At 36.1% G+C, this 72,089-nt stretch overlaps 2 protein-coding genes across 2 annotated transcripts; one reads left to right on the top strand and one right to left on the bottom strand.

The window, feature by feature from the left end:
- Positions 1-39,924: 39,924 nt before the first annotated feature.
- LOC133694391 (uncharacterized) lies at positions 39,925-59,089 on the top strand. The gene is made up of 8 exons (XM_062115892.1): positions 39,925-40,139; positions 40,328-40,472; positions 55,029-55,048; positions 55,273-55,383; positions 56,425-56,560; positions 56,624-56,978; positions 57,066-57,991; positions 59,078-59,089. The coding sequence occupies exons 1-8, from the start codon at positions 39,925-39,927 to the stop codon at positions 59,087-59,089; spliced, it is 1,920 nt and encodes a 639-aa protein (XP_061971876.1).
- Positions 59,090-59,313: 224 nt separating this feature from the next.
- On the bottom strand, positions 59,314-63,814 carry LOC133694387 (uncharacterized; the record flags this gene model as incomplete). The annotated part of the gene is made up of 7 exons (XM_062115888.1): positions 63,709-63,814; positions 62,267-63,456; positions 61,568-61,834; positions 60,507-61,120; positions 60,248-60,374; positions 59,574-60,215; positions 59,314-59,442 (listed from the first exon to the last, which is right to left on the bottom strand). Coding segments are annotated over exons 1-7 (3,075 nt in total), but the record flags the coding sequence as incomplete, so codon positions are not given.
- Between the last annotated feature and the right edge of the window lie 8,275 nt (positions 63,815-72,089).

The following is a 72,089-nucleotide window of genomic DNA, read 5'->3' as shown; positions in this document are numbered from 1 at the left end:
TGAAGAAGCCATTATCCGAAGACAAAACTTCTGATAGACCGTAGGAGCTCCATATTCTTTTGGCAATAGAATTAACCACGGGATACGGTAATTTCTGCCCCACAAAATGACCATCTAGGGTGGATTTCCAAAATTCACAGCCATCTTCAAACACATCAAGAGGAGGAGCTACTGTCACACGACCATCAGTCATAGTAGGGGGAGCAAAGTGCAGATTACGGACTGAACTAACGCCAAGGGTCTTGCTACCCTCATTGTCATCAACACCAGAACCCTTCAAAGCATTTAAAAAATTCAATTTGGGTCTAGGTTTTAGTTGTTCTTGTTGATGAGACCCTACCTTCACCTCATCAACTTTAGAACCCAACACATGGTTCATTTCTGGAACAACATTAGAAGCTTGGGCAGTAGAGTGTTTCTCTATACTAGCATCAGAATCAGCTTGAAATTGAGAAATCCTCATCCCATGGCTATTCAACATATCTTGCAGTTCTAATCTTAATGTATGTCCAGACTTAACTTGATTATGTTGTTCAATGTGAGAGCTAACCATTGGAACATTTTCCACAGAAGAACATAGAGACATTATGGTAGCATACAAATATTAGAGAGAGCAAAATTCTAATAAGATAAACTGAGTCCAAGAAGCAACCTAAGCTCAGAAATAACAGAATTACGAGGCCAATATCTCCCAGCACACTGATTGTAACAAAAATCCGTTCGGTCAAGACGTAGAGTAGGTTCCGAAGAACAACATACTCAAATATGGTAACGATCCAACGGTGAACAAAGGAGATCAAGCTACGACAAACCACTCTGGAACTAGCAAGAAAATTGAAACTTTTCCAAAGAACTGTGATTTAATCTTCACATATGGCAAAGGCCTTCATGTCTATAACAGCCATAACAGAAATCATGAAGAAAATCCATGCAATATGCTGCAATTTCACCACTTCTCTATAGTTCCAGAACTGAAAATGCAGAATAGTAGAAATATTGCGAGATCAATATCTCTTACCTCGTTGATTGGATAACAAATCCGTTCGGTCAATGTTGAAAGAAGGTTGGAAGGAACAACATACTCAAAAATGAGAATAATCCAACGGTGGACGGAGTAGATGTAGCTCCGACAGCACCACTCTCTCTCTCTTTCTCTCTTTTCTCTCTCTCTCTCTCCTCTCTCTTTTGTTATTGTCTGTTACTACCTTCAGATTTGATTCTCCTATCTTATATGAGACTTCTAAAGGGCAACAAATCTGATCCTATTATATTTAGGATATTAAATTCCGATTTATTATTGTTATTATTATTTTCTTCTTAGTTTAGGGTTTATTTATATTATTTTGGTTTAATTGTAAGTGGGCATTATATAAGTCCATATAAGGGGTCCATTAGGGTTTATTTTAGTTTGGAGTCACTATAAATAAGGGCATAACCAGACATGTTAGGTTATGCAATTTTCAGATCATTAAACTTCTCTGCTGCACTTATTGTGAGTTGGTGGGATAATCTCCCTTCCTTGGTTCTCTAAAGAACTAAAAACGACTTATCGAAGAACAACTGTCTTCTTGGCCTCATCCTTATACTTCTTGTTCGCGAATCAATATTTGTTGCGTGGGGATCTCCGTTTCCAATAATGTTGGTGCCTAGGTACAAGTTATCTTTATGTGACACTCCTATCAAACTTGATTTACTTGGCTTTCCGGGAATTGGTGTCTTTGCATATGGGTTGCGTGACTATGTGATCACGAGTTTCGCATCAATTATCTAGTTATATCTGAAAATACAAAGGAAATTCATCAAAAAATAATTTTTATGGGAATTGTCTGTGGAAAATATCCCATCATTTGTTTCCTACAAATTTTATTTTTCTATCATTTATTTTAAAATAAATAATCAAGTAAAAAGGTATATTATTAATTAATTCATGATGGAAATTATTGTTGGAAATTATGAAAATTTTTCCTCATAAGGAGAAATAAAAAACTAAAAAAGTAATATAGTATGTTTTTAAAATATATTAAAAATCTTAACAAAACATTTTTTTTCTTTTTACAATCCAATTCTAATAAATAAATTGCGAAATAACATTAAAAAAATATTTTTCTAATATGATAAAACCTAAAATACACAATGTCGATTAAACAAAAAAAATCAAACAACACTCCTATATTGTTTGGGAGACCATTCTTGAAAACTGACAATACAAATATTGATTGTGGTAAAGATACTTTGTCTATGGAGGTAGAAGATGAAAAAATTGAATTTAATTTTCATGATGCAATGAACTATCCTTACACCAATGTTAATTCTATCACATGCTATGGCCAAGTTGATAAGTGTATGCAGCAAGTTTTTGTTTATAACTGTGAGAACGGATTAAGCGTGGCTTTGAGTTATAGCTATGATTTTACCGAGATGGAAGAGATGGAGAGGCATATATGTGTTTCCCAAAACTTGCACGAATCAGCATTGGCTTTACAAGCTTTGCAAATGGTCCCTCGTGATGTAAGAGTCTTTTACCCCATCACGGACAGTGAATGGGTGGCGCCTATCCATTTGGTGCCCAAAAAAAGTGGAATCACATTGGAAGAGATACAAAATGATGCTTATGAGAATGCAAGGATTTACAAAGAAAAAACTAAAAGTCTTCATGACCGAATGAGTACGAGAAAAGAGTTTCATGTTGGAGACAAAGTCCTTCTTTATCATTCGCGTTTGAAACTTTTTCCTAGAAAGTTGCACTCTCCTTGGATTGGGTCTTTTGTTGTTTCTAATGTTTTTCCATATGATGCAATTGAAATTGCAAGTTTAGAAACTAACAAAGTACTCAAGGTCAATGGGCATCGCTTGAAACCTTTCTAGGTTAGATGGCAGAAGTCACCGCTTTTGTGGAGTTAGTTGAACCAATCTATAAAGAATGAGCATGCAATATGTCGAGCCAATGACATTAATTAAAAGCACTTACTAGGAGGCAACCCAGCACAAAAAGAGAAAAAAAACAGATTTGCTTTCTTTTTCCCTTATCTTTTATTTTTTGCATTTTGCTTTATTTTTCATTCTTCTATATTCCTTTTCTTTTATTTCAACATTGAGGACAATTTTGTGTTTTAAGTGTGGGGGTATTGGGAGAATGTTGGTTTTTTTTATTTTGGTTTGCTTTGTTGTTAAAAAAAAAAACAAATTTCTATGTTTGATCTTTTGAACTCTTATTGGTTTATGAGAATATGAGTATTATATATGAGAATTAATTGAGGTAGATAGAGATATAAATTGAATGAACGAGTGTGCATGCAAGTTTTAAGGTTTAATTGGTTGAGAGATTGACTTTGAGAATATGCTATGTTAACTTTATAGTGTCATACCAATGCAAGTTTTTGAGCTTTCAACATTATATTATTTGATTGTGCATTCTTTCAATGATATGTATCTCTAGAACTTGCTTCATATCTTACTGAGATTATATTTGCATTACATATATACATGAAGATGATAAAGGCATTAGAAATTTTAACCATTGGAGCCAAAAAGCCAACCTAAAGCATATTATCTTTAGTGAGCCTCTTTTGAGCCTTGTTTATCTTTTCTCTGATTTATCCATGTATAAGCCTTAACTTTTTATATGTTTTCCTTTTCCCCTGGCCAAGGATTAGTAGAGCATATACTTGTGATATCTCATGGAATTATGATTGGAAATTATGTGAAAAGAAAGAAGAAGTGATGCTTGATGAAAAGATGGACAAAGTTGCCAAAGGTGAAAAAAAAAAAGAAAAAAGAAGTGTTCCTTTATGTTCTAAAGATTTTATGTTGAAAGAGCTTGAAATCAAAAGAAGTTATGCATTGGTGATTAAAGATGGCAAATTTATGTGCTTTGATGGAATATCTTATTTGAAATATCATTTTTCAGAATGCTTTACTTTTTATGGTTTAAACCTTTTCTTTTACTCTCTTTTACCTCACCTTAACCCTAGCTCCATTATAACTGGAAAATAAGATCTTTTGATTCATGCATTGCTTGTAATATGTTAGTAATGGAGATAAGATTGAAGAGTAAGCTTATGGTAGAACATATTTATTGATTGAATTTGAGAGATTTAAACACATAAGCCCCAAACACGTGAGTGTTGGAGTGTATATCAATGAGAGGACCTATCACTTTGGCATGACATAGCTTTCATTTAAATCCTGACGATTAATTGAGTTTTCAAGTTTGCATGTAAATAATTCATGAAAATTTATACTCTTTATCCTTCTTGATTGTATTCTTGTTTATAATGCATATATTCTTGGATATTGATGGGAGATTAGGAGATTATTCATAGTGATTTGATTTAATTTAATTTTAATTTGATTTTACCTATCCTTTCTCGAGGACGAGCAAGAGCTAAGTGTGGGGATGTTTGATGTAATCATATTATTCGATAGGTTCACACATATTTAACTAGTGTTTTGCCTATGTTTTATATATATAATGCCTCGATATTCTTTGTTTTATGTTTTGAAGGCACTTTTGGATGAAATATGCAAAAAGAAGTAAGTTAGAGGTAATTGGCAGATTTGACCTTTAATCGATGTTTTTGTGCAAAGCGTGAGCTCTAGAGGTTGAAATGAAGTGATTTCAGTGGCATTAAAAAGCTAACATCCATACCTTTCTGGACATCAAAGGCAAGAAAATAAAATAAGGAAGAGCATGGAAATCGCAGTCTTCAAAGTCAAATCTTGCAATCTACTAGTGTTGACCTTTGGCCATTCTGAATTGAATATCTTGAGATACATAAGTCCATTTTATACGAACTTATTTTTTTTAGATTTCTAATTCAAAGACCTATCAACGCACCAAATTTCAGCCAGAAACAATGTCATATGAGGGAGATATGATTTTTTCAATCATGACAACTGAATTCTGCCAGCAAATAGGTTTTGTGAAGAAACGAGTTCAAATTACATTCCGAAGCATCTAAAGCGACATCAAAGTTTTTATTTCAACAATTTAACTCCTCTAAGTCAAAGCTTGAAGATTTCATGCAAGGCTATTTCTCTTTTTTAGAAACATAGTTAGTGAAGTACTGTAAATTGTCTACTTAAGGGAGGACTATTTTATAAAATAGAGACTAGGGTTTCCTAGGATACAAAAAGAATGAGAGATGAGAAGGGAGGGTAGCCAGCCAAGAGAGAAAAACACCCCCGTTCTCTAAGAAACCTAAAATCATACATTCCTCGTTTTTTATTAGTTGTTCAACAAACATGCAAGGCTAAACTCTTTTTCTTGGTTGCAATGACACGAAGACCTTCGGATTTCATGAACTATAAGATTTATTTTATCTTTTCTTTTCAGTTTATATGATGAATATGTTTGTTCTCCTATGCTTATTTTTTCTATGATTGTTTATTTTAATTGCTAGAGTAGACTCTAAATTATTATTGGAGACAATCTATTGTTAAGTTTGATATCAAAACCGAAGTTGTGGTATATGAACTTGTGAAGCAATTGAGTTTAATAATTGCGACGGATTTACGTTATTAATCTTAAGGAAAACATTCAATCAAATCAAACATAGACTGCAGATAGTTATGCTTTCTTGATTAATCAACTTATCTAATTCTTATGGCTGCCATTGAATTAAATTACTAGTGCGGACACTGTGGCTATTAGATGGTTAGGGTTAGTTATACGACGGATCCGTTAACTAACCAATGTTACGAAGAGATAAATATTCAGAATCTAAATTGATGTTTCGTTTCCATGATCAGTTCTGATTTCTGTAGGTGGACGTTTGCTTGCGACCAAGGTTTGTTCTCTTGATAATTTTTTTATTTTATTTAATTTTGTTTGATAGTTTTCTATTTTGTTTTGCTTTAGCCTAGATAACGTCCAAAGCCCCTCCCCCCAAATTGCATATCATCTAGCATAAAAATCGTACCTGAACCTTCCTCATGGGATCAACCCCTTACTTGCTCTATACTATCTTATGTGTTGTATTTTAAGCTAGGGTAATTAATTTGTATGACGACAACATCACAACATTTATCGATTTAATCCACTAACTCCTATGGATTTATTTCCTTTACATTTTGAAGAAAGGGTAATTTTTTAGATGGTGAAAAGAAGGCAAAGATGGTGAGACAACCCTATGAGGGAGTTCGACTGTAAATGGAGAAAAAGAACAGACTATATGCTTCCAAAGCAAATAAGGGACGTAAATAGATTGTTTTCCAACCCGATGATTGGGTTTTGGTGCACATGTATAAGGAACGATTTCCCAACAATAGAAAATCAAAATTACAGCCTCGTGGTGATGGTCCATTTCAGGGCTTAGAGAGAATCAATGACAACGCATATAAAATTGATCTTTCAGGCGAGTATGGTGTTAGTGCTACCTTTAATGTTGCTAATCTTACGTTGTTTGACATAAGTTTTGATTTGAGATTGAATCCTTTTGAGAAGAGAGGGGATGATGTGGACCAACATAGAAACACCAGCAAGGACCCATTACATGTTCCAAATGATCCAATGACTCGATCCAAGACAATGGCATTGAAGAGGCATTGAATGCATTGGTTTTGAAGGTTTCGACCAAGTCAGAATTGAGCAGTCCATTGGAGTATGAAAGGAGACCCTAGTACATCTTATCCATGTGCAAGAGGGGCCCAATACAACCTTATTTGGGTCAAGAGGTGAGCACAACAAAGGAAACAAAAGAATCCTACTACAACTTGGAAACAACATGGGTGGCTACCTTTTCTTTTTGTTTATAGGATTAATGGGCTACATGGAAAGCTATAAACAAGCCTTGAATTAGTTCTGTAATATTTTATTTCCTTCTCTTCTTCTCATGGCAGAACATGGATTTAATATTAAGGGCTTTATTTTATTTTGTTAGCTACAGTTCTTGCATTCTTTAGTTCTTGAACAAACTAAATCTGACTTATCGAAGATTAACTAGCTTTGTGGCGTCACTCTACTCGTTGCAATTGTGTTGGTGCGTTACAGCAGGTTTCCATTGTGTCACTCCTATCAGATCTATTTTTGTTTTCCAGGATCAGATCTCAATCTTGATTGTGGGTTGCGTGACCACGTGATAACGAGGTTCGCATCAACGACATAAGCTAACATTAATCTCGTAAGCACATAATCAGTAGAATGGACAATAAAAAAATAATTGATCAAAATCTTCCACTCAAGTTCGAGAGCCAAGATATGGTGTTAACTTAAGAGCTACTATAAAAGGGGATGAGACATGAGGAAAATAGATCATACCAAATACGATGAGAGAATGGACAATCAAAAAATAAATGATCAAAATATTCCCTGACACCTGCATATAAAGGCATCGGATAACCTGAATAGCACCATAGGACCAAAGCTTATCATGAGTAGAGAGAGCTTCGCGAATAGCAATCCATAAAATAGAATAAAATCATGGTATAACATGTTTATGCCAAACAAGTTTCCACCACTCCTTTTTTTTTTTGGTAAGTTGACATATGTATAGAAAAGAAGGTACAAAAATTATAAGGGGCATACCCCAGATTTACGATGTAAACAAAAATCTTAAAAACAAAATTTGGCCATAAGAAGGCCACTAAACAAAAACCAAAATCCAACTAGACTAGCCAGAGACAACAATAAAACCAACCAAACATCAGTTTAAGATTTAATGTTATTCACCTTCCAAGTTCTTTGGATCCTAATGTTTTCATTAGTTGCTGGAACGTTTCTCATCAGATCGAGCTTGTTGCGAATGATCCATTCGATTTGCTCAAAGAACAAATTTGGATTTCTAGACATACCTGCAAAGATCCTTGCATTTCATTCTTGCCACACACAATACACCGTAGCTGCGAAACCCATTTTTTGAAAAAAAATTTAGAAAGTTTTACCATTTCAAGTGACAGTAACTCATCTAATCCATTCATCCCAGTTTTTCCTCATTCTAGGAATGTTGCATGTGTCACAAACATCCCACCATTCAAAATAAAAGCATTCAAAGAACAAGTGGTTGTGATCTTCATTGTTAAAGAGACAGAGTGAGCACAACTTGGGGCCATGGAGACCGAACCAATGTAGTTTATTCTAAGTTGTGAGCTTTTGTTAGACAGCCAGCCATAGAAGAAAAGAATGTCTCAGAATAGCATTCTTGAACTGTATAATATCATGCCAAGTAAATCAGGTTTGATAGGAGTGTGACAGAAAGATAACTTGTACCTAGGCACCAGCACTACTGGAAACGGAAAACTCCCACCTAATGAATATTGATTCGCGAACGAGAAGTATAAGGATGACGCCATGAAGCCAGTTGTTCAAAGGATAAGTTGTTTTTTAGTTCTTTAGAGAACCATGGAAGGGAGATTATCTCACCAACATACACACACACAAAGTGCGGCAAACAAGAAGTTTTATTAATCTGAATTGTCTAACTTGCATGTCTGGTTATGCCTTTATTTATACCAACTCTAGACTTAAATAAACCCTAATGGACCCCCCTTAGGTGGACTTGTATTAAGCCCACTTACAATTGACTCAAATAAGTAATAATAACCCACAGACTAAGAAGAAAATAATAAAAATAATAAAAATCTGAAAATTACCATCCTAAATATGCTATAATCAAATTTGTCACCATTAAGAAGTCTCAAATAGACTAGGAAATATGATCTGAAGGTAGAATTTATTCTGAAGTCTTCTTTCCTTTTTGTAGGTAGGATGAATAAGGAATTCTTGTAAGAAAAGGATTCTGAATCCTTGTCACACTTGGAAACTATGTTGTAGCCCATTAAAGATCTTTGTAGAATTAGTAGAGTTCCAAAATAAGCTGCCACATCCTTTTAAGAAAAGAATCCTAGCTAAATAGAAAGTCCACAAGTCAAAAGGAAGTAAATAACAAAATTCATACAGCCTCTGTTAACCCGTATTGCGATGCCTTTCCGAACTCCAATTGATCTGAAATTTTAACCCAAGGTAGGACAACATATCAGAAGACTCCACGTAAAATTTCAGCTCGATCCAACGGTCGGATTGAGAATTATGACTGTTGTCGCAAAACTGGATAGTTGCACTTTTTACGTCAAAATCCGAATTTGACCTTTCCTGGATCGTATCGTTTGGAATTGAAGTTCTACATCGGGAGGGGTGGTGTTTTGTTTACGTGGTCACGCAACCCACACGCAAAGACATCAATTCGTGTAAAGCCAAGTAAATCAGGTTTGATAGGAGAGTGACACAAAGATAACTTGTACCTAGGCACCAGCACTATTGGAAACGGAAAACTCCCACCCAACGAATATTGATTCACGAACGAGAAGTATAAGGATGACGCCACGAAGCCAGTTGTTCAAAGGATAAGTGGTTTTCAGTTCTTTAGAGAACCGAGGAAGGGAGATTATCCCACCAACACACAATAAGTGCAGCAGAGAAGTTTATTGATATGAAAATTATGTAACCTTACATGTTTGGTTATGTCTTTATTTATACTGATTCTAGACTTAAAAACCCCTAATGGACCCCCCTTAGGTGGACTTATATGAAGCCTACTTACAATTGACCCAAATAAGTAATAATAACCCAAAAACTAAGAAGAGAATAATAAAAATAATAAAAATCCGAAAATTATCATGTTAAATATGCTAGAATCAGATTTTTCACCCTTAAGAAGTCTTAAATAAACTAGGAAAAATATGATTTGGAAAATTTATATTGTTGCCCCCCTTGATGTCCTTAATTAGCTTGGATTTCCTTGTTTAACTTGGACAAATAAGAAATCAAATTTCCTCCTTTGTTGTTGATTTAATTACTTTCCTTCCTAAGTTAGGAAAAGCATTAAATAGTCCTCCCCTCTTTAGAAATAAGATAAAGCCAACTTCCTTATTTAATTAGAAGAATAAATTGCTGACTTTTTATCGTTGTAGCATGAGGAAAAATAACAAGCCTAACAAGGCTGGTATTGGGCGGACACATCAACCCCTTGTTCCACACGAATTGGGCTCTTCTTGGACCTGAACTAGATGAATTAAAGGTTGTCCTTCATGCTCCTTAAATGTCTCAAGCCCCTCTAGGTCCATTTTTCTCCATATGTTCTGAACAAGCTCATTCAATGCTTCTTTAAGCTTCTTTGCCCTTGCTCTTGTGATTGACCCAATTGGCACCTCCAATGGATCGTTGGCTTGATTACACTTGGTGTAGGGCTGATCCGTATTACTTTTTATATCCTAGGAAATCCTAGTCTCTATTTTCCAAAATAGTCCTAACTTAAATAGACAGTTTACATTTAAGTACTTCAATAACTATTTTCCTAAAAAAGAAGAAATAACCTTGCATGAAATCTTCAAGATTTGACTTAAAGGAGCTAATTTGCTGAAATGAAAACTTGGATGGTGGTATCGATGCTTTGGAACGCAATTTGGACTCGTTTCTTCACGAAACCTGTTTGCTGACAAAATTCAGTTGTCATGTTTGAAAACTCATATCTCCCTTATATGATATTGTATTTGGCTGAAATTTGGTACATTGATAGATATTTGAGTAAGGAATCCAAAACAATTGAGTTTGCATCAAATGGACTTCTGTAGGTCAAGATATTCAAGTCGGAATGACCGAAGGTCAAAACTAGCAGATTGCAAGATTTGACTTTGAAGGCTGCAATTTCCATGCTCTTCCGTATTTTATTTTCTTGCCTTAGATATCCAGAAAGGTATGGATGTTAGATTTTTAATGCAACTGGAATCACTTCATTTTGACCTCTAGAGCTCACGCTTTGCACAAAACATTGACTAAAGGTCAAATCTGTCAATTACCTCCAATTTACTCCTTTTTGCATCTTTCCTTCAAAAATGCCTTCAAAATATAAAACAAAGAATGTCAAGGCATTATATATATAAAACATAGGCAAAACACTAGTTAAATATGGGTGAAACTATCGAATAATATAGTTGCATCAAATACCCCCACACGTAGCTCTTTCTCGTCCTCGAGAAAGGATAGATAAAATCAAATTGAAAATAAATTAAATTAAATCACTATAACTAATCTCCTAATCCCCCATCAATATCCAAGAATATATGCTTGATAAACAAGAATACAATCAAGAAAGATAAAGAGTATAGATTTTCATGAATTCATTTACATGCAAACTTCAAAACTCAATTAATCATTGGGATTTAAATGAAATATACGTCATGCCAAAGTGATAGGTCCTCTCATTGATATACACTCTAACACTCAAGTGTTTAGGGCTTTTGTATTTAAATCTCTCAAATTCAATGAATGAATATGTTCTACCATAAGCTTGCTTTTCAATCTTATCTCCATTACTAAAATATTTCTAGCAATGCATGAATCAAAAGGTCTGATTTTCCAGTTGTAATGGGGCTAAAGTTAACGTGAGGTAAAAGAAAGTAAAAGGAAAGGTTCAAATTAAAGAAAGTAGAGCATTCTGAAAAATGACATTTTAAACAAGATTTTCCATCAAAGCACATAAATTTTCCATCTTTAAGCACCAATGCTTAACTTCTTTTGATTTCAAGCTCCATCAACATAGAATCTTAAGAGTACAAAGGGATACTTTTCTTTTCATTTCTTTTTCTTTTTCTTTTTCTTTTCTTTTCACCTTTGACAACTTTGCCCATCTTTTCATCAAGCATCATTTCTTCTTTCTTTTCATATAATTTTCAACTATAATTCCACGAGACGTCAGAAGTATAAGCTCTACTAATCCTTGGCCAAGGAAAAAGAGGAAAACATATAAAAAGTTAAGGCTTATACATGGATAAACAAGCTCAAAAGGGGATTACTAATGATAATATGTTTTAGGTTGACTTTTTGGCTCAAGTTGTTAAAATTCCTAATGTCTTTATCTTCTTCGTGTATACATGTAATGTAAATGTAATCTCAACAGGATATGAAGCGAGTTCTAGAGATACATATCATTGAAAGAATGCACAATAAAAGAATATAATGTTGAATGCTCAAAAGCTTCCATTGATATAACATTATAAATCTGGTGGGATGTTTGTGACAGATGCGACATTCCAAGAATGACAAAAGGCTGGGATGAATGGATTCGATGGGCCACTGTCTCTTGGCATGGCAAGAGTTTCGTCAATTTTTCTCGTAAACTGAGTTTTGCAGCTACAGTGTATCATGTATGGCAAGAACGGAATGCAAGGATCTTTGCTGGAATGTCTAGAACTTCGAATTTGGTCTTTAATCAAATCGAATGTATCATTCGTGATAAGCTTGATTTGATGAGGAATGTCGCACCAACAAATGAAAACAAAAGGATCCAACGAGCTTGGAGGGTGAATACCATAGATTCTTAATTTGTTAGTTAGCTGGTTGTATTGGTTTCCCTAACGAATCCAGTGAGGTTTCAGTGTTATGGTCGGTGGCTAGCTTGTAGCCATCTGTTGTTTTATGTTTCTGTTATCATTGTAAGTCTGGGGTATGCCCCTTATAATGTTTGTATCTTCTTCTTTTAATACATACGTCAACTTACCAAAAAAAAAAAGATATAACATTATAAAGTCAAATGGCATATTTTCAAAGTCAATCCCTAAACCAATTAAATGTTAAAACTTGCATGCACACTCATTTATTCGATTTATATCTTCATCTATCTTAATTAATTCTCATACATAATACTCATATTCTCATAAACCAATGGGAGTTCAAAATGATCAAACATAAATTTTTTTAAAAAAAATAACAAAGAAAATCAAAATTCTCTTGATACCCCCACACTTTAAACACAACATTGTCCTCAATGTTGAAATAAAAGAAAAGGAATATAAAAGAATGACAAAAGTAAAATAAAATACGAAAAATAAAAGATAAGGAAAAAAACAAATCTGATTTTTGTTTCTTTTGTGTTGGGTTGCCTTCTAGTACGCGCTTTTGTTTTATGTCATTGGCTCGACATGTGGCATGCTTATTCTTCAAAGATTGGTTTAGCTAACTCCACAGAAGCAGTGAGTTCTGGCGTCCAACCTTCATAGAAAGGTTTCAAGCGATGCCCATTGACCTTAAGCACTTTGTTTGTTTCTAAACTCGTAATTTCCACTGTACCATTAGGAAAAACATTAGAAACAACAAAAGGTCCGATCCAACGAGAGCGCAACTTTTCAGGAAAAAGTGTCAAACGCGAATGATAAAGGAGGACTTTGTCTCCAACATGAAACTCTTTTCTCGTAATCATTTAGTCATGAAGACTCTTAGTCTTTTCCTTGTAAATCCTTGCCTTCTCATATGCAAAAGGATAGGCGCCACCCATTTACTGTTTGTGATGGGGTAAATGACTCATGCATCATGGGGGACAGTTTGCAAAGCTTGGAAAGCCAATGATGATTCCCCATGTTTTGGGGAATACATATATGCCTCTCCATCTCTTCTATCTCGATAAAATCATAGTCATAACTCAAAGCCACATTTAATTCGTTCTCACAGTCATAATAAAAAATTTGCAGCACACATTTATCAACTTAGTCATAGCATGTGATAGAATAAATATTGTTGTAAGCATATTTCATTGCATCATGAAAATTAAATTCAATTTTTTCATCTGGTACCTCCATATACAAAGTATCCTTTCCACAATCAATCTTTGTATTGGCAATTTTTTTAAGATTGATCTCCCAAACAATATAGGAGTGTTGTTTGATGAATCATAAAAGTCACGTTTCATATCAAGAATATAAAAGTTGCATGGAATAACCAAACTATCAATCTTGACTAGGACACCAAGTGGATAAACAAAACTACGATCCCCAAGTTGTATTACAATACTAGTTTTTTTTTTGGTAAGTTGACGTATGTATTAAAAGAAGAAGATACAAACATTATAAGGGGCATACCCCAGATTTACAATGATAACAGAAACATAAAACAACAGATGGCTACAGGCTAGCCACCGACCATAAAACTGAAACTATTTGCCCCAATTGAAGCTATTTGCCCCATTTGCTTCTCCAAGTTGTGAATACTTGACCTTGTTTCCTGTTGAAAAGAAATAACATTTTGTTGCAAAGTGACAGTGTTAAAAGCCAAAGTTTTCATTATCTCATGAAGATCATCACTGGATGACGACCTCATAACATTAGAGTTTGTGAATGAAGAGGGCTGCCTCACTTGATAATTCTGTTGGGGCTAAAATCCATGGGAATAGAACTATTGGCCTTGATTGCCTTGTTGAGGCAGGTTCCCATAATGTAAGTTGGGATGATCTCTCTATCAGGGATTGTACGTGTGGGAAAAGGGATCATACTTACGCTGACGTTGTCTATTGAATGCTCTATCAAACGCATTAGCTTGTTCAATGTAATCTTCTTGCATTGTTGGGCACATATCTGAAGCATGTCCTTGTAAAGAGCATATGCTACAACCTTTCAGCTGCTGTACATTTTCACAAGCCAAAGAACGCACAAGAGAAGTAAGATCATTAACTTTATTCTTAAGGTTAGAAATACTCAAGAAAACTCAAAAGAAACCAACTACATTAGAGATAAAAAAAACAATGCAAATTATCCGAATATCCTACGCTAGAAAACTAAAACTGCCTAAAACCCCTAGAAAATAGCGGAATTTGGCTAGTAGCCAAAGGCAACTAGTCCCGTTCAAAACGTCGTTTCCCTTCAGGAAACAAAAGGCCGATACATAATTCCATCAAAAAATCTGTTATGAACAGTACTGGTGCTATAAATGAACAGTATTACAAGAAGTAAAAATTCTATTTCTTTTTTTTTTAGAAAAATAAATAACAATCACAGCAAATAAAAACACAAGAATCAACTAAAATTACTTCCCCGACAACGGCACTAAAATTTGCTGCAATGTCATGGTTGTACAAATTAATTACCCTAGCTTAAAACACAACATACAAGATAGTATACAACAAGCAAGGGGTCGATCCCACAAGGAAGGTTCAAGTCAGATTTTTATGCTAGATGATATGCAATTTGATGGGGGGTTTGGACGTTATCTAAGCTAAAGCAAAAGAAAATAGAAAACTATCAAGCAAAATTAAATTAAATTACAAAATTATTAAGAGTACAAACCTACGAAAATCAGAACTGATCATGAAAACAAAACATCAATTTATATTCTGGATAGAGAGAGCTTCACAAATAGCAATCCATAAAATAAAAGAAAATCGTGGGATAGCATGTTTATGCCGAACAAGTTTCCACCACTCCTTTTTTTTTTGTAAGTTGACATATGTATATAAGAAAAGAAGGTACAAAGATTATAAGGGGCGTACCCCAGATTTAGGATGTAAACAAAAATCTTAAAAACAAAATTTAACCACAAGAAGGCCACCAAACAAAAAACCAAAATCCAGCTAGACTAGCTAGAAACAACAGTAAAACCAACCAAATATCAGTTTAAGATTCTATGTTATTCATCTTCCAAGCTCTTTGGATCCTAATGTTTTCATCAGTTGCTGGAACGTTTCTCATCAGATCGAGCTTGTCGTGAATGATCCCTTTGGTTTGATCAAAGATCAAATTCGAATTTCTAGACATACATGCTGATACGATCCGGGCAAGGAAAAAATAATTTGATTCGGATTCTAACATAAAATGCTTAATTGTCTAGTTTTACGGCAACAATCATAATTCCCAACAAATAAAACCGAGGCCACCTCTACTATATAAAAGATCATCAAATCATTAGTAAAAGCATAAATGAGTAATTTCCTCCCCCTCACAACACCAATCAAACCTGAAATCATTATGTCTAGCCATCTGGCCCATCAAACCCAATAGCACTTTCATAGCAAGAACGAACAAGTAGTTGAGACAAAGAAACTATGAAGAAGCCAACAAAGAAACCAATAAAGGTCACCCTATCTTAACCCTCCAGAACAAACAAAGAAACCATGAAGTTCTACATTGATAGAGACCAAAAATCTAATAGTTGAGACACATTCAACAATCCAATTAACCATACGAGAAGAAAGCCAATACCCCAAAGAATAGCCAATAAGAAATCTCATCTCATTGAATCATAAGCTTTCATCAGATCCACCTTTAAAGAGCACCTATAAGGCCCCTCATTTCTATGATAATTATAAAGAAGCTCTTGAGAAAGTAAAATATTATCACTAATATTTCTCATATCAACAAAAGCTGATTGAAAATGCCCAACCAGATCCGAGAGCACTCATTTTATTCTACTAGCTATGAGTTTGGCAATGCATTTGTAAATGGTATTACAACAATAGATAGGCCTAAAGTCCTTAACCTTGGATGGGTTGGGAACTTTAGGGATTAAAGATATAGTTGTAGCATTTTACCTTATTAAGACGTCGGCCTAAAGTGAAGAAAGACCTAATAGCATTAATAGTATATGAACTAACAATACTTCAAGCTTTCTTAAAGAAACCTACACTGAAACCATTCGGACTGGGAGCCTTATTATCCTAAAAAGAGAAGAGGGTCTTCTAAATTTCTTCATCAATAAAAGGAATGTCAATAATCATACTTTGAGGGTGAGATAGTCTTCAAAGGAGTGCCCCATAAAGAATAGAAAAATCAACCAAATCAGAATTCGAACCCCCCCCCCCCCCCCCCTCCAAAAGCTTATAAAAGTAACTCACAATAGTATCCTTGCTCAGCTCTATGGATCTCTAAATCTGAAGGATTTGTTTGCATCAGATGAGCCTCTTCCATCGCCCTCTTAGCCACAAACATCCTATCCAAAATCTTAGCAAAGTACTTTTTATTAAAGTCTCTCAAAACCCCGTTGATATTTTTCAACTTGTTACACGAAATAAACATAGGAGAGCCCATGACCTCCTTACCTCAAGCCTCGGTAATCAGGAGAAGAAAAAGAGGATGATCAGCCCAAAAATCAAAGAACTTGAATGGAATCTTCCTGGAACTCGCCATCTTTACTAATATATAGGAGAGTGATTTGAGATACCAAATGGAAGAAAGCAAGTTTTTGAACCCGTAAAATCACAATTCTATTTGGCATTAACAAGAACCCAATCCAACTTCTTCAAGATAGTGCTGTTACATTGCTAATTAGTCCAAGTGAATCTAGAACCCGTGAATTTGAGATCTTCCAGACATGAATGAATCACACAATTGTTGAGGTCATTTTGCCACCCCGACCAGAACATAGTGCCACCGCCCCTCTCATCAAGAGATTGAATAGCATTAAAATCTCCCAAAAGAATCCATATAATAGTCTCCCAGGTAATACTATAGTTAACAATATCAGCCCAAAAGAGCCTGCTGTTTAGACGGACAGTTATCTCAATATATAAAGAAAGCATTGAAGGAAACGTTTGATCCCACTATAGTAATACTGACATGAATAATCTAATCCGAACTACCCAAAAGACCAACCTTCAACACATTAGGATCCCAACACATCCAAATACGACCACCATTAGATTGATTATACTTAAACAAGTAAGACCAGTTCTAAAAAAGAAGTCTATCTTTATTCACCTCTCTAACCTGAGTTTCAATTAAGCCAAAAAGAGCTACCGAATGCTTTTATACAAGACAACAAAAAGCTGAATGTTTTAAGGGATTATTCAAATCTCTAATATTCCAACATCCGATAAACATAGTAAACAAAATAATAGGATGCCAAAATTACGTTGAATTTACCCCTCACAAAGAGCCCGACTTCCTTTTATTATTAGAACCCCCTGATTCCTTCTTCTTATCCTCAAAAGAATCTTTAGCTTTACTTGCTAGTGGTTAGCATTAATAGGAAGGGCTTGTTGCAGCTAGATATGTCACCATCAGAAGCATTCTCCATATAACATTGTCAACTTCCATTTCCATACACTCTTCATAATTGGACAAAGAATCTTGGCAAGGTAAAACACTTGTGCTCATGCAAATTGCTGGATCAACGTTCCTTTATGGAAAAGTATCACATATACTCCTCTCAATGTTCACCGCTTCTCTGCTTGGACAATTCGAGATGCAATCTACAACCTGATTCTCCTTTTCGTTCAATAATTATGTCCTTTCACCTATACTAGAGCAACTAGACATGGTCTTTTGATCGTCTTTCTTTCTCTTTCCAACCTTGATGTGAACCAGCTCAGAAACACCACCAAGGACCCATTACATGTTTCATCCTCGTGATCACTTGATCATGCAACTCACAATCAAGATTGAGATCTGATACCGGAAAGCTGAAAAAGATATGATAGGAGTGTCACACAATGGAAACCTGCCCCAATGCACCGACTAGGGGTGAGCATTTTCGATTCGGTTCGATTTTTATCTAAAAAAAATAACCAAAATAAAATTTTGAAAACTTAAAAAATTCAAACCAGAACCGGTTCAAACCGACCGGTTTCGGTTCGGTTTTTTAACAGAAAAACCAGAAAACCTGTATTATTATTTTTTTGGGCTTTTTTAGGCTTTATGATGGGTTTATAATGTGTTTTCTGATGGGCTTATAATTAATGTTAATATTATCTAATTTTGTTACAAAATTCTATAATATATTTAATATTTTGTCACTAAATATTCATTTATATTAAATTATTAGTGCTAATATTGTGTTTAATATGTTGCAAGTCTTTCTAATATTTGTGTTTTAGACTCCTCCTGCATAAATGTTTAAATAACATATACACCAAGTTGAAATTAAAATTACAAAGCATTACCTTCAAAAGGAGTTAAAAAGAAACAACAAATAACATTGCCATAAGAAATAAAACACTTCATGCAAAAAATATAAATCTTCATTGTGCACATCATCCCAATCGAAAAGTACATCAAGATGACAAGAACATTGCACTTTGATTTCTTAATACCATTGACATCAAAACCTGGAAATCAATATCTAAAATTATAACATGATAAAATAAATTAGAATATGTAAAAATAAAAGGTAGTATTTTACCATCAAAGTAACTTTTGAACTAATTATCATCCATTACTAAAAGTAACTTTCCACCAAATTCTACAAAATAAAAAATTATACATGTTAGATGATTGCAAACGATTTAATTAAAAATTACAAAATAAAAGGTGCAAGTTTATAAAAAAAATCACCTGACTCAAGGTTTTTGTAGGTTGAAGATCATTTATCAAGCTTTTAATATCAGTTGGAATTGATCCATGATGCAACCAATTTTGACAACAAATGAGTGCTTGAATAGTTGCTGGAGATAGAGAACTTCGAAATTGATCAAGTACACAACCACCTGTGCTAAATGCTGATTCAGAAGCCACTGTGGATATAGGAATAGCTGAACATGTTGTGCAACCTTTGAAAGTGTCTTATATTTCAAAGCGTTACTTTTCCACCAACCCAAAATATCTAACTTATCATCATTAGGATCCGCACAACCATCAATCAAATACCTCTCAACCTCATTTTTATTTTCCACACTATCCACTTCCTGTAAATGTCTTTTGAATCGAGCCAAAGTGTTAACATCTACCTCCACATCATCAATATCATTAACATCTTGTTTATGCCTATTATTATCCACCACTTCATCAATTTTCAAATAAAACTCATACAAGCTCACCAAAGTATCTTTCACCTTATTTGTTAGCAATTGTGCTTTGTCTTTTTTTTTTTTGGTAAGTTGACGTATGTATTAAAAGAAGAAGATACAAACATATTTCAATTGTGCTTTGTCATACTCATACAAATCACCAAAACAAAATTTCACATATTTCAATTCAAACGTGGATCTAAGACATTAGCCAAAGATAACAAAAAATTTTGATTTATTTCACAACCCCAATACTTCTCAAACTTTAATATCATATTCATCGTCATTCCACTTAAAATACTATCTTTATTTTTACACAATTGCAACAAATTTGTATGCATGTAAAACAATTCATTGAAGAAAGAATTTGATGTGACATGAGCCAGAAAATCTTAATGTAACCATATAAAAGATCTTTAAGAACTTAATCAAAGTTCTTGCATTTTCCCAATCCTCCAAACCAGGTGGCCCTATGTTTTTTTTTTATTCCCCGTAGAATCAACCTCCAAAAAGTAACTCATATACCTAGGTTCCTTTTCACCTAACCTCACAAACACCTTTTCAAACTTTTTAGCAGCTTCTAGCATAAGATAGATTCAATTCCATTGAGTTGCAACATCTAAACACAATTTTTTTTTTTGGTAAGTTGACGTATGTATTAAAAGAAGAAGATACAAACATTATAAGGGGCATACCCCAGATTTACAATGATAACAGAAACATAAAACAACATATGGCTACAGGCTAGCCACCGACCAAAAACTGAAACCTCACTAGATTCGTTAGGAAAACCAATACAACCAGCTAACTAACAAATTAAGAATCTATGGTATTCACCCTCCAAGCTCGTTGGATCCTTTTGTTTTCATTTGTTGGTGCGACATTCCTTATCAAATCAAGCTTATCACGAATGATACATTCGATTTGATTAAAGACCAAATTCGAAGTTCTAGACATTCCAGCAAAGATCCTTGCATTCCATTCTTGCCATACATGATACACTGTAGCTGCAAAACTCAGTTTACGAGAAAAATTGACGAAACTCTTGCCATGCCAAGAGACAGTGGCCCATCGAATCCATTCATCCCAGCCTTTTGTCATTCTTGGAATGTCGCATCTGTCACAAACATCCCACCAGATCGCTTTAGTATAGGAGCATTCAAAGAACAAGTGGTTGTGATCCTCATTGTTGTAGAGACAGAGCGAGCATCTATTGGGACCATGTATACCAAACCGATGAAGTTTATCTTGAGTTGTGAGTTTCTGTTGGACAACCATCCATAGAAGAAATGAATGTCTTGGAACAGCATTCTTGAACCACACAATGTCATGCCATTCAACCATCTGACGATGACGTCTTAGTTGTTCCCAAGCTACTTTGATCGAGAATCTGTGATTTGGCGAATCCAACCAAACTATCTCATCCTTTTGCCCCATCTTAGGATTAGAATTGGAAGGAATAGCTTCTATAATGGGGTGCCAGCCAATAGCTTGGGTGGTAGGAGTTTTCCATTCTGAGTTATGAATTAGCACATTCACCTTCGCGTTCTTGGCCATACCTGAATCATAGATGAATCTTTCCCCGTAAGAATCCGCGAGTGGGCTGTGAGGATGCCAATTGTCAAATCATAGAGAGGTTGTCATTCCATCTCCTATGATGTACTTCATCTTCGGCCATGCTAAGGATCTGAGCTTTAGAATCTTTCCCCAAGCCCAAGAGCAATTCTGTGGCGTCTTGACTGTCCAGAAATTCCTACCTCGCAACAGATTGGATCTGATCCAAGTAGACCATATTGAGCCATCTGAGTCATTGCACAGGTTCCAAATGTGTTTCAACAAAGCAATCTTGTTCCATTCTGTTATCCGTTTTATTCCTAGCCCCCCCTCTTTTTTTGGAAGACATACCTGATCCCAAGCCACTTTAGCCCCAGTAGTTCTCATATCTGAACCTCGTTTATTGGATAACAAATCCGTTCGGTCAATGTTGAGAGAAGGTTGGAAGGAACAACATAGTCAAAAATGAGAATAATCCAACGGTGGACGGAGTAGATGTAGCTCCGACAGCACCACTCTCTCTCTCCTCTCTCTTTTCTCTCTTTTCTCTCTCTCTCTCTCTCTCTTCTTCCTTTTCAATATGGCTCACTTCTCCAACATTTCAGATAGAGTTAAAGATGCAAAAAACAAAATGGATAAGGCTCAACAGCTCTGCATACAGCGCATGAGAATCCAATTTTGTGCATGCGAGAAAGGGATGTTGTTCGTAAATATGCTTCTACCGTCAGGGTAGAAGAGAGTTTTTTCAAACAGAAGGCAAGGATACAATGGCTTAGCTTGGGGGATCAGAATACTAGCTACTTTTACAAATCAGTAAATGGAAGACAGAATAGAAATAAGCTTCTATCACTTACAAGGGAGGATGGAGAGGTTGTCGAAGGACACGAGGCAGTCAAATCAGAAGTAATTGCATACTTCCATCGTGTGTTAGGAGTGGATCAGATGCCTAGGGTTCTGAACGTGGAAGTGATGGAATCGGCAATTAACTTGAAACTGTCTTCAACGCAACAGCATCTACCCGCACAAGATGTAACAAGGGAGGAGATTAAGCATGCTATGTTTAGTTTGAAGAACAACAAAGCCCCTGGTCTGGATGGCTTTAACGCAGGTTTCTTCAAAAGAATGTGGCACATAGTTGGGGAAGATGTAATCAACGTTGTTAGATCCTTCTTTCAGACTTCTTGAGTGCTTAAAGAAATGAATGCTACATCCATTTGCCTTATTCCTTAAGTTGCTAATCCTACAAGGTTGATAGATTTTCGTCCTATATCTTGCTGCAATACAGTGTACAAATACATCGCTAAGATTCTAGCTGGGAGAATCAAAGTTGTTTTGCCATCCTTAGTTGGTCCATATCAGACTGCTTTTATCTCAGGACGGAGAATCAGTGACAACATTCTTTTGTCTCAGGAACTAATGAAAGGCTATCATAAATCTATGAGACCTGCTCGTTGTGCTATGAAAGTTGATCTGATGAAGGCTTATGACTCGGTGCGGTGGGATTTCGTTGACGCTATGTTAATAAAAATGGGATTCCCTAGAACAGTAATTGATTGGATCATGGTTTGTTGATAGAGAATTGACATGATGTAACACAAACCATGATCCAATCAATTACTGTTCTAGGGAATGCCATTTTTATTAACATCGCGTCAACGAAATCCCACCGCACCGAGTCATAAGTCTTCATCAGATCAACTTTCATAGCACAACGAGCAAGTCCCATAGATTTATGATAGCCTTTCATTAGTTCCTGAGACAAAAGAATGTTATCACTGATTCTCCGTCCTGAGATAAAAGCAGTCTGACATGGACCAACTAAGGATGGCAAAACAACTTTGATTCTCCCAGCTAGAATCTTAGCGATGCATTTGTACACTGTATTGCAGCAAGATATAGGACGAAAATCTGTCAAACTTGTAGGATTAGCAACTTTAGGAATAAGGCAAATGGATGTAGCATTCATTTCTTAAGCATTCTACGAGTTTGAAAGAAGGATTTAACATCGTTGATTACATCTTCCCCAACTATGTGTCACATTCTTTTGAAGAAACATGTGTAAAGCCATCCGGACCAGGGGCTTTATTGTTCTTCAAACTAAACATAGCATGCTTAATCTCCTCCCTTGTTACATCTTGTGCGAGTAGATGCTTGTCTACATTCATCATAATTATAACCTATTGCCTTAAGAGTTTTGACACTTTGTTCTCCCAATTCACCCTTCTCTATCTTAGGTTCTAATACCAAAACCTTTTATTTCTTATCAACCACAAAATGAAACTTTTTCCATGCTTTTAAATGACTCCACATATTACTTGTGCAATTAACAATAACATGCATAATGTTTTCCACAATAATTAGATTAAGCTCTAGAGGCTTTAAGATCAACATCAAGTTTTGTAAAGTGATCCCAAATTTGTGACTTTTTTTTATCATCAGCATTTCTTTTCCTAGATGTAAGGACTTGAGGTTGTTTACCTTTTGTATTTGTGGTGGATCCTACAGTGGTTGATTCTGCGATAGTTTTTGAAGTTTGAGAAGTGGTTAATGTTGGTGTAGTGTCTGTGGTTGAAGCATTTTGAATTTGAGTTTCCATTTGTTATTACATAATGAAAACATGTTAAAAACCCATAATTTATAATAGATTAACAATAGTATGACATGCATAAGTTCAACTGTACTTGTAAAGATTATCTTCACAAGTTAAGTTCTTTTGTTTTGGTTGATATGCTATAAAAAAAATTATGTTGTTGTGTTGAATGCTGAAATCAATTTTTAACATCATTTCAAGTAAATTACAGTCCACCGAACCCCCTCTTTTTTTTTTTAACACAGATGTTTTTTTAGCACACAGCATACCACAACAATGAAAGGCACTAAGCCACTAACCTACATAGATTGATCATCACATTGCTTCTTCTTACAGATCAAACACAACAATGAAAGGCACTAAGCCACTAACCTACATAGATTGATCATCACATTGCTTCTTCTTACAGATCAAACACAACAATGAAAGGCACTAAGCCACTAACTAAGCTTAGACACCTCATTAAAGTAACCTTTTGGCAGGATAATAGTCCTATTACCATGTTAATTGTAAGCCCCTAGAAAGGGAGGTCATTCAAAATTTGACTACAAGTGCTAGCAAGATTATACATAGGCAGCTATTACAGTAAATACAAGGATTATTGTTAATATTTAAAAAACTTGAAGACAACTTCTTTGCTTGTGATTTCTTCTCTTTTTCTCACTTTAATACAAAACTCTAGATCTCTTTAAGATATCTTCATTATCAGCTTAATTAACCCAGAAAAGAACACATATTAGAAATCAGGAACCTTACAAAATTTGATAGAAAAAACCTCGTTATTCATCAACAAAACCTTATCCAAAAATAACCTAGACATTATAATTAAAATAAATTGGTAAATTAATCATCCCTACGCTAACTTTATCCATATTCACAGAATCCACAAAATACAAAAAAAAAAAAATTAATCACAGGATGTAATTGATCCTCACAATGTTGGGTAACCAAAACATTGTTGGTAAATTAATCACAGCTCAAACAAATACACAGAATCACAGAGCATATGTAAAAAAAAAAATAGAGATTGACAGAAAAAAAAAAAAAAGAAATCATATCTAGTGTTGAGTTATGACACGATTCAAGGTCAGGTGTGACCGTGTGAGAGAGGGATGTGGCTGACTGGCTAGCTTAAAGATGAAGATGGTGTAGGTCCTATGGGAGACTGGTTCGGTGTGCCGGTGTGGTGTGTGTCCTACGATTCAAAGTCGGATGTGACCATGAAGCTTGAAGATCATAGAATAATCTTCTACGTTTTACAACTTGTTCTAAAACCCCCAAACAATTGCTTAGTTTTTTGCATCCTTAAGCTAGAATCCTCCTTCATTCCCTCTCCCTTGCTGAATACATGACACAAATAGGAAAAATAGAACAAGAAGAAGACATAACAAGAATAGAGTTTATGACAGGAAGAACACTGATTAAGACTCGAAATTACAAATCTGACTTTTGTTAGGACTAGAATTGATCGAATACAAACAAATGTGAAAGTGATGAAAATGACTCAAACAACAACCAAATATACCAAATATGATGATAATATACTAGAAGGAACAAAATCAATAGAAACGAAACAAGTTTTGAAAGATAATGCAAAACAGACCCATTAGTGCAAGACAAAACCCGATTCTGGAACCTAAAGAAAATGTTATCCAAATGATCTCATATTTAATATATAATATTCAAATACCAAGAAAACAATAAATATCAGTTTATAAGTCGTTCTATTATGTCTAAGTACCCAAATCCCTTGTATAATCAGTTTGCGACCGCATTAAACCTCCAATTAAAACCTAAAGAAACTGATATCCAAATAAGATCAAATTTAATGTACGATACAATCTCATAATATGAAGTTTCAATTGATTCTATGGTGGTTTGCTTATGGTTCACTAAGAATTGTATTTATGCGGCAAAATTGAATCATCCTTCAAATTTCATCTAATCTCTCTCTCTCTCTCTCTCTCTCTCTTTAATATATGCTACTCATATGATTAGAGACAATAACAAGATGAAATATAACCCCATTTTCTGTTTTTTTTACTTAGGTGAAGCGGGCACAAAGAACAATAAGATGAACAACTCAAGCAATAAAATGTCATCCTTGGTTTCTAAATTAATTAGTTCGCTTCCTAGACTAGAAGAAGTAATAAATAATCCTCCCTAGTTTAGAAAACAAATCTACGCGTATTAGTTTCCTTGGTGGATTAAGAAACTACTTCTTTTGAATGATAAGAATCCTCTCTTATTAAGGCATATTTGGCCGAATTATCTTCCACCAAATAGAAGAATAATTATTGACTTTTAATCCTTGTACATTAGGAAAAATAAGCCCAAGCAATGCTGATTTTTGGGCCAAACACATCAGTCCCCATTAGGACTTGGATTGGGCTCTTCTAGGATTTGGATTATATGAATTAAAGGTTGTCTTTCATGCTCCTTTAGGTCGATCTTGACCCATATGTTTTGATCTCTGCCCCATCGATCCAAGAGGACATGCCCTCAACACTAAAACAAGAGAAATCAGCTAGAGTTGAAAATATCGTTCGTAAACCTCCATGCAATATGAAGTCTTCTATTAGTATCCAACGAGGTCATATTACGACAAAGGTTAACTTTCATAACTATACACTAAACAATATCATTATAAACAACTGATTCATTTTGAGGAGCCTTTTTATGTAGCCCAGCATTCCTCTCCGTTTAGATGTCATAAACTGCAGTACTTGACTTTTGTGTAAGAAGTTATAGTTGTTTTAAATTTGGTCTGTTTATGTTAGAAATGTCAAAAAACGTGTGCTAGTTAATTTGTCTAGGTTAGTTTGTCAAAGTTTGTTTTTTAGGCTTAACTTTTGCCATGTTGAATTTTTCCTAACTTTGGAGGGATGTTCTAGTTATAAATATAGTATCATAATATGTAATAAAGGACTTTTTGGCCAAGGTTTGAAACTTAATTCACAAAATTAAGAGTTGTTCTTTCACATTGATTTTGTAAAGAACCCTACCTGACTTATCACTCTTCAATCACAAAGAGTGTGGCGTCGAAATCCTAGATTGATCTTTTTGGTGTCTAGATCGACTTATCAAAGTATCATTCTAGTCTATCCTCCATCTTATTTACCTTGATATCACTATAATCCAGCCTAAACACCAAAAGAAAGACAACACAACCAGACCCATCCTTCATCCATTTTCGTCATATTCATTGTTGCCAATTTTCGAATCATTCACGGTACATCAGAAGATGATTAAAAGGAATAAGGCATTTAGAGCACAGGTCATACCAAAATAAATGATCAACATCTTCACCACCCCCCCATACAAAAGACACTTGTTGGTCTGAGTGAGACAATAAGACATGAGCTTATCCTGAGTAGATAGGGCCTCCCAAATCGCAAGACATAATAGGAAAGAGAAAGGCGGAACAACATGTTTACGTCGTACAAGTATCCACCACTCCACTTTGCTCAGAACAGAGCAAAAAGCATTCCTAGCATAATAAATGGAGAAAATACTTGTAGGACCATCCTTCCACCAAACAATATCACACCTTTTATAAGAAACTAGGGTACATCTGGCAAGCTCAATCCACCCAGGAGATCTAGTAGGAGGCCATCTCCACTCCTGACTATCTACCGAAACCAGAATCAATAATAATCCTTTCCCTGAAATGCTTCACCAAAGGACCCATAGGATGTCAGTTATCAAACCAAAAAGAAGTAGAACAACCATCACATACACAATGATATATAAGTCAACTTTAGCACCACCTTAAGCAAGATCACTACCTCTCCATAAAATGCAACGTAGCAAGGATGTGATCTCCACTATAATAGCCTTTGGAAGAATGAAAAGAGAAGACCAATACACTTGAATAGAAAAGAGGATGGACTTAATAAGCTGAAGTCTACCTGTATAGAAGAGGGTGCAATTCATCCTAGCCCTAGCCTTAGCCATAAAAGGAACGCTCGGGTATTTGACTGGAAAATTCCTTCCTTATAACCAAGGACCTTAAGAAGCCGGGTTTTAGCAACTCAGTCAACTCCATATAAAAACATGTTGCTTTTGTCATGGTTCGAAGATGAACCAGAAAGAAGCTGAAATTGCTCAATGCACTTCTTAATTAAGGAAACCATACCTACTTCAACTCGACAAAAAAATCATTAAATCATCAGCAAAACACAAGTGAGTAAGTTGCTTCATCTCACAAGTGAGTAAGTTCTGATCCCAATCGATCCATGAACCTGGAGAAGACTTCTATAGTAATGACAAATAGATAGGGAGACAAAGGATCTCCCTAGCTTAACCCTCTACTAACTGCAAAGAAGCCTGAAGCTCCCCATTGATAGAAACCAACTATCTAGTACTGGAGATACATTCACTAATCTTGTTAACCATACGAGGAGGAAAGCCACTACAAAGAATGACCAAAAACAAAGTCCCACCCAACTGAATCATAAGCTTTCATCAAATCCACCTTTGGAGAACACTTAGGAGGACCTTTTTCTCGATGATAATTATGAAGAAGTTCTTGCGAAAGTAAGATGTTGTCACTGATATTGCGCTCCTCTATAAAAGCAGACCGAAACGGGCCAACTAAGTCAAGAAGCACTCTCTTAACTCTATTAGCAATAATCTTAACCCTAGAAGAATTAGTAACTTTAAGGATTAATGCTATAGTAGTTGCATTCACCTGTTTGAGTAATCAACTAGAACTGAAGAAGGAGCGAACAACAATAGGGTGTCTTGACCAACGATACTCCTAGTTTCCTTAAAGAAACCCACACTGAAACCATTTAGACCTGCCTTATTATCCTTAAGAGAGAAAAGGACCTTTTGAATCTCATCATCACTAAACTAATTATCAAGGCTCATGATTTGAGATGACGACAACCGCTAGAGAGAACCTCACCAAGAAGAGAGATATCAATACATTTTGACCGTGGCCCTTCCACAATCATCTCGAAGTAAATAACAATGGTTTCATTTACCTCTTTTATGTTAGTACTACAAATGCCATCATTACCTTGAATTGAGAGAATTTTGTTACGACATTGATGATTCTTAACGAAGTGGAAGAAGGAACTCAAATTCTTATCCTCTAGATTCAGCCACTAAACCCGAGATTTTTATCTAAGAAAGCTCTCCTCGACTTGAGCAAGTCTCAAAAACTCTTTAACCAATATAGATTCAGTTCTATAAATCTAAGTCAAGAGGATTCTGCTACATCATAAATGATGCGAACCTCGTGATCAAGTGGTCACACAACCCACATGTAATGACATCAATTCCCAGAAAACCAAGTAAACCAGGTTTGATAGGACTGTGACACAAAGATAACTTATACCTAGGCACCAGCACTATTGGAAACAAAAAACCCCTACCTAATGAATATTGATTTGTGAACAAGAAGTATTGGAATGACGCATGAAGCTAGTTGTTCTTTGATAAGTTGTTTTCAGTTCTTTAGAGAACCATGGAAGGGAGATTATCTCACCAACACACCCACACAAAGTGCGGCAATCAAGAAGTTTTATTAATCTGGATTGTCTAGCTTACATGTCTGGTTATGCTTTTATTTATACTAACTCTAGACTTAAATAAACCCTATTAGTGGGCTTATATGAGACCCACTTATAATTGATCAAAATAAGTAATAATAACCCAAATACTAAGAAGAAAGTAATAAAAAATCTGAAAATTATTATCCTAAATATGCTAAAATCAGATTTCTTACCATTAAGAAGTCCCAAATAAACTAGGAAATCTGATCTGAATGCAGAATTTATTCTGAAGTCTTTTTTCCATATTGTAACTAAGATGAATAAGGAATCCTTGTAAGAAAAGGATTCTGAAATATTTATGAATCATTGCCACACTTGGAAATTATATTGCAGCCCATTAAAGAAGGTACAAAGATTATAAGGGGCATACCCCAGATTTACGATGCAAACAAAAATCTAAAAAAAAAAATTGATCACAAGAAGGCCACCAAACAGAAAACCAAAATCCAGCTAGACTAGCTAGAGTCACCATTAAAACCAACCAAACATCAGTTTAAGATTCTATGTTATTCATCTTCCAAGCTCTTTGGATCCTAATGTTTTCATCAGTTGTAACATTTCTCATCAGATCGAGCTTGTCGCGAATGATTTACTACCTTGGGTTAAACCTTGTTGAATGAATACATGACAATGACTGTACGAATTTTGTTATTTACTTCCTTTTGACTTGTGGCAATGATTCATTAATGTTTCAGAATTTTACGCTAAAATCCAAACTTGACCTTGCTTGGGTTATATCACAAGGTTGAACTGTATCATTCCCTCCCTCTTCAAGAAGATTCACGCTCGAATCTTGAATAGGATTAGTAGGGTCAGCCTCTTGTTTAATCTTTTGGACTTCCCTTATTGCTAACACCTTTCTCCAACAATACTGTACGAGAGTAGTGACTGATTAGAATTTCAAATAAGCATGTCGTACTAACCACTTGAGTACATACTTTTGAATGATAACAACAATAACTCTCCTTTGTCTTTCATTGTTTTGGTGTTGTACCTTCTTTTCCCATGTAGCCGGGAAGATTATAGAATAATTTTCAACACTTATCAAATTTTTTTTCTAAAACCCCCAAACCATGGCTTAGTTTTTCGCGTCCTTGAGTTAGAATCCTCCTTCGTTCCCTTTCCTTTGTTGAATGAATACATGACACAAATAGGAAAAATAGAAGAAGACGAAGACACAAAGAAATAGAGTTTATGATGCGACCCTCGTGATCACATGGTCACGCAACTCACAATCAAGATTGAGATCTGATCCTGGAAAGCCAAAATAGATCTAATAGGAGTGTGACACAATGAAAACCTGCCCCAAGGCACCAACACTATTGGATCGAGTAGAATGACGCCACGAAGCCAGTTAATCTTCGATAAGTCAGATTCAGTTCGTTCAAGAACTGAAGAATGCAAGAATTACTCTCACACGTTAAAACTGAAAAATTTAGAAGTAATTATCATCAAAGCTGCTGAAATTTTGGCTTACATGAGTTTAAATAGTTCTTGAAAAGTTAACCCTAATGGACCCCTTATGTGGACTTAAATGAGGTCCACTCAAAACTGACCCAAAACCCTAAACTATAATGCCCATAACTTAATCCAAACAAGCCTTGGATCCCAACTGAAAACAAAGTATTAATTAAGCCCAAACAAGCCTTGGATTGTAGCTAACAAAATAAAACAAAGCCCATAATAGTAAATCCATGTTCTGTCATGAGAAGAAGAGAAGGAAGTAAAATATTATAGAATTGATTCAAGGCTTATTTATAGCCTTCCATGCAGCCCCTTAATCCTAGAAACAAAAGGAAAAGGTAGCCACCCATGTTGTTTCCAAGTTGTAGAAGGATTCTTTTGTTTCCTTTGCTGTCCTCACCTTATGGCCCAAATAAGGTTGTGTTGGACCCCTCTTGCACATTGATAATATGTACTAGGGTCTCCTCTTGATACTCTAATGGACCTTTCAATTCTGACTTGGTTGAAACATTCAAAACCAATGCATTCAATGCCTCTTTCAATGCCTTTGTCTTGGACTGTGTCATTGGACCATTTGGAACATGTAATGGGTCCTTGCTGGTGTTTCTAGGCTGGTCCACATCATCCCGTCTCTCCTCGAAAGGATTTGACCTCGAATCAAAATCTGTGTCAAACAACATTAAATGGACCATCACCATGATTCGATCAGCAACATTAAATGTAGCACTAACACCATACTCACCTGGAAGGTCAATTTTATATGTGTTGTCATTGATTCTCTCTAAAACCTGAAATGGACCATCACCACGAGGCTGTAATTTTGATTTCCTTTGGTTAGGAAATCGTTCCTTACGCATGTGCACCCAAACCCAATCACCGGGTTGGAAAACAACCAGTTTACGTCCCTTATTTGCTTTAGAAGCGTAAAGTCAGTCATTTTTCTCTATTTACAGTCGAACTCCTTCAAAGAGTTGCCTCACCATCTTTGGCTTCTTTTCTCCATCTAAACTTACCTTTTCTTTAAAAGGCAAAGGAATTAAGTCCATAGGAGTCGGTGGATTAAAACCATAAACAATTTCAAATGGAGAAAAACCAATGGTCGAATGCACAGTTCTATTATAAGCAAACTTAACAAAAGACAAACATTCTTCCCAACTCTTTAAATTCTTTTGAATTATAGCACGCAAAAGTTGGGATAATGTTCTATTCACTACCTCAGTTTGTCCATCTGTTTGAAGATGACATGCTGTCGAAAATAAGAGTTTAGTTCCCAACTTTCCCTATAAGGTCTTCCAAAAGTATCTAAGTGATGTAAATCATGGGAATTATAATCCATCTCGTAAAATTAAATCTAATATGCAAGAGGATTCAGATGGTTCAATGATAAGAGCGAGAGAGAAACAACTATAAAGAGCCTTAACAAGTCAAATTGGAATGATTGAAGTTGCGTCGGAGTTAAAAATCAACAATCAGTTTGAAATTGGTTCAAGGGTGCTTATTTGCCTACAATTAGAACTTAGAGATGAGAAAAGCCCTTAATGGTTCTTTTAATGCTGGCCTACTTGAATTTGGGTTGATAATGCAAATAAATGAAGGAATTGTTGTTGTTTACAGTCAGAACAGGAAATGAATTTGAACTCGAATTTGAAGTCATTAATGGCATGTGAAAACAAGACTAATCTAGGTGGATTTCAAGTTCAGAACGTGATCTTTCTAGATTGTCCAACCATGATTGCATTGGACTTTTGTGCAAGAAGTTATAGTCGTTTTAAATTTGGTCTGTTTATGTTTTAATTGAAGTCTGAAAATATGTGCTAGTTAAATTTGTCTAGTTACTTTGTCAAAGTCTAATTTTTAGGCTTGACTTCTGACATGTTGAATTTTTCCTAACTTTGGAGGGATGTTCTAATTATAAATAGAGTATCAGAATATGTAATAAGAGACTTTTGGCCAAGATTTGAAATTTAATTCACAGTATTAAGAGTTGTTCTTCCAAATTGATTTTGTGAAGTACCGTACCTGACTTATCACTCTTCAATCACAAAGAGTGTGGCGTCGAAATCCTAGATTGATCTTTGTGGCGTCCAGATCGACTTATCAAAGTATTATTCTAGTCTATCCTCCATTTTATTTACCTTAAAATCATTATAATCCAACCTAAAAACTAAAAGAAAGACAACACAACCAGACCCATCCTTCATCCATTTTCGTCAGATTCATTGTTGCTGATTTTTGAATCATTCACGACACATCACTAAGGAACTTAACATCACAATCTGACACACTCTTAGGAATGCCATGCAAATGTATAGTCTCCCTAAAAAATAAGTCTACGATATGAGATGCATCATCCGTTTTATTGCATGCAATGAAATGCGTCATTTCAGAAAACCTATCAACCACAACAAAAATAGAGTCTCTACCTTTCTTTGACCTAGGTAAACCTAAAACTAAGTCCATGGAGATATCTACCCAAGGTTCAGTAGGCACAAGTAATGGTGTATATGTCCATGCGGTGTACTCTAGATTTTGCCTTTCTACAAGCAATGCACTGTTCACAAATTCGTTGCACGTCTCTTTTTATCTTTGGCCAATAAAAATGCTCATACCATACATCCAAATTTAATATCCTAAATATAATAGGATTAGATTTGTTGCCCTTTAGAAGTCCCATATAAGCTAGGAGAATCAAATCGGAAGGTAGAATTAATTTTGAAATCTTCCTTTTTTTTTGTAGCTAGGATGAATAAGAAATCCTTGTAAGAAAAGGATTCTAAAACATTTATGAATCCTTGCCATACTTGGAAACTATGTTGCAGTCCATTAAAGATCTTTATAGAATTAGAAGATTCTCAAAATAAGCTTCCACATCCTCTTAAGAAAAGCATCCTATTTCGTTCACAAGTCAATAGGAAGTAAATAACAAATTTGTACAGCCTCTGTTTACCCGTGTTTTGATGCCTTTCCAAACTACGATTGACCTGAAATTTTAAGCCAAGGTAGGAAAACATGTCAGGAGACTTCACATAAAATTTCAGTCTGATCAAACGGTCGGATTAAGAATTATGACTGTTGCTGTAAAACTAGATATGCACTTTTTACGTCAAAATCCGAATTTGACCTTTCCTGAATTGTATCAGTACCCACTTTTCAAGTCGATTTTATAGAAAATACAAGATCCATGTAACTCATCTAACATGTCATCAAGCCTAGGAATGAGATGTCTATACTTTACCGTTATGTTGTTGATGGCTCGGCAATCAACACACATCCTCCATGTTCCATCCTTCTTAGCCACAAGTAGCACGGGTACAGCACATGGGCTCATGCTCTCAAGAATGTATCCCTTTTCCATTAGCTCATCAACTTGCCTTTGAAGCTCCTTCATCTCCTCGGGATTGCTTCTATAGGCTGGTCGGTTAGGAATTGAAGCTCCAGGTACGAAATCAATATGATGCTCTATCCCCCTCAATGGTGGTAATCCGCTAGGAGTATCGTCGAGGAACACATCATCAAAATCCTGCAACAAAGCAATAGCAACACTAGGCATAATATGATCAAGATCATTATTATTCAAGTAAGCCTCTTTATACACAAGTAAAATCATTGGCTTGTTAGTGAAAAATGCAGATCTGACCTCACCCTCTCTAGCATAAAAATTGGGTTCTTTCTTTAGTTTTTCCACACAATTCTCATCACCCTTACTGACTTTCTTCACTCCTCTTGTCTTACCTCCACTCTCGGCCAGATTTGGGTGCTTTTGAGTTGTGGTCGAATGGTTTGGTTTGTTTGGAGTGTTGGCTGAATATTTGTTTGTGTTTGGATGGGAATGGGTTGTAGGGGGTTTGAGTTCTAGCCGAATCTGATGGTTTTCTCCCCCCTTGTTCCTCACTTTGATTTTCTCTCCACATTGCCTCATGCTCACGTTTTAGCTTTATTTGATCATCATACACCTGTTTGGGTGTAAGAGGTACAAGAGTGATGGTTTTACCATATTTTACAATGGTATACCTATTTTTAAACCCATCATGAATTGTCTTTCTATTATATTGCCATGGTCTCCCCAACAAGATGTGACTTGCTTGTATTGGTACCACGTCGCACAGAACTTCATCAATATATTTCTCAATCGAAAATGGAACCACAACCTGTTTAGTCACTTTCACTTCACCACTATCATTCAGCCATTGCAATCTATATGGTTTAGTATGCTTAACAGTACACAAATTCAGTTTACTATAACAAGGGTGGTACTAGAAACATTAACACAGCTTCCACTATCTATAGTTGCTTTGTACATAACAACGCGTATAGAAAATGTTCCCCATTTTTTGATTAATTTCATCTTCCTTTACCTGAACCTGAAGTGTTCGTCTTATAACCAAGGACTCCCCAACCGGTAATGCTAACTCATCCCCATCACTATCCTCCAATGGTGGCATGCCTTCATAGTCAGATCTGTCACTTTCAGGTTCCATATCACCATTATCTCTAATCATCATGATTCTCTTGTTTGGACACTCTGAAGCATAATGTCCATGTCCTTGACACCTGAAACATTTAACATCACGGGTATGTTTAGGTTAAGTTTCAGATTTACCTTTGGCATCAATAGGAACATCAACTTTAGCCTTTGGTGGTTTAGTTCTAGAAGGAACAAAGGATCTTGGCCGAACAGTACCCTCTCTTTAGATTTGGCTTCCAAGATGATGAAGAGCTCGAATTAAACACTAGCCGAGCATGTCCCTTCCGAAGTTGTCTCTCCACATTCGTAGCCATGTAAACCATGTCCTCTAGCTCCACATAGTGCTGTAGCTCAACCACATTGGCAATGTTCCGATTCAACCCATTAAGAAATCTAGCCATGGTGGCTTCTCTATCCTCAAAAACATTGGCCCGAATTATTGCTATCTCCATCTCTTTGTGATATTCATCTACTGTCTTATAACCTTGATTCAGACCTTGGAGCTTCAAATATAAGTCTCTGTAACAATGGTTTGACACAAATCATCTCCTCATTAAGACTTTCATCTCCCCCCAAGTCTGAACGGGTCGCTCCCCATTCCTCCTCCTACTAATTACAATTTGATCCCACTAAATCAATGCATACTCCATAAACTCAATTATCACCAATTTTACCTTTTTTTGTTCAAAATAGCTATGGCAATCAAAAATTCAATCTATTTTTTTCTCCCACTCCAAATAAGTCTTATGATCGTTTTTACCTTGAAAGTTAGGAATTTCATTTTAATGGTGTCCAAGTCCCCATCCATATCTTCATAAGTGCCCAAGCCACGGAAATTCACATTCCTCCTAGCCTTGTTCAGTCCAGACCTGATTCCTTGGCCAGCAGATGCAAAATCATAGTCATCTTTACCCGCATCTGTGTTTTCGTCAACAAACTCTTCAAAATCAGATCTAACATTCCGTACGGCCATACAGACCGTATTTCCTCGGCTATCAGCCCAATTATTCTGTTGCTTTATTGAATTCACCTCATCTTTCAGATCCTTGTACGTTCTCAGCTCAAGTTGCTAGCCTATGGCACGTAATTGGAAAGCTACGTCAGCGTTTTGTGTAGCTGATTTGTTATTTTCCGACATTCTTTAAATCTGTAAAATTTGGTTAGTAGCACAAAATATATCCTCACACCTCTCGTGTATCACACAAAAAAAATCAAGGCTTTTCACTGTAATAAGCTCACTATGCCTTTTACCTCACAACTTGCTTACTTTTGGTTCTTTAGGAACTGAAATCAACAAATCAAAGTCAATAGCCTTCGCAGCACCCTCTAATTATAATTTTCGGACTCAAGAACCAATAAATATATTGAAAACAAAGCAAAGCAAAACTACGATTATGATTTTACGAGTAGCAATACAAATTCATACGAATTGTGGACGAAACGAAGACACGAAATAAAACAGAAGCGAATATTAGCGAAAATAGTTACTTGACTCCTAGATAACCAAAATATAATAGAAACAAAAAGATTTGGACAAAACTAAACAGTAAGGATCACGTTTTGAAACTTAACTCAAATCTAACCTGTTACGCAGTTTTTACATAACAGATTTGAAACCCAGACCAAACGATCTTTAAATGACCTCAAATTCAATATATAGGTCGTTCTTTTATGTTCAGGTAACTATACCCCTTGTATGATCAGTTTGTGGCAGAATTGAACCCCCAATTAAAACCTCCAGAAGCCGATATCAAAATAAGCCCAAATTTAATATATGGTGCGATCTCATCCCCAATACACAGAATATGAAGTTTCAATTTATTCTAAGGTGTTTTGCTTATGGTTCACAAAGATGTACTAGGGTCTCCTCTTGATACTCTAATGGACCTTTCAATTCTGACTAGGTTGAAACATTAAAAACCGATGCATTCAATGCCTCTTTGAATGCCTTTGTCTTGGACCGAGTCATTGGACCATTTGGAACATGTAATGGGTCCTTGTTGGTGTTTTTGGGCTGGTCCTCATCATCCCCTTTCCTCCTGAGGCAAACAAACTGTTTCTCAAGCAATTTTGCATTAACAAAATAAAGATCACTACCTTTCCATAAAAAAAACCTCAATGAAAAGGTTATTTTCGCAATAACAACCTTAGGAAGAATGAAAAGAGAAGACCAATACTCCTTAATAGAGAAGAGGATGGAATTGAGAAGTTAAATTATATTCGCATAAGAAAGATAGTGAGTGGTTTAACCAACTCCTAGCTTTAGCCATGATTCAGTCCACAAGAATTAAACAATCATAAGAAGATGGCTTTGTAGTGATAAGAGGAACACCAAGATATATAACTAGTAATTTTCCTTCCCTGTAGTCGAGAGCATGAAGAAGCTGCAATTTAGTATTGGGCTTAACACCACACCAGAACATACTACTTTTATGAAGATTTGGAGATAAACCCAAAGCAACCCGAAATTGATCAAGGTAATTCCCAACAAATAAAACCGAGGCCACCTCTACTATATAAAAGATCATCAAATCATCAGCAAAGCATAAAATGAGTAATTTCCTCCCCCTCACAACACCAATGAAACCTAAAATCATTATGTCTAGCCATCTGGCCCATCAAACCCAATAGCACTTTCATAGCAAGAACAAACAAGTAGTTGATACAAAGAAACCATGAAGAAGCCAATAAAGAAACCAATAAAGGTCACCCTATCTCAACACATTAGGATCTCAACACATCCAAATACGACCACTATTAGATTGATCATACTTAAACAAGTAAGACCATTTCTAAAAAAGAAGTCTATCTTTATTAACATCTCTAACCTGAGTTTCAATTAAGCCAAAAAGAGCTACCAAATGCTTTTGTACAAGACAACAAAACGCTAAATGTTTTAAGGGATCATTCAAATCTCTAATATTCCAACATCCGATAAACATAGTAAACAAAAAAATAGGATGCCAAAATTACCTTGAATTTCCCCCTCACAAAGAGCCTGACTTTGATTGACAAGTCAAACTTTGTACCGAGGCACCAGCACTATTGGAAACGAAAACCCCCAACCAAGGAATATTGATTCGCCACAAAGTCAGTGATGTGCCATGAATGATTCAAAAATCGACAACAATAAATCTGATGAAAATAGATGAAGGATGGGTCTGGTTGTGTTGTCTTTCTTTTGGTGTTTAGGCTGGATTATAGTGATTTCAAGGTAAATAAGATGGAGGATAGACTAGAATGATATTTTGATAAGTCGATCTGGATGCCACAAAGTATTACATATTGAGGAGAAAATGACAAAGTATGCTAAACAAGCTAACAAGGGGTGAAAAATGGTTAGGTTTGAACATGGAGATCTTGTTTGGATTCATATTAGCAAGGGCAGATTCCCAAGCAAACGTAAGTCCAAGTTGATGCCAAGAGCTAATGGTCCATTTTGGATTATAGGGAAGGTAAATGACAATGCATTTAAGGTAAATCTTCCTGGTGATTACAACGTATCAGCTACTTTTACTGTGAAAGACTTGCTCCATACTTGGATGACGATGACAATTCTAATTTGAGGACAAATCATTTTCAACTCGGTGCTGATGATGTGCATCATAGGAATTATAATCCATCTCGTAAAGTTAAATCTAATATGCAAGAGGATTCAGATGGTCCAATGACAATAGCGAGAGCAAAACAACTACAAAGGGCTTTGATGAGTCAAATTGGAATGATTGAAGCTGCGTCGGAGTTAAAAATTAGCAATCAATTTGAAATTGGTTCAAGGGTGCTTATTTGCCTACAATTAGGAACTTAGAGATGGGAAAAGCCCTTAATGATTCTTTTGATGCTCGGCTACTTGAATTGGGGTTGATAATGCAAATAAATGAAGGAATTGATGTTGTTTACGGTCAGAACAGTAAATGAATTTGAACCCGAATTTGAAGTCATCCATTGCGTGTGAAAACAAGACTAATCTAGGTGGATTTCAAGTTCAGAACGTGATCTTTCTAGATTGTCCACCCATGATTGCATTGGACTTTTGTGTTGTTATAACTGTTTTAAATTTGGTCTGTTTATGTTTCAGAAAGGTAAAAAAACATGTGCTAGTTAAGTTGTCTAGGTTAGTTAGTCAAAGTCTGTTTTTTGGGCTTGACTTTTGCCATATTGAATTTTTCCTAACTTTGGAGCGATCTTCCAATTACAAATATAGTATCAGAATATGTAATAAGACACTTTTGGCCGAGATTATCTCAAATAATAATCGAGGCTTAGTCCATGTCATCAAAGCAATTGAAGAGGCTAATTGGCATGCAAATTCGTGACTAGGATGGTTTGACTATTAAAGGGTGTTAATTTGTTAAGTTTTAAGGATATTAAATGGGAAAATGACTTTGTCTTGGCTGGCCATCTTAAAATACATTGAATCTATTCATTTAGCTATTTTTGGCTGTCTTTAGAAGTTTAAGAGTCTTAAACACGTGGGGACTTGTTATGTTAATATTTGTGTGGCTTTTAAAACTGTAGTTATGACGTTTTCTATTATTGGAGGCTTGTTCCAAGTATATAGATAGGACATTACGAATTTTAATGGACATATTAGATTTTCAGAAAACTATTATGCCATTGTTTGGTGGGATCAATTATTGATTAATAGATGGAGGAGGAGGAGTAGAGAGCCACTTGTGGACACTTGGGAGGAGATGAAAATGCTTATGAGGAAGCGTTTTGTGCCCATACATTATTATAGGGGATTGTATCAAAAGTTGCAGAGATTAACTCAAGGTTCCAAGAGTGTGGATGAGTGTTACAACGGAGATGGAAGTAGTTATGATCCGGACTAATGTAGAAGAGGACCAGGAAGCCGCCATGGCTAGGTTTTTGCACGGTTTAAATCATGAGATTGTGAACATAGTTGAGATGCAGCATTATGGTGATTTGATGGATATGGTGCATCAAGCCATAAAGGTGGAGGAACAATTCAAACGAAAGGGATTGGCTAGGAGTGGACAACTTATGGCTACCACCAGCCGGTAGAAAACAACTCCAAAAAGGGGCGAGCAACTACAAAATAAGCCAAAATTTGAACCCTCTAAGAACACCAACTCTAAGATCGCCACTACTTTAGGTAACACCGAGGCTTCGAGTTCTAAAACATGTGATGTTGAGTGTTTTAAATGTCAGGGGCGTTGACACATAGCTAACTAATGTGTAAACAAAGGGTGATGGTGATAAATGCTCAAGGAGAGCTTGAGTCAGAGAATGAGGAAGAAGTAGATAATAATGACATGCCATCATTGGAGGATGCCGATGATGAGCAAAATGCTGTGGTTGGACATTTATTGGTAGCAAGGCGAGTTCTCAATGTACAGATTAAAGAGAAAGAAAGTAACCAAAGGGAGAAGTTGTTTCATACTTGGTGCTTTGTAAATAACAAAGTTTGCAGTGTCATTATCGATGGGGGGAGTTGCACAAACGTAACCAACATTTATTTGGTGGAGAAATTGGCCTTAACTAACTTGAAACATCCTTAACCTTACCGACTTTAATGACTGAATGAATGTGGCAAAATCAAGGTGACAAGACAAGTGTTGGTAGCATTATTGATACGGTTCAGCCTTGTGATATGACCCAAGCAAGGTCAAATTTGGGTGTAAAAAGCATAACAGTCCAGGTTTACGGCAATAGTTATAATTCTCAATCCAATCGTTGGATCGGGCTAACAGTTTATGTGGAATCTCCAGACATGTTTTCCTACTACGGGTTAAAATTTCAGGTCAATCGGACTTCGAGAAGGCACTGCGATACTGGTCCACAGAGGCTGTACGAATTTTGTTATTTACTTCCATTTGACTTATGGACTTTCTATTTGGTTAGGATTCTTTTCCTACAAGGATGTGGCAGCTGGTTTTGGGAATTTCGTAGTTCAACTAGGATCTGTAATAAACTGCAGTATAATCTTTAAATGTGGTAATGATTCATTAATGTTTCAGAATCCTTTTTTTATAAGGATTCCTTATTTATCCTAGCTACACAAGTAAAGAAAAGCTAGTGGTATTTAATGATAAATTAGCTATTTTTATTATTTTCTTTCATTTTTGGGCTTAATTAAAACTTTGTTTTGAGCTAGGATCCGAGGCTTGTTTGGATCAGGTTATGGGCCTTTTAGTTTAGGGTTTTTGGGTCAGTTCAGCCCACAAGAGTAGATCCATTAGGGTTACTTTTAAAAACGATTTAAACACATGTAACCTAAATTTCAGCAGCTTTGAGGATAATTACTTTTGAATTTTTCAGTTTTAACACGTGTGAGTGATTCTTGCATTCTTCAGTTCTTGAACGAACTGAATCTGACTAATCGAAGATTAACTGGCTTCGTGGCGTCATTTTACTCAATCCAATAATGTTGGTGCTTTGGGGCAGGTTTCCATTGTGTCATACTCCTATCAGACCTATTTCGATTTTCCGGGATCAAATCTCAATCTTGATTGTGGGTTGCGTGACCACGTGATCACGGGGGTTGTGTCAATTGGTATCAGAGTTAGGCTCCGAAACAAGTCATATCCTTCTGTTATTTTCGTTTTTTTAGTGTTCCTTTAAGTTTTTCAGTGTTTGCGTCCATCTTCTTGTTCTTCATGTCTGCGTCATCTAAGAAAAAAAAGGAAGGTTATATTTGATCTTGTTACTGTCTTTAATCATATCAGTATATTAAAAAGAAGAAAAAAAAGAAAGAGAGAGAGAGAGAGGGATTTGAAATTTGAAGGATCATTCAATTTTTGCCACAGAAACACAACTCTTGATGAACCATAAGCAAACCATCTCGAAATCAATTGAAACTTCATATTTAGTCTATTGGGGGTGTTATCGCATCATATGTCAAATTTGGGCTTATTCTGATATTATTTCCTTGAGGTTTTAATTTGAGGTTCAATTCTACTATAGAAACACTACTCTTAGCGAACCATAAGTAAACCACCTTAGAATCAATTGAAACTTCATATTATGTGTATTAGGGATGAGATCGCACCATATATTGAATTTGGTCTTATTTTGATATCGGCTTCTTGAGGTTTTAATTGGAGGTTTAAATTTACTGCAAACTAATCATACATAGGGTTTAGGTACCTAGACATAATAGAACAACCTATAAAATGAGATTTGTTGTTTTCTTGGTATCCTAATACTATATATTAAATTCAAGGTCATTTGGTGTGCGTTTTCTTTAGGTTCCAGAATCGGGTTTTGTCTTGCTATAATGGGTTTGTTTTGCGTTGTCTTTCAAAACTTGTTTTGTTTCTGTTGATTTTGTTCCTTCCAGTATATTATCATCATATTTGGGATATTTGGCTATTGTTTGACTCATTCTCATCAATTTCATATTTGTTTGTTTTTGATCAGTTTTGGTCCAAACGATAGTCAGATTTGTAATTTCAAGTCTAAATCAGTGTTCTTCTTGTTACAAACTCTATTCTTGTCTTCGTCTTCTTCTTGTTTTTTCTCCCTATTTGTGTCATGTATTCACCAAGGGAGAGGGAACAGAGGAGGATTGTAGATCAACGATGCGAAAAACTAAGCCATGGTTTAGGGGTTTTAGGACGAGAAGTTGATAAGTATAGAAGATTATTCTATGAACTTCAAGCTTCATGGGAAAAAAAAGGTACAACGCCAAAAGAATGAAAGACGAAGGAGAGCTATTGTGGTTATCATTCAAAAGTATATACGCAAGTGGTTAGTATGACGTGCTTATTTGAAATTCTTGTCGGTCACTACTTCTATATAGTGTTGTTGGAGAAAGATGTTAGCAATAAGGGAATTCCGAAGACTTAAACAAGAGGCTACTAGAGTCGCTACTAATCCTATTCAAGATTCGAGGGCGAATCTTGTTGAAGAGGGAGGGAATAATACGGTTCAGCCTTGTGATACGACCCAAGTAAGGTCAGATTTGGATTTTGGCATAAAAAGTGCAATAGTCCAGGTTTACGGCAACAGTTATAACTCTCAATCCGACCGTTGGATTGGGCTAAACGTTTATATGAACTCTTCAGACATGTTTTCCTACTATGGGTTAAAATTTCAGGTAAATCGGACTTTGGGAAGGCACCGCAATTTTGGTCTATAGAGGCTGTATGAATTTTGTTATTTACTTTCATTTGACTTATGAACTTCCTATTTGGTTAGAATTCTTTTTCTACAATGATGTGATAGCTGATTTTGGAAATTTCCTAGTTCAACTAGGATCTTTAATGAGCTGCAGTATAATCTCCAAGTGTGGTAAGGAGTCATTAATATTTCAGAATGGATAGCATCATATTAGGATGAAGCAAGGTGATGAATTGGAAAACTGCTTTTAAAACTAAATATGGTTTGTATGAGTGGTTAGTAATGCCTTTCGGTTTAACTAACGCTACAAGCACATTTATGCGTTTGATAAACCATGATTTGCATGCATTTGCTGGTAGATTTGTAGTTGTGTATTTTGATGATATCCTAATTTATAGCAAAAATTTGAAAGAACATATAATGCATTTGAAATATATTTTGGAAATTCTAAGGAAAGAAAGGTTGTCTGCTAACTTTAAGAAGTGCACCTTTTGCACGAATAAGCTTGTGTTTCTTGGTTTTGTTGTTAGTAAGAGAGGAATTAAGGTTGAAGGCATCCAAGAGTGGCCAATGCCAACAATAATCAGTTAAGTGAGGAGTTTCCACGGCTTAGCTAGCTTCTATAAACGGTTTGTGTGTGATTTTAGTAGCTTAGCCACCCTTTTTATTAAAGTCATCAAGAAAAATATGCAATTTAAGTGGGGGAAAGAACAAGAAAGGGCATTTAATCATAAAAGAAAAGTTAATTAATGCACCTTTGATTGTTTTACCAAACCAGCACTATTGGAAACAGAAACCCTCACCCTACGAATACTGATTCACGAACGAGAAGTATAAGGATAACGCCACGAAGCCAGTTGTTCTTCGATAAGTCATTTTGAGTTCTTTAGAGAACCATGGAAGGGAGATTATCTCACCAACACACACACACACACACACACACAAAGTGCGGCAAACAACAAGTTTTATTAATCTGAATTGTCTAACTTCCATGTCTGGTTATGCCTTTATTTATACTAACACTAGACTTAAATAAACCCTAATGGATCCCCCTTAGGTGGACTTATATTAAGCCCACTTACAATTAACCCAAATAAGTAATAATAACCCCAAGAGTAAGAAGAAAATAATAAAAATAATAAAAATCTGAAAACTACTGATGCGAACCTCGTGATCACATGGTCACGCAACCCACATACAAAGACACCAAATCCCGGAAAACCAAGTAATTCAAGTTTGATATGTGACACAAAGATAACTTGTACTTAGGTACCAGCACTATTGGAAATGAAAACCCCCACCCAATGAATATTGATTCACGAACGAGAAGTATAAGGATGACGCCACGAAGACAGTTGTTCTTTGATAAGTCGTTTTTCAGTTCTTTAGAGAACCATGGAAGGGAGATTATCTCACCAACACACCTGCAAAAATTATTTAGTGGTAAAAAAAAAATTATCCTTGCGTCGCTCGTGTTTCGCTCAAACACTCTTACTATCCTCACACGCTCACACCTCTCGTCACACCTTCTTGCGATTCTTGCGAAACTGAAACCAACACCAAATAAAACCAACTTGGCAGAGCAATCCAAATATATATATATATATATATATGTGTGTGTGTGTGTGTGTGTGTGTGTGTGTGTGTGTGTGTGTGTGTGTGTGTGTGTGTGTGTGACTTAAGAAACAATAAAAACCAGAAAACAAGCAAAACAAAACTGTGATGATAGTCTGGCGAGTCTATCCAAAATATGAACGAAACTGAAGACTCGAATAAAAACATAAACAAAAATATGCAAAATGATGAAACAACACCCAAATATGTTGGATATGATGAAAATAAACTGCAAGAAATGAAAACAACAGAAAGAAAGCGAATTTCAAAAGTTGACGCAAAACAAACTCGTTTACGATGAGTTAAGTCCAAATCTGGAACCTAAAGTAAATGATGTCCAATTGAGTTAAAATTCCAGATATAGTGTGATATCAACACAAATAGAGAGAATATAAATTTTAATCAATTTATGATAAGGTTTGATATACTAACGCAAAAACGTTATGAATCAGACCTGATTAGACCCGAATTTGAAACCCAAAGAAAACGATATCCAATTGATTCTAAAATCAATATGTGGTGCGATAAGGACACCAGCAATCCAATTCTCAAATAAGAGCTAATTCTAAGTTGATTTGATCCAATTTTCCCTTGTTTAAGTTTCTACGGTAGAAACCAATAAATGTCTTTTTGAATGAATTTCTTTTTTATGCAACTGATATATTTTGGACAGAAACCAAACATAATAACTATTTTTTTTAAATGCTGCAAAATCAAGGAGAAGAAAAAAATTGGACACTAATGAAGTTTTTTGTGGAAACAACTAGAAATGAAAAATTTCAGAAGAATATAACCTGATTAATGGAGCCAAGCTCTAATATACCAAATGATGCGAACCTCGTGATCACGTGGTCACACAACCCACATTCAAAGACACCAATTCCCGGGAAGCCAAGTAAATAGGTTTGATAGGAGTGTGACATAAAGATAACTTGTACCTAGGCACCAGCACTATTAGAAATGGAAACCCCACCCTACGAATATTGATTCGCGAACGAGAAGTATAAGGATGACGCACGAAGCCAGTTGTTTTTCGATAAGTCATTTTGAGTTCTTTAGAGAACCATAGAAGGGAGATTATCTCACCAACACACATACACACACACACACACAAAGTGCGGCAATTAAGAAGTTTTGTTAATCTGAATTGTCTAACTTCCATGTTTGGTTATGCCTTTATTTATACTAACACTAGACTTAAATAAACCCTAATGGATCCCCCTTAGGTGGACTTATATTAAGCCCACTTACAATTAACCCAAATAAGTAATAATAACCCCAAGACTAAGAAGAAAATAATAAAAATAATAAAAATCTGAAAACTACTGATGCGAACCTCGTGATCACATGGTCACGCAACCCACATACAAAGACACCAAATCCCGGAAAACCAAGTAATTCAAGTTTGATATGTGACACAAAGATAACTTGTACTTAGGTACCAGCACTATTGGAAATGAAAACCCCCACCCAATGAATATTGATTCACGAACGAGAAGTATAAGGATGACGCCACGAAGACAGTTGTTCTTTGATAAGTCGTTTTTCAGTTCTTTAGAGAACCATGGAAGGGAGATTATCTCACCAACACACCTGCAAAAATTATTTAGTGGTAAAAAAAAAATTATCCTTGCGTCGCTCGTGTTTCGCTCAAACACTCTTACTATCCTCACACGCTCACACCTCTCGTCACACCTTCTTGCGATTCTTGCGAAACTGAAACCAACACCAAATAAAACCAACTTGGCAGAGCAATCCAAATATATATATATATATATATATGTGTGTGTGTGTGTGTGTGTGTGTGTGTGTGTGTGTGTGTGTGTGTGTGTGTGTGTGTGTGTGTGTGACTTAAGAAACAATAAAAACCAGAAAACAAGCAAAACAAAACTGTGATGATAGTCTGGCGAGTCTATCCAAAATATGAACGAAACTGAAGACTCGAATAAAAACATAAACAAAAATATGCAAAATGATGAAACAACACCCAAATATGTTGGATATGATGAAAATAAACTGCAAGAAATGAAAACAACAGAAAGAAAGCGAATTTCAAAAGTTGACGCAAAACAAACTCGTTTACGATGAGTTAAGTCCAAATCTGGAACCTAAAGTAAATGATGTCCAATTGAGTTAAAATTCCAGATATAGTGTGATATCAACACAAATAGAGAGAATATAAATTTTAATCAATTTATGATAAGGTTTGATATACTAACGCAAAAACGTTATGAATCAGACCTGATTAGACCCGAATTTGAAACCCAAAGAAAACGATATCCAATTGATTCTAAAATCAATATGTGGTGCGATAAGGACACCAGCAATCCAATTCTCAAATAAGAGCTAATTCTAAGTTGATTTGATCCAATTTTCCCTTGTTTAAGTTTCTACGGTAGAAACCAATAAATGTCTTTTTGAATGAATTTCTTTTTTATGCAACTGATATATTTTGGACAGAAACCAAACATAATAACTATTTTTTTTAAATGCTGCAAAATCAAGGAGAAGAAAAAAATTGGACACTAATGAAGTTTTTTGTGGAAACAACTAGAAATGAAAAATTTCAGAAGAATATAACCTGATTAATGGAGCCAAGCTCTAATATACCAAATGATGCGAACCTCGTGATCACGTGGTCACACAACCCACATTCAAAGACACCAATTCCCGGGAAGCCAAGTAAATAGGTTTGATAGGAGTGTGACATAAAGATAACTTGTACCTAGGCACCAGCACTATTAGAAATGGAAACCCCACCCTACGAATATTGATTCGCGAACGAGAAGTATAAGGATGACGCACGAAGCCAGTTGTTTTTCGATAAGTCATTTTGAGTTCTTTAGAGAACCATAGAAGGGAGATTATCTCACCAACACACATACACACACACAAAGTGCGGCAATTAAGAAGTTTTGTTAATCTGAATTGTCTAACTTACATGTCTGGTTATGCCTTTATTTATACTAACACTAGACTTAAATAAACCCTAATGGATCCCCCTTAGGTGGACTTATATTAAGCCCACTTACAATTGACCCAAATAAGTAATAATAACACTAAGAAGAAAATAATAAAAATAACAAAAATCCAAAAACTACTAATGCGAACCTCGTGATCACATGCAAAGATAACAATTCCCGGAAAGCCAAGTAAATCAGGTTTTATAGGAGTGTGACACAAAGTTAATTTGTACCTAGGCACCAGCACTATTGCAAACAGAAACCCCCACCCAACGAATATTGATTCTCAAACGAGAAGTATAAGGATGAAACCAAGAAGACAGTTATTCTTTGATAAGTCATTTTTCAGTTCTTTAGAGAACTATGGAAGGGAGATTATCTTACCAAAACACACATACAAAGTGCGGCAAACAAGAAGTTTTATTAATCTGAATTATCTAACCTTACATGTCTGGTTATGCCCTTATTTATAGTGACTCCAAACTAAAATAAACCCTAATGGATCCTTTATGTGGACTTATTTGATGCCCACTTACAATTAAACTCAAATAATATAAATAAACCCTAAACTAAGAAGAAAATAATAATAACAATAATAAATACGAATTTAATATCCTAACTATGATCGGATCAGATATGTTGCCCTTTAGAAGTCCCATATAAGCTAAGAGAATTAAATCTGAAGGTAGAATTAATTCTGAAATCTTCTTTCCTTTTTGTAGTTAGGATGAATATGGAATTCTTGTAAGAAAAGGATTCTGAAACATTTATGAATCTTTGCCACCCAGGGAAACTATGTTGCAGCCCATTAAAGATCTTTGAAGAATTAGAAGATTCCCAAAATAAGCTGCCACATCCTTTTAGGAAAAGAATTCTAGCCAAATAGGAAGTCCATAAGTCAAAAAGAAGTAAATAACAAAATTCATACAGCCTATGCTGACCCGTATTGCGATACTTTTCCAATTTCTGATTGATATGACATTTTAACCCTAGGTAGAAAACCATGTCAGGAGACTCCGTGTAAAATTTCAGCCTGATCCAACGGTCGGATTGAGAATTACGACTGTTGCTGTAAAACTGGATAGTTGCACATTTTACATAAAAATCCGAATTTGACCTTTCCTGGATCATCTCAACCACCATTATAATATGCTAGAATCAGATTTGTCACCATTAAAAAGTCCCAAATAGACTAGGAAATCTGATCTGAAGGTAGAATTTATTCTGAAGTCTTCTTTTCTTTTTGTAACTAGGATGAATAATGAATCCTTGTAAGAAAATGATTCTGAAATAATTATGAATCCTTTCCACACTTGGAAATTATGTTGTAGCCCATTAAATATCTTTCAGATCCTTGTACGTTCTAGACAACAGCTCAAGGTGTTGGCCTATGGCTCGCAATTGGAAAGCTACGTCAGTGTTTTGTCACTGATTCGTTGTTTTCAGACATTCTTTGAATCTGCAAAATTTAGTTAGTAGCACAAAATATGTCCTCACACCTCTCGTGTATCCCACAAAAACAAAATTAAGGCTTTTCACTCTAATAAGCTCACTATGCCTTTTACCTTACAATTTGCTTTCTTTTGGTTCTTTAGGACCTGAAATTAACAAATCAAAGTCAGTAGCCTTCACAGGGCACTCTAATTATAATTTTCAGACTCAAGAATCAATAAATATACTGAAAACAAAGCAAAACAAAACTACGATTGCAATTTTGCGAGTAGCAATGCAAATTCGTACGAATTGTGGACGAAACAAAGACATAAAATAAAACAGAAGCGAATATTAGCGAAAACAATTACTTGACTCCTAGATAACCCAAATATAATAGAAACAAAAAGATTTGGACATAACTAAATAGTAAGGATAATGTTTTGAAAGTTGATGCAAATCTAACATGTTACGCAATTTTTACATAATAGAAGTGAAACCCAGACCAAACGATCTCGAAATGATCTCAAATTCAATATTTAGTATTATAATACTAAACAAACAAAAAAACTCAATTTATAAGTCGTTCTCTTATGTCTAGGTACCTAAACCCCTTGTATGATCAGTTTGCGGCATAATTGAACCTTTAAAAGCCGATATCAAAATAAGCCGAAATATAATATATGGTGCTTTCAATTAAATTCAATTTGTATGCATTGTCATTGATTCTCTCTAAAACCTGAAATGGACCTTCACCATGAGGCTGTAATTTTGATTTCCTTTGGTTAGGAAATTGTTCCTTATGCATGTGCACCCAAACCAAATCACCAGGTTAGAAAACAACCTGTGTACGTCCCTTATTGCTTTAGAAGCGTATAGTCTATTCTTTTTCTCTATTTGGAGTCGAACTCCCTCGTAGAGTTGTCTCACCATCTTTGCCTTCTTTTCACCATCTAAACTTACTTTTTCTTCAAAAGGTAAAGGAATTAAGTTCATAGGAGCAAGTGGATTAAACCCATTAACAATTTCAAAGGGAGAAAAGTCAATGGTCGAATGCATTGTTCTATTATAAGCAAACTCAACAAAAGGCAAACATTCTTCCTAACTTTTCAGATTCTTTTGAATCACAACTTGCAAAAGTTGGGATAATGTTCTATTCACTGCCTTAGTTTGCTATATTTTGAAGATGACAAGTTGTTGAAAATAAGAGTTTAGTTCCTAATTTTTCCTATAAATCTTCCAAAAATAGCTAAGGAACTTAACACCACAATCTAACACTATACTCCTCCACTCTCGGCTAGATTTGAGTGTTTTTGAATAGTGGTCGAATGGTCTGATTTGTTTAGGGTGTTGACCGAATGTTTGTTTGTGTTTGGATGGGTGACCGAATCTAATGGTCTTTTCTCCCTTTGTTCCTCACCTTCATTTTCTCTCCCTGTCGCCTCATGCTCACTTTATAGCTTTATTTGATCATCATACACTTATTTGGGTGTAAGAGGTACAAGAGTGATGGTTTTACTATCTTTTATAATGGTATACCTTTTTTAACCCAATTATGAATTGCCTTCCTATCATATTGCCATGGTCTCCCTAACAAGATGTGACTTGCTTGCATTGGTACCACATTGCACATAACTTCATCAACATATTTCCCAATAAAAAATGGAACCACAAAACCTGTTTAGTCACTTTCACCTCACCACTATCATTGAGCCAATGCAGTCTATATGGTTTAGCATGCTTAACAATACACAAATTCAGTTTACTAACAAGGGTGGTGCTACAAACATTAACACAACTTCCACTATCTATAATTAAACTACACACCTTACTTGGTATATAACAATGCGTATGGAAGATGTTCTCCCCTTGTTGATTAGTTTCATCTTCCTTGACGTGAACTTGAAGTGTTCGCCATATAACCAAGGAGTGGTAATGCTAACTCATCCCCATCATTATCCTTTAATGGTGGCATGCCTTCAAAATCAGATCTGTTACTTTATTCAATATCACCATTATCTCTAATCATCATGATTCTCTTGTTTAAACACTCCGAAGCATAATGCTAACTCAACCTATTAGTCCATATCCCTGACACTTGAAACATTTATCATGAGTATGTTTAGGTTGAGTTTCATATTTACCTTTGGTACTAGTAGGGACATCAACTTTAGCCTTTGGTGGTTTGGCTTTAGAAGGAACAACGGACCTCGGCTGGATAGTACCCTCTCTCCTTAGATTCGGCTTTTATGATGATGAAGATCCCGAATTAAAACCTCAAGAAACCGATATCAAAATAAGCCCAAATTTAATATATGATATGATCTCACCCCCAATACATAGAATATGAAGTTTCAATTGATTATAAGGTGGTTTGATTATGGTTCACTAAGAGTAGTGTTTTTGCGGCAGAATTGAACCTTGAATTAAATTCTCAAGCAAACGATATCAAAATAAGCCCAAATTTTATAAATGTTGCGATCTCACCCCCAATAGACAGAATATGAAGTTTCAATTGATTATAAGGTGGTTTGCTTATGGTTCACTAAGAGTTATGTGTTTGCGGTAAAATTGAATCATCTTTCAAATTTCATCTAATCTCTCTCCCTTTTTTTATAAATGCTATTGATGTCGATACATACCTTGTTTCGGATGTGATATCGAGTGTGAAATATGTTTTTCCGTTGTTGATCTACATCATCTTCTTTGATTTGCATGTTCAGCATCCGCCTTATAACCAAGGCCTCCCCCTTATCACTACAATCCACCAAGGTGATTATCAGCATAACTCTTCGCTTTGGACATTAAGATGCAACGTGGCCCTTTCCTAAACACTTAAAACATTTAATATCTCTATCACGAGTAGGTTGAGATTCAGATTTACCTTTCTCATCCGTATGAGCATCGTTTTTTCCCCTTGGATGGTTCGGACTTTACATAAGGCTTTGGTTGGATAGGCCCCTCTCTCTTCAGATTCGGCTTCCATGTTGAGGAAGATGAAGTCGAATTGGTCTGAAACATGCACTACCCCTTCTCTTTATTTGCCTCTCCACCTTCGTTGCCATATGGACCATGTCCTCTGATACGGTTCAGCCTTGTGATACGACCCAAGTAAGGTCAGATTTGGATTTTTGGCGTAAGAGTTTTTACCGTTCAGTTTTACGCTATTGAGCATAACTTTAAATCTAACTGTTGGATCGAGCTGAAACTTTACCATAAGATTCTAGAGGTAAATGTCTATGTTAAGGTACATTTTTAAGTGAATCCACGTTCGGAAAAGACTTGCGATATAGGTCAAAACAGGCTATACGAATTATGTTATTTACTTCCTTTTGACTGGTGGACTTCCTATTTGGCAAGGATCCTTTTCTTACAAGGATGCGGGAGCTTGTTTTGGGAATTTCCTAGTCCCACAAGGATTTTTAATGAGCTACAATATAATTTCCAAGTGTGGCAAGGATCATTAATGTTTTAGAATCATTTTCTTATAAGGATTTCTTATCCATCCTAGCTACACAAGGAAAGAAGGATTGGTGGTATGATGTAAACCTCGTGATCACGTGGTCACGCAACTCACACTCAAAGACACCAATTCCCGGAAAGCCAAGTAAATCAGGTTTGATAGGAGTGTGACACAAAGATAACTTGTACCTAGGCACCAGCACTATTGGAAACGGAGACCCCCACCCAACGAATATTGATTCGCGAACGAGAAGTATAAGGATGACGCCACGAAGACAGTTGTTCTTCTATAAGTCATTTTCAGTTCTTTAGAGAACCAAGGAAGGGAGATTATCCCACCATCACACAATAAGTGCAGCAAAGAAGTTTATTGATCTGAAATTTGTGTAACCTTATATGTTTGGTTATACCTTTATTTATATGGACTCACTCTAGACTTAAAGAAATCCTAATGGACCCCCCTTAGGTGGACTTATATGAAGCCCACTTACAATTGACCCAAATAAGTAATAATAACCCAAAAACTAAGAAGAAAATAATAATAAAAAATAAAAATCCAAAAATTAGCATGCTAAATATGCTAGAATCAGATTTGTCACCCTTAAGAAGTCTTAAATAAACTAGGACAAATTTGATTTGAAAATTTTGTGTTGCTGCCCCATTTGATGTCCTTGATTAGCTTGCATTTCCTTGTTTAACTTGGACAAATAAGAACACAAATTTCCTCCTTTGTTGCTGATTTAATTACTTTCCTTCCTAAGTTAGGAAAAGCATTAAATAGTCCTCCCCTATTTAGGAATAAGATATGGCCAACTTCCTTACTTAATTAGGAGAATAAATTGCTGACTTTTAATCCTTATAGCATTAGGAAACATAACAAGCCTAACAAGGCTGGTATTGGGCCGGACACATCAACCCCTTGTTCCACATGAATTGGGCTCTTCTTGGACCTGAACTAGATGAATTAAAGGCTGTCCTTTATGCTCCTTAAATGTCCCAAACCCCTCTAGGTCTATTTTGCTCCATATGTTCTGAACAAGCCCATTCAATGCTTCTTTAAGCTTCTTTGCCCTAGCTCTTGTGATTGGCCCAATTGGCACCTCCAATGGGTCGTTGGCATGATTACACTTGGTGTTGAGCTGATCCGTATCATGGTATTTAATGACAAATTAGTTATTTTTATTATTTTCTTTCATGTTTTGGATTATAGAACTTTGTTCTGATCCAAGGCTCGTTTTGATAGGGTTATGGGCTTTACAACTTTGGGTTTTTGAGTCAGTTTTGTATGTGGGTTAGTTCAGCCCACAAAGGGTAGATCCATTAGGGTTACTTTTAAGAACTATTTAAATACATGTAACCTAAATTTCTGCAGCCTTTGATCATTATTACTTCTTGTGATACAGATCAGCCCAACACCAAGCGTAATCATGCCAACGACCCATTAGAGGTGCCAATTTGGCCAATCACAAGAGCTAGGGCAAAGAAGCTTAAAGAAGCATTGAATGGGCTTGTTCAGAACATATGGAGCAAAATGGACCTAGATGGGCTTGAGACATTTAAGGAGCATGAAGGGCAGCCTTTAATCCATCTAGTTCAGGTCCAAGAAGAGCCCAATTCGTGTGGAACATGGGGTTGATGTGTCCGGCCCAATACCAGCCTTGTTAGGCTTGTTTTTTCCTAATGCTACAAGGATAAAAAGTCAGCAATTGATTCTCCTAATTAAGTAAGGAAGTTGGCCATATCTTATTCCTAAAGAGAGGAGGACTATTTAATGCTTTTCCTAACTTAGGAAGGAAAGTAATTAAATCAGCAACAAAGGAGGAAATTTGTTTTCTTATTTGGGGTCAATTGGATATCGTTTGCTTTGGGTTTCAAATTCGGGTCTAATCAGGTCTGATTCATAACGTTTTTGCGTCAGTATATCAAACCTTATCGTAAATTGCTCAAACTTTATATTCTGTCTATTTTGGTTGATATCACACTATATCTGAAATTTTAACTCAATTGGATGTCATTTACTTTAGGTTCCAGATTCGGACTTAACTCTTCGTAAACGAGTCTGTTTTGCGTCAACTTTTGAAATTCGCTTGCTTTCTGTTGTTTTCGTTTCTTGCAGTTTATCTTCATCATATACAACATATTTGGATGTTGTTTCATCATTTTGCATATTTTTTGTTTCTGTTTTTTATTCGAGTCTTCAGTTTCGTTTATATTTCGGATAGACTCGCTTGCTACTCGCGAGACTATCATCGCAGTTTCGTTTTGCTTGTTTTCTAGTTTGTATTGCTTCTTGAGTCATATATATATATATTTGGATTGCGCTGCCAAGTTGGTTCTATTTGGTGTTGGTTTCAGTTTCGCAAGAACCGCGGAAGGTGAGATGAGAGTTGTGAGCGTGTGAGGATATTAAGAGTGTTTGAGCGAAACACGAGCGACGTGAGGATAATTTTTTTTACCACTAACCAATTTTTGCAGGTACTATCATGTCAGATCAAAACAACACACCACCCCATCCCGAGGGAGAACTTACGTTCCAAATGCAAGCCATGACGCAGATGATGGAGAGGATGAATTTTGTGATGGGAAATGTGAGTGACAGACTTGATAGGGTAGAGAAACGTGGTAACGAGGCTGGTACAAACACCCAAAATATGAGGAAGCTTGGGGCTGAACTGAAAGCAAACAATGGCGGTAGGGCTGAAAGGCCAAGGTGGGCTGATTATGAGGATTTTGAGGAGGTCGTTGATGATATTGGTGATGGTGGTTTTGAGGATGAGGCCATAGGCCATCGGGAAGGTTTTCGGCAGCCTAGAAACCGAAGGGATTATGGGAATAGAACTAGGGGCCAATTCGGCCAAAGGGAAAATTTCCGTAGTGTTGGGGGACATGCTGATTTAGATGGTGATTTGGATGCCATCAAACTGAAAATACCTTCTTTTCAAGGTAAAAACGATCTCGAGGCATATTTGAAGTGGGAGAAAAAGGTGGATTGGATTTTTGATTGCCATAACTATTCGGAAGTGAAGAAAGTAAAATTAGTAGTCATCGAATTCACAGATTATGCACTGATATGGTGGGATCAGAATGTTATTAGTAGAAGAAGGAGTGGAGAGAGGCCAGTAGCGTCGTGGGAGGAGATGAAAGTGTTGATGAGAAGGCGATTTGTGCCTAACCACTATTATAGAGATTTGTATTTGAAATTGCAGGGTTTGAATCAGGGTTCTAGGTCTGTGGATGAGTATTTCAAGGAGATGGAGATTGCCATGATTCGGGTCAATGTGATTGAGGATCGGGAAGCTACCATGGCTAGATTTCTAAATGGGCTGAATAGGGACATTGTGAATGTTGTAGAATTACAACATTGTGTGGAATTGGAGGTCATGGTCCATATGGCAACGAAGGTGGAGAGGCAAATAAAGAGAAGGGGCAGTACACGTTTTCAGACCAATTCGACTTCATCTTCCTCAACATGGAGGCCGAATTTGAAAAGAGAGGGGGTTGTCCAACCAAAGCCTTATGCAAAGGTTGAACCATCTAAGGCCAAAAAGGATACTCATACGAATGGGAAAGGTAAATCTGAATCTCAACCTACTCGTGATAGAGATATTAAATGCTTTAAGTGTTTAGGGAAGGGGCACATTGCATCTCAGTGTCCAAACCGAAGAGTTATGCTTACAAGAGACAATGGGGAGGTTGAATCTGAAAGTGACAAATCTGAAAGTGATGAGATGCCACCTTTGGTGGATTGTAGTGATGAGGAGATTGCATATCCTGTTGAGGGGGAGGCCTTAGTTATAAGGCATGCGCTGAACATGCAAATCAAAGAAGATGATATAGATCAGCAACGGGAAAATATATTTCGCACTCGATGTCACATCCAAAAGAAGGTATGTAGCATGATAATTGATGGAGGTAGTTGTGCTAATGTTGCTAGTGATACTCTTGTGAAGAGATTGAATCTGAGTTGTGTTAAGCATCTGAGGCCTTATAGATTGCAATGGTTGAATGAATGTGATGAAGTGAGGGTAACTAAGCAGGTTGTGATTGCGTTTGCTATTGGGAAGTATTCCGATGAGATTTTGTGTGATGTAATCCCAATGTATGCTAGTCACTTACTTTTAGGGCGTCCATGGCAGTTTGATCGGAAAGCGATTCATGATGGGTTTAGAAATAAGTTCACTATTGTGAAGGATGGTAAAATCATCACTCTTGTACCTCTTTCTCCAAAACAAGTGTATGATGATCAAATGAAATTAAAAAAGGAATGTGAGGATGGGAAGAGTGAAAATTCACGTGAGGACAATGGTGAGAGAAAACCATCAGATTCGGCTAAACCTAAATCACTAATTAAACCGATTGAGAGTGGAGGTAAAAACCGCGGAGTGAAGAAAGTAAGCTTGTGTGATGATAATACTGTGGAAAAATTAAAGAAACAACCTAATTTTTATGCAAAGGGATCTCAAATCAGATCTGCATTTTTCACTAATAAGCCAATGATCTTACTTGTGTATAAGGAGGCTTATTTTAACACTAACGATCTTGATTATGCTATTCCTAGTGTGGCTGTTTCTTTGATGCAGGAGTTTGATGATGTATTCCCTGAAGACATCCCTAATGGATTACCACCATTAAGGGGGATTGAACATCAAATTGATCTTGTGCCCGGAGCTTCAATTCCTAACCGTCCAGCCTATAGAAGCAACCCCGAGGAGACGAAGGAGCTTCAAAGGCAAGTAGATGAGTTGATGATGAAGGGGTACATTCGTGAGAGTATGAGTCCTTGTGCTGTGCCAGTGCTACTTGTGCCTAAAAAGGATGGTACATGGAGGATGTGTGTCGATTGTCGTGCCGTCAATAACATAACGGTAAAGTATCGACATCCTATTCCTAGGCTTGATGACATGTTAGATGAGTTACATGGATCATGTATTTTCTCTAAGATTGACTTAAAAAGTGGGTACCATCAAATTAGGATGAAAGAGGGTGATGAGTGGAAAACTGCATTTAAGACTAAGCATGGTTTGTATGAATGGTTAGTCATGCCGTTTGGACTTACAAATGCACCTAGCACGTTTATGCGTTTAATGAATCATGTATTGCGTACGTTTATAGGTAAGTTTGTTGTTGTGTATTTTGATGACATTTTGATCTATAGCAAGAACTTAAATGAGCATCTTGATCATTTGCGTAATATACTTAGTGTGTTGCGTAGTGAGCAATTATATGCTAATCTTAAGAAGTGTACCTTTTGCATGGAAAAAATTGTGTTTCTTGGCTATGTCGTAACTGCGCAGGGTATTGAGATGGACGAGGAGAAAGTTAAGGCCATCCGGGATTGGCCTACACCAAAATCGGTAAGTGAGGTAAAGAGTTTTCATGGACTTGCTAGTTTTTATAGAAGGTTTGTGAAGGATTTTAGTACTATTGCTGCACCTTTAACTAAAATTGTGAAAAAATCTGTTGGATTCAAATGGAATGATGAACTGATGCGAACCTCGTGATCACGTGGTCACGCAACCCACACGCAAAGACACTAATTCCCGGAAAGCCAAGTAAATCAGGTTTGATAGGAGTGTGACACAAAGATAACTTGTACCTAGGCACCAGCACTATTGAAAACGGAGACCCCCACCCAACGAATATTGATTCGCGAACGAGAAGTATAAGGATGACGCCACGAAGACAGTTGTTCTTCGATAAGTCGTTTTCAGTTCTTTAGAGAACCAAGGAAGGGAGATTATCCCACCAACACACAATAAGTGCAGCAAAGAAGTTTATTGATCTGAAAATTGCGTAACCTTACATGTTTGGTTATGCCTTTATTTATACAGACTCTAGACTTAAGAAAACCCTAATGGACCCCCCTTAGGTGGACTTATATGAAGCCCACTTACAATTGACCCAAATAAGTAATAATAACCCAAAAACTAAGAAGAAAATAATAAAAATAATAAAATTCCGAAAATTATCATGCTAAATATGCTAGAATCAGATTTGTCACCCTTAAGAAGTCCCAAATAAACTAGGACAAATCTGATTTGAAAAATTTGTGTTGCTACCCCCCTTGATGTCCTTGATTAGCTTGGATTTCCTTGTTTAACTTTGACAAATAAGAAAACAAATTTCCTCCTTTGTTGCTGATTTAATTACTTTCCTTCCTAAGTTAGGAAAAACATTAAATAGTCCTCCTCTCTTTAGGAATAAGATATGGCCAACTTCCTTACTTAATTAGAAGAATCAATTGCTGACTTTTTATCCTTGTAGCATTAGGAAAAACAAGCCTAACAAGGCTGGTATTGGGCCGGACACATCAACCCCATGTTCCACACGAGCTCTTCTTGGACCTGAACTAGATGGATTAAAGGCTGCCCTTCATGCTCCTTAAATGTCTCAAACCCATCTAGGTCCATTTCTGAACAAGCCCATTCAATGCTTCTTTAAGCTTCTTTGCCCTAGCTCTTGTGATTGGCTCAATTGGCACCTCCAATGGGTCGTTGGCATGATTACGCTTGGTGTTGGGCTGATCCATATCATCCCCTCGCTTTTCAAAAGGATTCGACCTCGAATCATCACCTACATCAAACAGAGTAAGATCAGAAACATTAAAGGTAGCACTAACACCATACTCACCTGGCAAATCAACTTTATAAGCATTGTCATTGATCCTCTCAAGGATCTGAAATGACCCATCTCCTCGTGGTTGTAACTTTGATTTCCTATGGGTCGGAAATCTCTTCTTGCGCATATGCACCCAAACCCAATCGCCGGGCTGAAAGACAACATGTTTGCGCCCCTTATTGGCTTTGGTCGCATACACACGATCCTCTTTTCAATCTGTTGCCGCACACTCTCATGAAGTGTTTTCACCACCTGTGCTTTATGATTACCATCCAAACTAACCCTTTCATCAATTGGCAAAGGAATCAAATCCATTGGAGTTAAAGGGTTAAATCCATACACAATTTCAAATGGTGAGAATTCAGTAGTAGAGTGCACACTACGATTATATGCAAACTCTATAAATGGCAAACAATCTTCCCAATTCTTTAAGTTATTTTGAATGACAGCACGCAGAAGTTGTGTTAAGGTCCTATTAACTACTTCGGTTTGTCCATCTGTTTGGGGGTGACAAGTAGTTGAAAACAACAGTTTAGTACCCAATTTTCCCCATAACACCTTCCAAAAATAGCTAAGGAACTTAACATCTCTATCAAAAACAATGCTCTTAGGGACCCCGTGAAGCCGTATTATCTCCCTAAAGAACAAATCAGCAATGTTAGTTGCATCATCAGTTTTATGACATGGAATGAAGTGTGCCATCTTTGAAAACCTATCAACAACTACAAAGATGGAATCCCTACCCCGTTTTGACCTAGGTAAACCTAAGACGAAGTCCATTAAAATGTCTACCCATGGTTCTTTCGGTACAGGCAAAGGGGTATACAAGCCATGTGGTTGAGTCCTAGACTTTGCTTTTCTACACGTTATGCATTTATCACATATGCGTTGCACATCTTTTTTCATTTTAGGCCAATAAAAATGCTCATGCAACACATCCAAAGTCTTAGCAACACATCCAAAGTCTTAACAACACCAAAATGCCCCATCAACCCGCCTCCATGTGCTTCACGTACAAGCAATTCACGCATAGAACTTAATGGAACACGCAAACGATTCTCTTTAAACAAATATCCATCAAGTCTATAAAACTTTCCAAAAGCCAAAGTTTCGCAAGCATCGTAAACATTTGCAAAATCACTATCATCCTTGTACAATTCATTTATGTGTTCAAATCCTAGAAATCTAGCATCCAAAGTAGATAAAAGAACATACCTGCGCGAAAGTGCATTAGCCACAATGTTTTCTTTCCCTTGCTTATACTTGATCACATACGGAAAGGTTTCAATAAATTCAACCCATTTGGCATGTCTCCTACTCAACTTACCTTGCCCTTTCAAGTGCTTCAATGATTCATGATCAGAATGTATCACAAACTCCTTGGGCCACAGGTAATGTTGCCACGTCTCTAAAGTTCTTACCAAGGCATATAGCTCCTTGTCATATGTAGGGTAATTCAAGGCTGCCCCATTAAGTTTTTCGCTGAAATACGCAATGGGCCTCCTATCCTGCATTAACACAGCTCCTATACCAATACCTGACGCATCACATTCAACTTCAAAAGCTCTCGTAAAGTCTGGCAAAGCTAAAACAGGTGCCGAACAAAGTTTATCTTTCAACAAATTAAAAGCCTCATCCTGTTCATCATTCCATTTGAATCCAACAGATTTTTTCACAATTTCAGTTAAAGGTGCAGCAATAGTATTAAAATCCTTCACAAACCTTATATAAAAACTAGCAAGTCCATGAAAACTCTTTACCTCACTTACTGATTTTGGTGTAGGCCAATCCCGGATGGCCTTAACTTTCTCCTCGTCCATCTCGATACCCTGCGCAGTTACGACATAGCCAAGAAACACAATTTTTTCCATGCAAAAGGTACACTTCTTAAGATTAGCATATAATTGCTCACTACGCAACACACTAAGTACATTACGCAAATGATCAAGATGCTCATTTAAGTTCTTGCTATAGATCAAAATGTCATCAAAATACACAACAACAAACTTACCTATAAACGTACGCAATACATGATTCATTAAACGCATAAACGTGCTAGGTGCATTTATAAGTCCAAACGGCATGACTAACCATTCATACAAACCATACTTAGTCTTAAATGCAGTTTTCCACTCATCACCCTCTTTCATCCTAATTTGATGGTACCCACTTTTTAAGTCAATCTTAGAGAAAATACATGATCCATGTAACTCATCTAACATGTCATCAAGCCTAGGAATAGGATGTCGATACTTTACCTTTATGTTATTGACGGCACGACAATCGACACATATCCTCCATGTACCATCCTTTTTAGGCACAAGTAGCACTGGCACAGCACAAGGACTCATACTCTCACGAATGTACCCCTTCATCATCAACTCATCTACTTGCCTTTGAAGCTCCTTCGTCTCCTCGGGGTTGCTTCTATAGGCTGGACGGTTAGGAATTGAAGCTCCGGGCACAAGATCAATTTGATGTTCAATCCCCCTTAATGGTGGTAATCCATTAAGGATGTCTTCAGGGAATACATCATCAAACTCCTGCATCAAAGAAACAGCCACACTAGGAATAGCATAATCAAGATCGTTAATGTTAAAATAAGCCTCCTTATACACAAGTAAGATCATTGGCTTATTAGTGAAAAATGCAGATCTGATTTGAGATCCCTTTGCATAAAAATTGGGTTGTTTCTTTAATTTTTCCACAGTATTATCATCACACAAGCTTAGTTTCTTCACTCCTCGGTTTTTACCTCCACTCTCAACCGGTTTAATTAATGATTTCGGTTTAGCCGAATCTGATGGTTTTCTCTCACCATTGTCCTCACGTGAATTTTCATTCTTCCCATCCTCACATTCCTTTTTTAATTTCATTTGATCATCATACACTTGTTTTGGAGAAAGAGGTACAAGAGTGATGATTTTACCATCCTTTACAATAGTGAACCTATTTCTAAACCCATCATGAATCGCTTTCTGATCAAACTCCCATGGACGCCTCAAAAGTAAGTGACTAGCATGCATTGGGACTACATCACACAAAATCTCATCGGAATACTTCCCAATAGCAAACGCAATCACAACCTGCGTAGTAACCCTCACTTCACCATATTCATTCAACCATTGCAATCTATAAGGCCTCGGATGCTTAACACAACTCAGATTCAATCTCTTCACAAGAGTATCACTAGCAACATTAGCACAACTATCTCCATCAATTATCATGCTACATACCTTCTTTTGGATGTGACATCGAGTGTGAAATATATTTTCCCGTTGCTGATCTATATCATCTTCTTTGATTTGCATGTTCAGCGCACGCCTTATAACCAAGGCCTCCCCCTCAACAGGATATGCAATCTCCTCATCACTACAATCCACCAAAGGTGGCATCTCTTCACTTTCAGATTCAACCTCCCCATTGTCTCTTGTAAGCATAACTCTTCGGTTTGGACACTGAGATGCAATGTGCCCCTTCCCTAAACACTTAAAGCATTTAATATCTCTATCACGAGTAGGTTGAGATTCAGATTTACCTTTCCCATTCGTATGAGTATCCTTTTTGGCCTTAGATGGTTCGACCTTTGCATAAGGCTTTGGTTGGACAGCCCCCTCTCTTTTCAAATTCAGCCTCCATGTTGAGGAAGATGAAGTCGAATTGGTCTGAAAACGTGTACTGCCCCTTCTCTTTATTTGCCTCTCCACCTTCGTTGCCATATGGACCATGCCCTCCAATTCCACACAATGTTGTAATTCTACAACATTCACAATGTCCCTATTCAGCCCATTTAGAAATCTAGCCATGGTAGCTTCCCGATCCTCAATCACATTGGCCCGAATCATGGCAATCTCCATCTCCTTGAAATACTCATCCACGGACCTAGAACCCTGATTCAAACCCTGCAATTTCAAATACAAATCTCTATAATAGTGGCTAGGCACAAATCGCCTTCTCATCAACACTTTCATCTCCTCCCACGACGCTACCAGCCTCTCTCCACTCCTTCTTCTACTAATAACATTCTGATCCCACCATATCAATGCATAATCTGTGAATTCGATGACTACTAATTTTACTTTCTTCACTTCCGAATAGTTATGACAATCAAAAATCCAATCCACCTTTTTCTCCCACTTCAAATATGCCTCAGGATCGTTTTTACCTTGAAAAGAAGGTATTTTCAGTTTGATGGCATCCAAATCACCATCTAAATCAGCATGTCCCCCAACACTACGGAAATTTTCCCTTTGGCCGAATTGGCCCCTAGTTCTATTCCCATAATCCCTTCGGTTTCTAGGCTGCCGAAAACCTTCCCGATGGCCTATGGCCTCATCCTCAAAACCACCATCACCAATATCATCAACGGCCTCCTCAAAATCCTCATAATCAGCCCACCTTGGCCTTTCGGCCCTACCGACATTGTTTGCTTTCGGTTCAGCCCCAAGCTTCCTCATATTTTGGGTGCTTGTACCAGCCTTGTTACCACGTTTCTCTACCCCTATCAAGTCTATCACACACATTTTCCATCACAACATTCATCCTCTCCATCATCTGCGTCATGGCTTGCATTTGGAACGTAAGTTCTCCCTCGGGATGGGGTGGTCCATTAGGGTTTTCTTAAGTCTAGAGTCAGTATAAATAAAGGCATAACCAAACATGTAAGGGGACGCAATTTTCAGATCAATAAACTTCTTTGCTGCACTTATTGTGTGTTGGTGGGATAATCTCCCTTCCTTGGTTCTCTAAAGAACTGAAAACAACTTATCGAAGAACAATTGTCTTCGTGACGTCATCCTTATACTTCTCGTTCGCGAATCAATATTCGTTGGGTGGGGGTCTCCGTTTTCAATAGTGCTGGTGCCTAGGTACAAGTTATCTTTGTGTCACACTCCTATCAAACCTGATTTACTTGGCTTTCCGGGAATTAGTGTCTTTGCGTGAGGGTTGCATGACCATGTGATCACGAGGTTCGCATCATCTTGCGTTCTTCAGTTCTTGAACAAACTGAATTTTACTTATCGAAGATTAACTGGCTTCATGGCGTCATTCTACTCAATCCAATAATGTTGGTGCCTTGGGGCAGGTTTCCATTGTGTCACACTCCTATCAGACCTATTTCGGCTTGCTAGGATCAGATCTCAATCTTGATTGTGGATTGCGTGACTACGTGATCACGAGGTTTGCATTAGTTGGTATCAGAGCTAGGCTCAGAAACAAGGTCATATCCTTCTGTTCTTTTCATTTTTTTAGTGTTCCTTTAAGTTTTTCAGTGTTTACGTCCATCTTCTTGTTCTTTATGTCTATGTCATCAAAGCAAAAAAATAAATAAAAAAACACAAAAAAAGTGTTATATTTCATCTTGTTACTATCCCTCATCATATCAATATATTAAAAATAAGAAAAGAAAGAGAGGGAGGGATTAGTTGAAATTTGAAGGATTATTCAATTTTTGCCTCAGAAATACAACTCTTGGTGAACTATGGCAAAACACGTCGGAATCAATGGAAACTTCATATTCTGTTTATTGGAGATGAGATTGAATTATATGTCAAATTTGGGCTTATTTTGATATTGTTTGTTTGAGGTTTTAATTCGAGGTTCAATTCTGCCGCAGAAACACTACTCTTAGTGAACCATAAGAAAAAAACCTTAGAATCAATTTAAACTTAATATTATGTCTACTGGGGGTGATATCGCACCATATATTAAATTTGGGCTTATTTTAATATCGTTTTCTTAACGTTTTAATTCGAGTTCAATTCTGCCGTAGAAACACTATTCTTAGTGAACCATAAGAAAATCACCTCAGAATCAATTGAAAATCCATATTATGTCTATTGGGGGTGAGATATCAACATGTATAAAATTTGGTCTTATTGTGATATCAGTTGCTAGAGTTTTTAATTGGAGGTTCAATTTTGCCGCAAAATGATCATACACGGGGTTTGGGTACCTAGACATAATATAACAACCTGTAAACTGAGATTTGTTGTTTTCTTGGTATCCTAATACTATATATTAAATTCGAGGTCATTTGGACTGCGTTTTCTTTAGGTTCCAAAATCGGGTTTTGTCTTGTTGTAACGGGTTTGTTTTGCGTTGTCTTTCAAAACTTGTTTTGTTTTTGTTGATTTTGTTCCTTCCAATATATTATCATTATATTTGGGATATTTGGCTGTTGTTTGATTCATTCTCATCAATTTCATATTTGTCTGTTTTCGATCAATTTTGGTTCAAACAAAAGTCAGATTTGTAATTTCGAGTCTAAATCAGTGTTCTTCCTGTCGTAAACTCTATTCTTGTTGTGTCTTCTTCTGATGGATATAACCTGATTAATGGAGCCAAGCTCTGATACCAAATGATGCAAACCTCGTGATCACGTGGTCATGCAACCCATACGCAAAAACATAAATTCCCGGAAAGCCAAGTAAATCAGGTTTCATAGGAGTGTGACACAAAGATAACTTGTACCTAAGCACTAACACTATTGGAAATGGAAAACCCCCACCCAACAAATATTGATTCACGAATGAGAAGTATAAGGATGACGCCACGAAGCCAGTTGTTTTTTGATAAGTCATTTTCAGTTCTTTAGAGAACCAATGATGTGAACCTCGTGATCACGTGGTCACGCAACCCACAAGCAAAGACATCAATTCCCGAAAAGCCAAGTAAATCAAGTTTGATAGGAGTGTGAAACAAAGATAACTTGTACTTAGGCACCAGCACTATTGGAAACAGAAACCCCCACCTAATGAATATTAATTCGCGAACGAGAAGTATAAGGATGATGCCAAGAAGACAATTTTTCTTCGATAAGTTGTTTTTCAATCCTTTGGAGAACCAAGGGATATTATCCCACCAACACACAATAAGTGCAGCAAAGAAATTTATTGATCTGAAAATTGAGTAACCTTAAATGTTTGGTTATGTCTTTATTTATACTGACACTAGAGTTAAAGAAACCTTAATAGACCTCCCTTAGGTGGACTTATATGAGGCCCACTTACAATTGACCTAAATAAGTAATAATAACCCAAAGACTAAGAAAAAAATAATAAAAAATAATAAAAATCTGAAAATTATCGTCCAAAATATGCTAGAATCAGATTTATCACCCTTAAGAAGTCTCAAATAAACTAGGAGAAATATGATTTGGAAAATTTATGTTGTTGCCCCCTTGATGTCCTTGATTAGCTTGGATTTGCTTGTTTAACTTGGACAAATAAGAAAACAAATTTCCTCATTTGTTGCTGATTTAATTGCTTTCCTTGCTAAGTTAAGAAAAGTATTAAATAATCCTCCCTTCTTTAGGAACAAGATTTAGTGAACTTCCTTACTTAATTAGAAGAATAGATTGCTGATGATTGTGCATCAAAAGTATCATTAAGTCTCTTATTTTACATATGTATTTATTATTTTTATTTGGGTTTTTTATAATAATTGATGTGCTTTTTAGTAATGAAGTTTCTTTTAATGTCTCGATAGGTTTTTGGAGCTTAAATGAATTATTTCAGAAAATTCAACGTCGGAATTCGGAACAAAGAATTGAAGAGAAATTTAGTTGAAGATTGAAGCAAATCTTGGTTCAAATAAGTGCTCCAAATTTGCCCCAAAAATCAATTCAAGTCCAATTCTAGAAAAGAATATCATATGATTTATTTCAAGCCCAAACATGCCTTATGTTGTGTGCAAACTTCAACCATCAAACACTCAAGGTTTCAAAGTCAATCTTAGCCCAAATAATAGGTACATTTGTATCCTTATTTGATGCTTAAATTCAGCCCCAAATCAGCCCCAAATCACCTTCCAAATCAGCCCAAACACAATCCATGATCCTACATGTCCACATAATAAATAACATTTGATTTATTTGGGTAATTCATTGATCCAAGAGGGCAAGCACATGGATGGAAAGCTGGAGGGGACATTGTGACATTATTTTGGGTCAAAAGAAGAAAGAGACAACTCATAAAGGAGGAAGAAAAACGTGCACCAAAGTGTTCTCCAAGCTGGCCTGGTTTGATTTTCCAGAACACCTTTCGGTGTTTTGTCCATAACTTTTGACTCAGATGTCCAAATGAGCTGTTCTTTAATGATCTGGAAAGCTAACAGAATGGCCTATAAATATGTCTCTAATAGCCATCTCCAGGGGAGGCTTCTAAAAGGGTCGAATTGCTGTCCAAAGTTAGAGTCAGATTTGTGTCCGAATTTTTACTGAAATTGTGTTGTGTTCTTCTTTATAGATTTCGGTTCTTTAGCTTGTAAAACTCATTATTTCAGTTTGATTCAAGTCATTTTATGTTTATTGAAGTGTTATTATATCTAATCATGGTTGGCTAATCTTCTTCTTGGATCCAAATCAAGGATGATGGTGGTTGAGGTGAGTTCTTTAAGATATGAATGAATCTTAATGTCTATCTTTTCATTTTCTTCATGAATGTTTATTATTGCAAAGAAATTTTAGAAATCATTTAGGTAATGTTATAATCTTGAATTTTTATGCACAAACCTTAGTTTTGGTATAGAGATTGCTTGATTCAATGTCTTACTTAATATGAAAATACTTGTACATTCTTAAGCAATAATCAATCTTCATCCTTTTAAACTTCATTGTAATATCTTCCAATCTAATATCACCATCGTTGATATTAGGTTGAGTTATCTTATATATGTTAAAGGAATCACCAATACATCACCATTAAAATTGATTTGGACCAAGACTTACTTTTTCTTGTCATTTAAAATCTATTTACACTTTTTCATCTTTGAAAACAAATCCATCAATCATTTTCAACCAAGTTATTGTTAATTTAATTTCTCTTGAGTTTTGTTTTGTTACCTAGCTTAATTTCCAGATCTAGCTCTCTGTGGATATGACCTCGATCTTACCGAGTTAATTGCTACATCGCACACTCGTGCACTTGCGAGTTAAAACAAGCCGAACATAAAAAGCGGTCAAGCAGCTGACTTTCTATCCTTTTAGCATTAGGAAAAACAAGCCTAACAAGGCTGGTATAGGGCCGGACACATTAGCCCCTTGTTCCACATGAATTGGGATCTTCTTGGACCTTAATTAGATGAATTAGAGGTTGTCCTTCATGCTCCTTAGATGTCCCAAACTCCTCTAGGTCCTTCTTGCTCTATATGTTATGTAGAAACCCATTTGAGGCTTCTTTAAGCTTCTTTGCCCTAGCTCTTATAATTGACCCAATTGGCACCTCCAAAGGGTCATTAGCATGATTACGCTGGTGTTAGGCTGATCCTCTTCACCATATAACAAAACCTACCTTCTTTCATCTTCACATCAGATTGTTAGTTTGTTTGAGTTAGGAAACTAAGGCAGATCAAAAAGGGGTTATGTTTCATCTTGTTACTATCTATAATCATATCACTAGCATATAAAAAAGAAAGAAAGAGATTAGATGAAATTTGAAGGATGATTACATTCTGCTATAGAAAAAAAAGAATCAATTGAAACTTCAACTTTTGTATACTGGGTGTGAGATCGCAACATATATTAAATTTGGGCTTATTTTGATATCGTTTACTTGAGATTTTAATTTGATGTTCAATTTTGTCGTAGAAATACAACTTTTAGTGAACTATAACCAAACCACCTAAGAATCAATTGAAACTTCATATTCCATCTACTGGGGGTGAGATTGCACCATATATTAAATTTGGTCTCATATTGAGATTGTTTGGTTGAGATTTGAATCTAAGGTTCAATTTTGCCGCAAATTGATCATACAAGGGGTTTGGGTACCTAGACATAAGAGCACGATCTATAAACTAAGATTTGTTTTTTGTTTGGTATAAAAATACTAAATATTGCATTTGAGGTAATTTTGAGATTGATTCGTCTAGGTTTCAATTCTGTTACGTAAAAATTACGTAAGAGGTCCGATTTGAGTCAAGTTCCAAAACATGATCCTACTATTTGTTTTTGTCCAAATATTTTTGTTTATAATATAATTGGCTTATTTAGGAGTCAAGTAATTGTTTTTACTAATTTTAGCTTCTGTTTCTATTTTGTATCTTCATCTCATCCACAATTCGTACGAATTTGCATTGTTACTCATGAAGTTGTAATTGTAGTTTTTTTTCTTTGTTTTCAGTATATTTATTGATTCTTGAGTCCGAGAATTATAATTGGATTGCGCTGCGAAGGCTACTAACTTTGATTTGTTGATTTCAGATCCTAAAGAACTAAAAGAAAGCAAGTTGTGAGGTAAAAGACATAATGGACTTATTAGAGTGAAAAATCATGATTTTTTTGTGAAACATGAGAGATGTGAGGATATATTTTGTGTTACTAACCAAATTTTATAGATTGAAATAATGTTTGAAAACAACAAATCAGCAACACAAAATGCTGACATTGCTTACCACTTGAGAGCCATGGGCCAGTAACTCGAGCTCTTGTCTAAGACGTACGAAGATCTAAAAGATGAGGTGTTCGATAAAGCAACAGAATAGTATGCCTGATCGCCAAGAAAATACAATTCGTAGGGCCGTTCGGAATGTCAGATCTGAATTTAAGGAGTTTGTTGATGAAAATATAGATGAGGGTGAAGATGACTATGATTTTGCATCTTCTAGCCAAGGAATCAGATCTGGACTAAATAAGGCTAGGAGGAATGTGAATTTCTATGGCATGGGGAATTATGAAAATATGGATGGAAACTTGGACTCCATTAAACTTAAAATTCATAACTTTCAAGGTAAAAATGATCTCGATGCTTATTTGGAGTGGGAGAAAAAGGTGGATTCGATTTTTGAATGTTGTAGCTATTCGGAGGTGAGGAAAGTTAAATTGATAGTCATTGAATTTACAGATTACGCATTGATTTGGTGGGATTAGAATGTGATTGGTAGGAGGAGGAATGAAGAAAGGCCAATATCATTGTGAGAGGAGATGAAAGTGTTGATGAGGAGGTGATTTAGGCCTAACTATTATTATAGGGATTTGTATATGAAATTATAAAGTCTGAATCAAGGTTCTAAGTCAGTAGATGAATATTATAATAAAACGAAAATCATGATGATTCAGGGCAATATAATTGAGGATATAGAGGCCATGATGGAGTGATTTTTTAAGGGGCTGAATAGGGAGATTATAAATGTGATGGAATTACAACATTACATAAAGTTAAAGGATATGGTCCGTATGGCAACCAAGTTGGAAAGACAAATAAAGAGAAGGGGCAGCATATGTTTTCAGAGCAATTCAACTTCATCTTCATCAGCATGGAGGCTAAATCAGAGAAGAGATAGGGCTACCCAACCAAAGTCTTTTGTCCCTACAAAAGTCGAACCACCGAATGCTAAGTTGATAAGTGTAGAAGATTATTCTATGACTTTCAAGCTTCGATGGAAAAGGAGGAACAATGCCAAAATGATGAAAAAAGAAAGAGGGCAGTAGTTGTTATCATTAAAAAATATATACGTAAGTGGATGGCAAGACATGCTTATTTAAAATTATTATCGGCTGCTACTTTCATACAATGTTGTTGGCTGCAAGTGCGTGTAAGAAAAGAACTCCAAAGGCTTTAAAGAGAGGCTAATGAATTGTCCGTTATAACTGTTGGTGATTTAAGGACGTATTATCTTAAAGAGAGAGGGAATGATACGATCCAAGCAAGGTCAGATTCAGATTTTGGTGTAAAGTTTCCTATCGTCTAGTTTTACGTTATTGAGTATAACTCCAAATCTAACCATTGAATCGAGCTGAAACTTTACCAAAAGATTCTAGAGGTATTTACTTCCAGGTGAATCAGAGTTTAGGAAGGACATGCGATATAGGTCAGAACAGGCTATATGAATTTTGTTATTTACTTTCTTTGGTCCCATGGACTTCCTATTTGGCAAGGATCCTTTTTCTATAAGGATGTGACAGCTTGTTTTGGGAATCTTCTAGTTCTAAAAAGATCTTTAATATTTTAGAATCATTTTCCTACCAGGATTCCTTATCCATCCTATTTACACAAGGAAAGAAGAGCTGGTGGTATTTAATGACATCTTGATTTCAAGGATCTTTGGGCAGATAAAGACTTGAGACTTATGGGCTTTATCTTTATTTTTGTTAGCTAAGCCCAAGGCTTATTTGAGCTTAATTAATATTTTGTTTTCAGTGAGGATCCAAGGCTTATTTGGATCAGATTATGGGTTTTTCAGTTTAGGGTTTTTGGACCAATTTTGTAAGTGGGCCAAATCAGTCCACTAGGGTACATCCATTAGGGTTAGTTTTTTAAGAACTATTTAAACTCATGTAACCTAAATTTTGACAGCCATTGAGAGTGATTCTTGCATTCTTCAGTTCTTGAATGAATTGAATCTGACTTATCGAAAATTAACTGGCTTCATGGTGTTATTCTACTTTATTCCAATAGTATTGGTGCCTTGGGGGAGGTTTCCATTGTGTCACACTCCTATCAAATCTATTTTGGCTTTTCAGGATCAGATCTCAATCTTGATTGTAGATTGTATGATCACGTAATCACGAGGTTCGCGTTAGTTCCTTAACTACTTTTCGAAGAATTTATAGGGAAAGTTGAGAACTAAACTCTTATTTTTGACAACTTGTCATCCTCAAACAGATGGACAACCTAAGGTAGTGAATAGAACTTTAGCCTAACTTTTACGTGTTGTTATTCAAAAGAATCTGAAAAGTTACGAAGAATGTTTGCTTTTTGTGAAGTTTGCTTATAATAGAACTGTACATTCGACCATTGACTTTTCTCCTTTTGAATTTTTTATAGGTTTATTTTACTAACTCATATGAACTTAATT

Source organism: Populus nigra, chromosome 5, assembly GCF_951802175.1.
Source record: "Populus nigra chromosome 5, ddPopNigr1.1, whole genome shotgun sequence".
In the NCBI taxonomy this organism is placed as follows: Eukaryota; Viridiplantae; Streptophyta; class Magnoliopsida; order Malpighiales; family Salicaceae; genus Populus; species Populus nigra.
This window is presented reverse-complemented; position numbering and strand designations above follow the sequence as displayed.

What these genes read in the sequence shown, in the direction of transcription:
- LOC133694391 (XM_062115892.1), top strand. Translation starts at nt 39,925, where the DNA reads ATGGAAGTAGTTATGATCCGGACTAATGTAGAAGAGGACCAGGAAGCC. An exon ending in GATGTCACATCCAAAAGAAG is followed by an intron (nt 56,561 to 56,623) that starts GTATGTAGCATG and finishes ACTCTTGTGAAG; the next exon opens with AGATTGAATCTGAGTTGTGT. An exon ending in AAATTCACGTGAGGACAATG is followed by an intron (nt 56,979 to 57,065) that starts GTGAGAGAAAAC and finishes GAGTGAAGAAAG; the next exon opens with TAAGCTTGTGTGATGATAAT.